Source organism: Mirounga angustirostris, unplaced genomic scaffold (assembly GCF_029215605.1).
Source record: "Mirounga angustirostris isolate CCGP_5_RB_7025 unplaced genomic scaffold, mMirAng1.0.hap1 SCAF_11, whole genome shotgun sequence".
NCBI lineage: Eukaryota > Metazoa > Chordata > Mammalia > Carnivora > Phocidae > Mirounga > Mirounga angustirostris.
This window is the reverse complement of record NW_026991719.1, coordinates 111,892,349-111,964,286: the sequence shown is the minus strand read 5'-3', so window position 1 is coordinate 111,964,286 and position 71,938 is coordinate 111,892,349. Positions and strand designations below refer to the sequence as shown.

General features: G+C 45.2%; 1 protein-coding gene and 1 non-coding gene across 2 annotated transcripts; one reads left to right on the top strand and one right to left on the bottom strand.

Annotated features, from left to right (window-relative positions):
- The first annotated feature begins 8,269 nt into the window (after positions 1-8,269).
- LOC123851317 (U6 spliceosomal RNA) lies at positions 8,270-8,376 on the top strand. Its single transcript, XR_006792539.1, has one exon. It is a non-coding gene; the product is annotated as a U6 spliceosomal RNA (small nuclear RNA).
- A 45,054-nt stretch (positions 8,377-53,430) lies between these two features.
- VGLL1 (vestigial like family member 1) lies at positions 53,431-70,537 on the bottom strand. Its single transcript, XM_045880205.1, has 3 exons — positions 70,336-70,537; positions 60,395-60,814; positions 53,431-53,606 (listed from the first exon to the last, which is right to left on the bottom strand). Exons 1-3 carry the CDS (start codon positions 70,535-70,537, stop codon positions 53,431-53,433), a joined length of 798 nt encoding a protein of 265 aa, XP_045736161.1.
- Between the last annotated feature and the right edge of the window lie 1,401 nt (positions 70,538-71,938).

The window sequence follows — 71,938 nt, the reverse complement described above, 5'->3', positions numbered from 1 at the left end:
TATACATTCTGATTTCAGAAGCAATCAAATGTGAAAAACGTTCTTTTTAAAAGTGAGGAAATACAGTGAAGGTACAGATCCAATTCAGTGACATGGATTGTCTTATAATATCATCATCGATGTGACCCAAGCCTTAGCCACTTCTGTCACCCCAAGGGTCTGTGCTTCTCTAAAATCCTGGGGAAGGAAGCTTCCCGCCCTCACACTGACTCCTCACTCAGGCGTTCCCTGGGCAGCCACTTGTGCGGGGTTGGGTCCCCCCCAGGCCACTCTCAGAGATTCTTCCATCCGGGCAGCTCCTCACGGTCGGACTTGGCACCACGTGGAGCTCCTGGACAGTGGCTTCCTCTGCCTGGACATCAGCTCCAAGCTGAACATGGAACAAGCTCTCCTCCTCTTGTAGTCCTCTCAAACTCCACCACGCAGAGTTCTGCAGAGGGTCAGACTTCAGCGGAGGGCCGGGGGTAAGGGTAACTGGAGAGAATTGCAACGAGGGACAGACAATGTGAACCGTACCTTAAAAGTGGCTTTTGCCCTTTTAACTATACTCCATACCCAGCGTGGAGCCCAGTGTGGGGTTTGAACTCATGACCCTGAGATCAAGACCTGAGCTGAGATCAAGAGTTAGACTCTCAACCTACTGAGCCACCCAGGTGCCCCATTGAAGATATTTTTTTTTTTAAGATTTTATTTATGTATTTGAGAGAGAGAGAATGAGAAAGAGAGCACATGAGAGGGGGGAGGGTCCGAGGGAGAAGCAGACTCCCCGCCGAGCAGGGAGCCCGATGCGGGACTCGATCCCGGGACTCCAGGATCATGACCTGAGCCGAAGGCAGTCGCTTAACCAACTGAGCCACCCAGGCGCCCTTTTCTGTGCAACAGAAAAGCATGAAAAGATTAACTCCTGTACAAGGGTCCTTCGTGGACACATCGGATTCCTAGCCTCGCTCTCTCCTATTGAGGGTTCTGCACTTCTCAATAAGGCTTCCGTTTGATGACTGCCTTCTTCTTGGGAAATCCCACCCCAGAATAACAAACTTTAAGCACTTACTTTATGCCAGGCATTGCTGTAAGCACCTTATTAGTATTAACTACTGTATCTCATTGATTAGGAAATGTGCACATTTCATATTTTAACATTTCTGAAACCAGGATGTCTCAAAATCAAGGTGTTCAAGGTGTATAGAGTTTAAGGGGTAACTTGCCTTTTCTTTTTGTGTGATACATAAAATAATGGTCTATCCTACAATCGATGATGTCTTAGATTCAATGAGATACGACAATTTAATCCTCACGACTCCATCGTGGAGGGACTATTTTTTTTTTTGAGATTTAGTTTTTAATTTTTTTTTTTTAACTATACTCCATACCCAGCGTGGAGCCCAGTGTGGGGTTTGAACTCATGACCCTGAGATCAAGAGTTAGACTCTCAACCTACTGAGTCACCCAGGTGCCCCATTGAAGATATTTTTTTTAAAAGATTTTATTTATTTATTTGAGAGAGAGAGAATGAGAAAGAGAGCACATGAGAGGGGGGAGGGTCCGAGGGAGAAGCAGACTCCCCGCCGAGCAGGGAGCCCGATGCGGGACTCGATCCAGGGACTCCAGGATCATGACCTGAGCCGAAGGCAGTCGCTTAGCCAACTGAGCCACCCAGGCGCCCGCCATTGAAGATATTTTTAAGTAATCTCTACACCCAACGTGGAGCTTGAACTCACAACCCTGAGATCAGGAGTCACAGGCTCTACTGACTGAGCCAGCCAGGTGCCAAGGAGGGACTATTTTTATTAACATTTGACAGATGATGCATCTGAGGCTCAGAGAAGTTACACAGCTAGTAATCTTAAGGTTGCTCAAAGCCCCACAGTTGGTAAATGGTTAATGTGAACATAGGCAGGCTGACTCAAGAGCCCATACGTTTAGGAGGTCAACATGTCTCCAATGGGGCCCCATTAATTATTAAGGACAGTCCAGTCCAATTCAAAGTGAGAAATAGAAACACTTTCCAAAGGGTCACAAAACCTGCCAGGCTCGCCCTGCCAAGTTATGTTGTTACACAAAGCAAGCGCCAGTGTTTTCTTTCTCCTGCATTCAGGCTGTGCTCCAGAGGCAAAGAAGTAAACCAAGCACAGAGCTGTCTACCCCAAGAGCTGGCAGAAGTTTGAAGTGGAAAATTTCTTGCTTGATTTTGGAGGCTAGGTCAGCTGCTAGGGCAGAGCTTACCTCCTGCAATCTCTGCAAAAGGAGGCTGGGTAAGGATTTACTAATTCTGTGCTAACACCATCTCTAGGGTGAGGAGGTGAGGACATGGGCCATGGTTGTCTTTCTGGTTCCATAGATTTGTGATATTGTTATTAATCATATCTTGTCTATTCAATGGGTGTATTTTGGCCACTCATTTCCTATAAGCTTGTGACAGAAAGGGAGAAGTTTGACACCAGAAACAGAGATTTGTGTCTTCAAACTGTGTCCGCATCAAGCAAGCAAGAAGCCAGAATACTCCAAAGTGAGGATGGCCCAGCCCTGCCCCACTTCTAAAAATTGGAGGAAAACAGCTGTAGAATATCAAATAATTCATGAGTTTGAGAGTAGTCTATTCTAAGTTTCCAAATGCTGCCAACAGTGCCGTGTGTGTTCTTCCTTTTGTGACGCAGACCTTTGTAAAACAGGATTTTCATATCACCAGGTAACAAAAAGCAAGTTAAGAAATAATACAAACAGGGGCGCCTGGGTGGCTCAGTCGGTTAAGCGTCTGCCTTCGGCTCAGGTCATGATCCCGAGGTCCTGCGATCGAGCCCCGCATCGGGCTCCCTGCTCAGTGGGGAGTCTGCTTCTCCCTCTGCCTGCCGCTCCCCCTGCTCGTCCTCGCTCTTTCTCTCTCTCTGACAAATAAATAAATAAAATCTTTTTAAAAAACGCCATACATATGAATTGCTTTACCTTGTTCTCTGTTGTACTTTTCAGTGTCAATTAAAGTGATTGAATTTCCCTGTTTTAAAATTCTGTAATAAAGGCTAAATAAGCATATGAATCACATCTTCGTTGTTTGTTTTTAGCACCAACTAATTGTGGAAACCGCGTTTTGCTCTTTGCTATTTGTATGAGCTCTCTGTGAGCCCACGTTGGTGTGCTAGCAATAGGTTCTAATTTTAAAGATATCTAACAGCTAAATACATTTAAAAAGTTCAGAGACACCAGACTTCTACACTGAGAGCTAGGTAATAGAAACTAGGCTTTCGGAAGGTCCGACTTGGCAAAGTTTCCTCCACGGTTGGTTCTGTCCCTCATGATGCGCCCTGTCTGCCCTGCTCTTTCCCTCTGTTTCTATTGTTACTCGTTTTGGAAACACGGCACTGCTCTGCTTACCTTTAAAAAAACTTGGAAATCATACCCTGAAGTGCTACGAGTGCAGCTGTGTTATGGAAAATCACTCGGTCCGTCAAACGAGTTGGGCCATTTTCCACTTTCCGAAAGAAATGGCTCTGTTCACTGTAACAAGTCTTTGGAAAAGTCTAATGCCGTCTCCCACACGTCTATCCCCTCATGCTTTTATTCTTTTTTTTTTTTTTAAAGATTTTATTTATTTATTTGAGAGAGAGAATGAGATAGAGAGAGCATGAGAGGGGGGAGGGTCAGAGGGAGAAGCAGGCTCCTTGCTGAGCAGGGAGCCCGATGCGGGACTCGATCCAGGGACTCCAGGATCATGACCTGAGCCGAAGGCAGTCGCCCAACCAACTGAGCCACCCAGGCGCCCTGGAACTGAGTTTCTGTTACTGATCTTATTTACTTCTCCTTGCTTCTTTTTGGGAATGTACTCTTTTTTTTTTTTTAAAGATTTTATTTATTTATTTGAGACAGAGAATGAGAGAGAGAGAGCACATGAGAGGGGGGAGGGTCAGAGGGAGAAGCAGACCCCCCGCCGAGCAGGGAGCCCGATGCGGGACTCGATCCTGGGACTCCAGGATCATGACCTGAGCCGAAGGCAGTCGCTTAACCGACTGAGCCACCCAGGCGCCCCTCATGCTTTTATTCTTAAAGCTAGTGGGGGAGAATCGTGCACTCCGGGATGGAATTTCACTACCACGCTTGGTGGAAGTTAGAGTGTCTAATACTTTTCCTTCGCTTGAGCAATTTCTCACCAGTCTGAGAAAAAGGATTTCTGCAGTTCCGCCATCTTGAGTTTTGTGGAGTTACGAAGTTTAGTGTGTTCACAGATGTGCGCAGCTATCACCAGAGTTAATTCTAGAAATGTGGAGTTTTTGTCACCTCAGAAAGAAACTCCATACCGTTTAGCTGTCACTTCCCTACCCCTCACCCCCCACCTCCCATCTTAAGCAACCTCTAATGTTCTCTCTGTCTCTATAGATGTTTCTATCCTGGACTTCCATATGAACGGAATCATATAGTATGTGGTCTTTTGTGACTGGCTTCTTTACCATAGCATGTTTTCAAGGTTCCTCTGTGTTACTAGCATGGTCTGTACTTCATTCCTTTGCATGGCTGAATGATATTCCATATTACGAATTTACCACATTTTGTTTCAACGAAGGGACTTGTCAGTAGGCCGAATGAACCTTAGGACCCGACAATTCTGGGAGTCTCTGAGAATAGACAGGGCACACGAAAATCATGTAGGATTTGTAAGTCCCTGTCGATGGACAGGGCCCTTTGGTCTGGGGTCGCATCAGACCACAGTTTCCAGGCTTGCTGTACCAGACATGCTCATAATTTGCCTGCCTTTCCACAGAGAATCTGCATGTTGCTTCTGTGAGCCTAAATGTCCTTGAGACCCCACCCTTCTTAAAGTTGTCTGATTACAGCGGGACCGGTGGGCATTTGGCCAATGATGGCCGTTTCCTAGGAAGGTCAGTACTCTCTGTAGAACTCCTGTGGCCTGGCTTAAGAAGATAAACTGGAGCAATCAGATTCCTTTCTTGGGAATAGGGTAGAGGGCCACTGAGACTCTGAGCCACCATCTGAGCCCGAAAGGCTCTAAGACAGACTTGGAGTGGGATCAAAGGTGAGGGACTGTCTATGAGCAAAAGTGAGCGGGAAACCGGTCAACAGAAAGAAGAGGATGGAGCAGATATGCAGAGCAGACCAGAGACACTGAGAGAGATCCTGGACCTCTGGAGAGAGCCCCAGAAATTGTAGCTGTCATGCTTCCTGTTCCAGGTCCAACCGTGGTGGCCCTCTTGGAAGAGCCGTAAGATCTCCACCTCCTTACGATAATCCCTGGCCCACCCGCCTGCCCCCTCCTACACTTCGTTGCAGAACCAGCTTGAGTTGGCCTCTGTTCCTTGCATAATGGAGCTCTGACTGAAGTCCATGCAGGATGGGTGTAGAGTCAGGAGCTGGGAGTGAAGATGTGGGGGTGTTGGGGAAGCAGATGCTCAGCAAGATGATGGACGTGGGCCAGGTGGCACTGGCCAATGGGTGGGGTGCGGCATAGGTGGGGTGAAGGAAGACGCACCTGGTAACAGGGTAAAATACACAGGGGCCAGAGGTGCCTCCTGAGCTTCCTGCCCGGGGCTAGATGTGTATGTGTGTGCACCCATGAGTGTGTATACACACATGTATGTCTGTGTGCAATAGGTGTATGTGCGTGGGGGGGGGGCACTAACAACAAAATCCTCACCCCAAGGTGAGATATGCATGTAGATCCTGGAGGCCAAGTGGCACGAGGGATGGTCACGCTCAGCCGGCTGTGGGAGTGCACAGCGCCCCCCACCCCCGCCGCCTCCAGCCTCAGCCATGTAGAGCTGTGTCTTTCATTAATCATTGGTTCCTGTTGGCAAAGACAAAATCATCCTGTTTTTGAAATGCTTTTTGGTGAGAGCAGCTGTTATCAAGCAGAAAGAAGCTTGGGGAGATGGGTAAGAGAAAAGTGTCACATGAAAATATTCTTCTAGATTTTCTTTTTTCAATATGCATCTATAGAGACCTTTATGGACTGTAGTCGTGAACCTATTGACGCTTCAAAACAGTAACTCCAAACTCCTCAGCTAATACCCGGGAAACTCCTAGAAAACTGAAGCAGAGGTGATCCCACGACCTACTGACATTGGTAAGTTTGAATGCCCAGTTTGTTTTCCCAAAGTTAGCTGAAGGCATTTCCTTGAGGCTCGCACAGGCAGGGAACTTCTGAAGTCTGGATGCAGGGCAGCCTCCTGCTTGCGGGGGGTGGGGGGGTGGGGGGGTGGGGAGGGGGGCGGCACAAGATTTGACACCTTTTAAAATGTTCGTTTCAAAAGATGGAATGCTTTCCTTTTCCCCAGTCCATACGTACTACATGTTCATCCTGGAAAAAAAATCAAAATATACACAAAAGCACCCAGAAGATTAAAAAAAATATCTGTTCACATCCCGCCGTGTGTTAATTGCAGCCTTGTCCGCTCTATTCACACCCCGCTCCCTGGCATTCTGCCAGCGCCGGCAGCGTGCCCGTGGGCTCCGCTGCACCCGAGGGGGGCCGAGCGAAGCACAAGTTGAATCAACCCTGCCACCTGCTGCCCAACCTAATCTCCTAAGCAGCTTTTGGGCCCTTGAAAGCTCATTTTCTTTTCAAAATCCCTATTATTTCTATTTTTCTAATCACAAGGGCATGCTTGCTATACAAATTCAAGCAGTAGAGAAGCTGAAGTCAAAAATGAAAGTCCCCTTTCCATAATCCCACTCCCCAGAGGTATCACTATGACCAGTTAATGGGTATCCATCTTGAGCTCAGCATTTACATGCTTATATATGGTTCATTCATTCATTCATTTATTCAAAAAAAAAATGTTTCTGTAGGGTCTCCTGTGTGCCAGGCTAGACACTAAGGCTGGAACTGTGAAAGAAAAAATCCCTCCCTTTTTAGGTGCCTGGGTGGCTGAGTTGGTTAAGCGTCTGCTTTCGGCTGAGGTCGTGATCCCAGGGTCCTGGGATGGAGCCCCGCATCGGGCTCCCTGCTCTGTGGGGATTCTGCTTCTCCTTCGCCCTCTGTCTGCTGTTCCCCCTCCTTGTGCTCTCTCTCAAATAAATATAGTCTTTAAAAAAAAAAAAGACTATATTTTAAAAATCTCTTCCTTTTTGGAGCTTACATTTTAGTGCAGGGAGGCAGGCAGTACACAAACTAACAATGGATCCATAATATGCGAGGAGAAAATAAGACAAGGTGAGAGAGCTGGGGAGTGTCCAGCAGGGTGTAGATGGGGTTGCTATTTTACAGAAAAGGAAGGACTCTCCAGGGAAGGTGACATTTGGGCAGGGCCCTTTAAAAAGTGAGGGAATAACCGATGTGGGTATCTGGGCCAAAAACAAAGGGCTGAGGCAGAAACAGATCTGAGAAACATCAAGGAGCCTTGCTGGCTGGAATAGAGTGACCCCAGGGGGAGGGCAGTAAGAGACAAGGTCACAGAGGTCACAGGGATGAGGTAGGGGCAAGTGACTTCTCGGCCTGAAGGTACAAGGAGAGAAAAGAACAGTCCAGGAGTCCCATGAGAACTGAACTCTGGACGAAGGACCCTGTGACTGCAGCCGCTGGAGAGTTTTGAGAAGAGTCGAAGAGAGGCAGGATCTAACTGAAGAGTTTTAAAGGCTCACTCTGACAGCTGTGTTGAGAATAGACTAAAAAAGTTAGAATAGAAGAGGAGAGTAAGTCAAGGTGGAAAGCAGAGGTTGAGGCTGAGGCGGGCCAATGTGCAGAAAGAGAAAGGGAGCCGAAGGGGCCCAGAAATCTGTATTTTTTAAAGAACTATCACAGGTAATTCTGATGCAGGTGCCTATTCCTGACACTTTTATTCAACATAGTGCTGGCAGTCCTAGCCAGAACAATCAAGCAAGAAAAAGAGATAAGAGGCATCCAAAGAAGTAGTAAGAAACAAAATTGTTAATTGAAGAAGTATAATTGTTTCTATTTGTAGATGACATGATATTATACATCGAAAATCTTAAAGACTTAAAGCCAAAAAACTGTTGGAACTAATAAAGCAATTTAGTAAGGTAGCAGGATACAAAGTCAACATGCAAAAATCAGTTGTTTTTTTTTTTAAGATTTATTTATTTATTTTAGAGAGAGAGAGCGCACAAGCAAGGGGAGGGGCAGAAGGAAAAGGAGAGAGAAACTTTAGCGGACTCCCCACTGAGCACAGAGCTCCATCTCACAGCCCTGAGATCATGACCATGAGTCAGAAGCTTAACCAACTGCGCCACCCAGGTACCCCTCAGCTGTGTTTCTATACACCAACAACAAACTATCAGAAAAAGAAATTAAGAAAACAATACCATTGTGCTTGCTTTGGCAGCACATATACTCAAATTGGAACGATACAAAGAAGATTAGCATGGCCCCTGCACAAGGATGACGTGCAAATTCATGAAGCATTCCATATTTTTTAAAAATAGAAAAATAATAAAGCATTCTAAAATGCCTCAAGAAATAAAACAATACCATTTATAATAACATCGAAAAGAATAAAATACATAGTAACAAATGTAACCAAGGAGGTGAAAGATCTGTACACTGAGAACTGTAAGACACTGATGAAAGAAATTGAAGAAGACACAAATAAATGGAAAGAAGTTCCATGCTCATGGATTGGAAGAATTAATATTATTACAATGTCCATAATATCCAAAGCAATCTACAGAGTCAATGTAATTCTTATCAAAATTCCAATGGTACTTTTCACAGAACTAGAACAAATAACCCTCAAATTTGTATGAAACTGCGAAAGACCCTGAATAGCTAAAGCAATTTTTAGAAAAAAACAAGTAAGCTAGAAACATCACACTTCCTGATTTCAAACTGTATTACAAAGCTTTCATAGTCAAAAGCATATGGTACTGGTGTAAAAACAGATACATAGATCGACGGAACAGAATGCAAAGCCCAGAAATAAACCCATGCATCTATGGTCAACTAATTTTTTTTAAAAGATTTTATTTATTTATTTGACAGCGAGAGACACAGCGAGAGAGGGAACACAAGCAGGGGGAACGGGAGAGGGAGAAGCAGGCTTCCCGCAGAGCAGGGAGCCCGATGTGGGGCTCGATCCCAGGACCCTGGGATCATGACCTGAGCCGAAGGCAGACACTTAACGACTGAGCCACCCAGGTGCCCCTGGTCAACTAATTTTTGACAAAAGAGTTAAGACTGTGCAATGGGGAAAGGACAGATTCCTCAGTAAATGGTGTTGGGAAAACTAGACAGCTACATGCAAAAGAATAAAACTGGACCCCTGTCTTACACCACACACCAAAACCAACTTAAAATGGATTAAAGACTTGACCATAAGACCTGAAACCATAAAACCCCTAGAAGAAAACAGAGAAGAATAAGCTCCTTGACATTGGTCTTGGAAACGATTTTTTTTATTTGACAGCAAAAGCAAAAATAAACAACTGGGACTACATCAAACTAAAAAGCTTTTGCACAGCAAAGGAAACATTCAACAGAATGAAAAGGCAACCTACAGAATGGGAGATAATATTTGTAAGCCACATATCTGATAAAGGGTTAATACCCAAAATACACAAGGAACCCATACAACCCAATAGCAAAAACAAAACAAAACAAAACAAACAAAAAACCCTCAAATAACCCAATTTAAAAATGGACAAAGGACCTGAATAGACATTTTTCCCAAGAAGATGTACAAATGGCCAACAGACACATGAAAAGATGCTCAGCATCACTCGTCATCAGGGAAATGAAAATCCAAACCACAGTGAGATACTACCTCACACCTGTTAAGATGGCTATTATCAAAGAGACAAAAAAATGACAAATGCTGGAGAGGTTATGGAGAAAAAAGGACTCTCGTGCACCGTTGGTAGGACTGCAAATTGGTACAACCACTATGGGAAACAGGATGGAAGCTCTTCAAAAAATTAAAAATAGAACTACCATGTGATCCAGCAATCCTACTTACCGAGTATATAACCAAAGGAAATGAAACCATTATCTAGAGGAGATATCTGTACTCCCATGTTCATTGCAGCATTATTTACAATAGCCAAGGTGTGGAAACAAGTACCTGTTGATGGATAAAGAGATAAGAGAACATGGTGTATGTGCAGATACAATGGAATAGTATTCAGTCTTTATTTTTTTTTTAAGATTTTATTTATTTATTTGAGAGAGAGAATGAGAGAGAGAGCACAAGGGGGGGAGGGTCAGAGGGAGAAGCAGACCCCTGCTGAGCAGGGAGCCCGATGCGGGACTCGATCCTGGGACTCCAGGATCATGACCCTGAGCTGAAGGCAGTCGCTTAACCAACTGAGCCACCCAGGCACCCAGTATTCAGTCTTTAAAAAGAAGGAAATCCTGTCATTTACAACAACATGGATAAAACTGGAGGGCATTATGCTAAGTGAAATAAACCTGACAGAGAAAGATAAATACTACATGGTATTGCTCATATGTGAAATCTAAAAGAAAGAAAGAAAAAGAAAAAAAAGTTAAACTCATAGAAACAGAAAGTAGAATTGGGGGTTGCCAGGAGCTGGGAAGTGGGGAAATTGGAATGGGCTGGGAAAGGGATACAAACTTCCAATTACAAGATGAATAAGTTCTGAGGATCTAAGGTATAACATGGTGACTACGGCTGATAATCCTGTGTTGTATCATTGAAATTTGCTGAGAGTATAAATTCATCATTCTTGCAAAAAAAATCACTATGTGAGGTGATGAATCCACTAATTAATTTGGTAATGAGACTCCTTTCACAACATATATGTATATCAAATCACCATGTTGTACACTTTTTTTTTTTTAAGATTTTATTATTTATGTGAGAGAGAGAAAGAGAGCAGGGGGGAGGGGTAGAGGGAGAAGCAGACTCCCCGCGGAGCAGGGAGCCCGATGTGGGACTCAATCCCAGGACCCTGGGATCACGACCTGAGCCGAAGGCAGACGCTTAACCGACTGAGCCACCCAGGCGCCCTACACTTTAAATATACTACAATTTAACTGTCAATTATACCTCCATAAAAATGAAAAAAAAAAGCAAGCAAACACACACATACACATCATTAGACATTTGTGTTGTTTTGCAAGCCTCACACTTTGTAGAAAAAAGTGCTTCATGAAGTTACATTTCCCCCATACAGCAAATTACAGAAAAAAAATTGTCCAAAGTGGAAGGGTAGTAAACACATATATGTTTATTTAAAGACCAATGAAAAGGGATGGAATAAACCACATCCCCTGCCTTGACTTCTATCATTATGTTTATTATGTATACTTGCACTTTAGGGACACAGTAGGTCAATCTGAGTGGTGCTTGGGACTTATTTTTGAGTTCTCTAGTTGTTTGAGGGTGCACAGGTGAGGTAATAGGGTGCAGAGTGGGGATATTCAGATTTGTGTCACAGCAAAAAAAAAAGTCTTTTCATTCAATGAAATAAACAATTACAAACCATCAACAACAAATTATCTTCTGAAGTTCTTTCTGACTGGCTTATTTTTGCACAAAATGACGTGTCTGGTGGGAGGGATGAAATAGATTTGAAATATTTGTCAGTGCAAATCGTTTCCCAGGAATTCCTAGTAAGCTCTTTTCTTATTTGGTGAAGGATTTATCTGATTGGTAAATTTGCAAAGAACAGACTGGACATGCTTAGTTTTTAAAAAATATTGCTGGTAAGCAATAAAATTTTCCCTCCACACCAGAACTTGAGCAAACATGAAGATTTCAACAGTTGCTTGCATGTCATTCAGCCTTCTCCTTGGGATAGGGTGAGAGGATTTTATGTCCTCATGAAGAAAACAAAACAGACAATCCTGAATAGGAAGAAGAAAGTTCTCCAGATGACCTAAGGGGTCCACATTTTCATCATGATATAGTTTTGAATTCTCATCACCCCTACTTGGCCCAAGACAAGGGCCTTTGCTATATTTCTCACCACAAGCAGCGGTCTCTTTCTTGAGATTTCCATTGCAAAGATGAAAACAAGGGTAAGAAGGCTTTGCCCCTTTGGTAGCAGAGCCACGCAATCTTCTTCAACTCTGCGGTTGGCAAGCTTCCCTCGGGGAATTCTGAGGAGTCCCAGAAGGGGAAAACCCTGGAATTTGTAGCCTATTCACAGAATCCAACATCAGCTAGTTTCAATCTGCAGGATTCATAGCAGTCCTAACCAATGGCCATGCGAATAAGATGGTCACTTGAATTGTGTCGATAATGGGTAATATTATGATTATTTGATTCAATAATTGACTTGTGTCATGGCATTTGCTTCCAAGAGACTTTGCCGAAGTTGATGAGATCAGCTATGTTTCCCTTGAAACTATAATGATTACCTGGCCGATGTTGCTGAAAGCTGATTGGTATGTTAATATGTGGTTTGGTAGAAAGGCAAAAGTTGGGGGGTGGGCAACACCAAGATGTCTTGAGAATAGACTAGTTGACTCTAATAAGAATCAGAGGCCAATCATTAACACCCTCTACTAATGGGAAGCTGTGAACACATTTCCCACTTCTGTGTTTTCCAAGAAAGGGGGAGTTTACAAAATAGCAACCAGAAACATTCCATTCAGATTCTGTTATTGCATACATTCCTTCAAAACTAGAGCTTTGCTTTGTTTGTTTTCCCCTAGGAAGAAAAAGTTAGAGTCTAGTCATCACATCAAGCACCCACTATAATTCTGCTGGTACTAAATCCCAATATAAGTTGTATTGGGTTAAATAGTGTCCTCCTCAAAAGTCATGTCCTTTCAGAACGTGGCCTTGTTTGGAAATAGGGTATTTAAAGAAATAATTAGTTAAAATAAGATGAGGTCATACTGGATTAGGTTGGGCCCTAAAGCCCATGAGCGGCATCTTTATAAGAAGGTCATGTGAAGACACAGACCACATAGGGAAGATGGACGTGTGATAATGGAGGCAAAAACTGGGGTGACACAAGTCAGTACCTTGAGTCAGGTAGAAGCCAAGGAAGGCCAAGAGTTGTCAGCCAGCACTAGAAGCTGAGAGACAGGCATGGCAGCTCAGTCAGTTGGGCGGCAGACTCTTGATTTCGGCTCAAGTCATGATCTCAGGGTTGTGAGATCAAGCCCCACGTCGGGCTCCACGCTCAGCTAGGAGTCTGCTTGAGACTTTTCCTCCCTCCCCTTCTGCCCTTCCCCCTCCCTCATAAAAATAAAAAAATCTTTACAGAAAGAGAGGTGAGCTTTGTAGCACTATCAGGCTTTGCTGATTAACTGGTTAGTGGATATTGTCAAAAGATGAAGGAGGAAGAGTTAAAAAACAAAAAAATGACCTTGACGTTCCTTAGCCAGGGGGCCTGAGAATATAGTGATATATCATCAGACATAAGCTGTACAAGAGGAACATCAAGTTGTAGGGAAGGACCAGGGACGTGATCCGAAAATCCTGCTTTTAGATTAAGCACATATTTTACAATAGTCTTGATTCCTCCCATCATTTGATTTCAAACATCCAATGAGACTGTTTTCACAATAACTTTTCAAATCTATAAGAATTATTTTGACACTTCAGATCCAGGCTATGCAATGAGTATCCGTATAATTGATTTCATTAGAACTGCTGAATTTGTGAGGTCCAGATTTCTGCTTTTAAATGAATATATCAGTAATTGACTATGTGGTCCCTGGGGCGAGAAACAGCGTGGTGGGAAGTAGCGACACTAACTTAGGAGGGCAGCATATGGTAGAGGCTAAAAGCTCTGGGTCCTGAATCAAACAGATCCAACTTCAAAGCCTCCTTTCCCCATATGTAAAGTGGAGAGCATGCATTACTGATTTTATAGAATCGTTATGAGAATTTCACGTGAAAATGATAGGTCGCACCTTCTGAAATTCTCATTTCTGTAGGTGTAAAAAGAAAAAATCAAATACTAGCATTTTGAATCTTTTAACCTCTACACGTAAAGCACAGTGCACGTAATAAACATGAGGAATGACTATTCCAGAGATATGGGTTCCAATTGGAGCTCCTGAGCTCATTGGAGGATATTAACTTTCCCCAACACAGGGTGTGTATAAACTTCTGGAGGGCAGAGAACTTTGTCTTCTTCGTTGCTGTTTCCTCAGGGCCTGGAAGGGTCAGTGCCTGGCACACAGAAAGGGCAAAGCTAGTGATTGTGAGGGAGTGAATGAAGGCACAGTCAAAGCCAGATAAGGATAGGTAACTGGTCTTAAGTCAGGTACTTTTTTGCCTTTCCTCTTTCCAAGGCTTTTGAGACCAAGGTGAGGTAAAGGGTTCTAGACTGACTATCCACAGTGAGGACTGAACGGACTCACAAGATAATTACTCCCTCTTCACTTCATGTTGCTCAAGGAAATAGTTGGGGTGCTTGCACAGAAGAGTCAGATACTCAATTACTCAAGAAATAATTAAAAGGACTAGAGAAAAAGGTCTAAATGATGACCGAATCGCTATCATTGGAGAGGTCAAAATGGTCTGCCATAAGTCTTTTCAAAAAAACCTGTGGAAAAGCAAGAACATTTCCCATAAAGAAAGGAAAGGAAATTTTCTACATCATGGGAAAAAAGATAGTGTTATCAAGAATCTGAGTTACAGTGCAAATACAGTTTTCACAGTACAGCAATTTTATTATTTTTTTAAATTTTATTCTTATGTTAATCCCCATACATTACATCATTAGTTTTAGATGAAGTGTTCCATGATTCATTGTTTGTGCACAACACCCAGTGCTCCATGCAGAACGTGCCCTCCTCAATACCCACCACCAGGCTAACCCATCCTCCCACCCCCCTCCCATCTAGAACCCCCAGTTTGTTTTTCAGAGTCCATCGTCTCTCATGGTTTGTCTACCCCTCCGATTTCCCCCGCTTCATTCTTCCCCTCCCGCTACCTTCTTCTTCTTCTTCTTCTTCTTTTTTTTCTTAACATATATTGCATTATTTGTTTCAGAGGTACAGATCTGAGATTCAACAGTCTTGCACAATTCACAGCGCTTACCAGAGCACACACCCTCCCCAGTGTCCATCACCCAGTCACCCCATCCCTCCCACCCCACCCCCCACTCCAACAACACTCAGTTTGTTTCCTGCGATTAAGAATTCACAGTACAGCAATTTTAGAAAGGCTATGTAATATATTGACAAGTATTCAGTTTCTACATTTCCCTGGGGTTAAGAGGCTGATGGTAAAATATTGAATACAAAAATAATAAATGAGAATTCTTACCATAGCACACATCTCTAAACCATTCTGGGGAGGTGTTTTAAGTCACTAAGCTGTTGTAAGATTTAATCTGACAGTCGCTTTTAAAGAAAATGTGACAACTGCTGATTTTTTTTTTTAGCACAATACAAAATGTGGTAGAAAATTTTCTGATTGGGATAGACTTGTGGTCAAATAAAATTCACTTAGAAATCAAACAGAAAACAGATTTCTTCTGGGTCTATCTATTATGCTACTGCAGTGGGCTATTTGACTGTATTTTCTTTATTTTCTCTCTTTCTTCCTTCCTTCCTTCCTTTCGACAGGACTAGACCTATACCCAGACTGATGGTGATCAGATGTTAGGATGTTAGGGTAGGGAGGAGGAAGGAGGACAAGGAAGGACAAGGCCCTATCTATCCCCTCCCACCCCTAGGACCACCATCTTCACAAACTAATTTAAAAGGAATGTCAAGTGCAGCTTTGATGGGGAAAAGGACTTATAAAAGACCAGTGTAAGAGCACCTGGGTGGCTCAGTTGTTAAGCGTCTGCCTTCAGCTCAGGTCATGATCCCAGGGTCCTGGGATCGAGCCCTGAATCGGGCCCCCTGCTCAACAGAGAAGCCTGTTTCTTCCTCTCCCACTTGTGTTCCCTCTCTCGCTGTCTCTCTCTCTGTCAAATAAATAAAAAATAAAATCTAAAAAACAAAAACAAAAACCAGTGTAGTTTGAGGGATGGAGAAAGAACTTGAGTGGACATTGCATATGTTCATTAGGTGTGTTTTTATCTGTCTCAGGTTTGGGGGGTTTTTTTGTTTTGTTTTTTAACTGCACCTAGAGCCCTTTCCTCCATCTCATTGCGAGGTGGCCCAGATGGGAATGCAAGTTGGTATAGCCACTTTGGGAAACAGTGTGGAGGTGCCTCAAAAAATTAAAAATAGAGCTACCCTATGACCCAGCAATTGCACTCCTGGGTATTGACCCCAAAGACACAGATGTGGTGAAAAGAAGGGCCACATGCACCCCAATGTTCATAGCAGCAATGTCCGCAATAGCCAAACTGTGGAAAGTGCCGAGACGCCCTTCAACAGATGAATGGATAAAGAAGATGTGGTCCATATATACAATGGAATATTACTCAGCCATCAGAAAGGAGGAATACCCAACTTTCCCATCAACATGGATGGGACTGGAGATTATGCTAAGTGAAATAAGTCAAGCAGAGAAAGTCAATTATCATACAGTTTCACTTATTTGTGGAACATAAGGAATAGCATGGAGGACATTAGGAGAAGAAGGAAGGGAAAAATGAAGGGGGGGGAAATCGGAGGAGGAGACGAACCATGACAGGCTATGGACTCTGAGAAACAAACTGAGGGTTCTAGAGGGGAGGGGGTGGGGGGAATGGGTTAGCCTGGTGATGGGTATTAAAGAGGGCACGTATTGCATGGAGCACTGGGTGTTATATGAAAACAATGGGATCGTGGATCACTACATCAAAAACTAATGATGTATTGTATGGTGATTAACATAACATAATAAAATTAAATTAAAAAAAAAAGAGAGAGGTGGCCCAGAACAACTTTCTCACTGCTTGAAAAGGAAATGGAGGCCTAAGTCAGACCCTGTTGGATACTGCTCATTGGCCTTCCCACCTCCGTGTCTTCCTTGACAGCAGAACCCTGACTGTATCAGGCCTTCAAGCCAAGAGCTCTTGACCTCAGGGAAGGTGTCCCCAGCTGCTGTCATTACTGTCCAAGCCAAGCATGGTGATTCCTTTTCTCCTGCCACGTTTATGGCTGGTCAGGTGGCCTAGTTTGGTCAATGAGACAAAGGATAAGTCCACTGGCGGGGGGGGTGGGGGGAGGCTTCTGGGAAAGGTTTTCTTCTCTCATCAAAGAGAGAGGCATATAGAAAGTCTCCTCCCTCCACCCACTTGCTGCTTCTGGAAGTTGTCCAGTGCTTGTGTGATGCTTGGAGCTGAGTACAATGCTGAGTAGGAGACTTTGCTTTCCCACCGAAGGTGGCAGAGTGGAAAGAGAGAACTGGGGCTCGAGCTGCAGTCCCTTCTCTAGAACCACCTGTTGCCAAAGTTTTTTATTATGTGAGAAAATTAAATTTATTGTTTAAACTGGTGTTGGTTACTCTACTACATGAAGCTAAAGGCAACCTAAGCAACAAGACACAGATAAACAAAATGACATGTTCAAGAGCCCTGAGGTCACAGGTGGCAATGCAAGAGTCGGGTCTGGAGTAAATATGCAGTTGGGAATTAAATAGACCCATGTTCAGATCACTGCTTCACTGTGTGCTCTAGAACAAGCTCCGCCATGTTGCTGGGCCTGTGTTCTCTGCAAAATGGGGATAACATGAGCAGCCACCTCGTGGGGCTGCTGGGAGGGTAAGAGAGACCGAGTAATGTGGCCGGTAGTCAATGACTGTTTTCCTTCTTCTGCTTCCTCCCTGACGATGCATCCAGAGCTATCTTCTTTTTTTATTTCAAAAATGGATTTATTTTAGGAAAATTAACTTTAAGATTTTAATGCACTGAAAAGGTTTAAATTCTTTTTTTTTTTTTTTTTTTTTTTTTTACAAAATGCGTTTGAAACAGTGCAATCTTTGGACTGCCTTATCTTTCCTTTAGCACTATATTAGCAGTTGGATTTTCGTGATGAAATATTAGTTGTACACAATCTCAGAGTGCCTAAAGGACTAATTTCACTTCATTGTAAACACTTTTATATACTTACAGTGTGCCTCTTCTCTCAAAGTCCCCCAAACTTTAGATTACTTATTTACATGAGTATCTAGAAGAGTTGCTGCTGAAGATCCGGATCTCTCGTTCTGAAAAAAATAATAGGCTGCTGGAAATGCGATGCATCATCTTGAAAATCTTTAAGTGCTTTTTATTTATTTTATTTTTTTTTTAAAGGTTTTATTTATTTTTTGAGAGAGAGAGAATGAGAGACAGAGAGCACGAGAGGGAAGAGGGTCAGAAGGAGAAGCAGACTCCCCGCTGAGCAGGGAGCCCGATGTGGGACTCGATCCCGGGACTCCAGGATCATGACCTGAGCCGAAGGCAGTCGCTCAACCAACTGAGCCACCCAGGCGCCCTTTAAGTGCTTTTTAAAAAGTATCCTTAAGTCTATTTTTTGCTGCTATTTCAGACCCTTATGACAAAAGCAGATGAAAATGAGCGACTCAGTTGTTTCTACCTGTGATTATTGGAAAGGAAATGGTGTCTAAATAACAGTGATTTCTAAAGTGACCACACCATCTCTACAGCAGAGATGCTGACAACCTCACCCTTGAGCGAATGCACGGTGCTCAATTCTCCCCGGCTCGCATCTCATCAAACTGTGCCAACAACCCTATGGCGTAGATTCTGTTCTTCTGTTATCCTCATCCCAGAGACAAGAACACTGAGATTTGAGGAGTTGGGTGGTCTGTCCAAGGTCACACAGCTAGTTAAAGTGCTATGGCTGGGACTGAACCCCAATTCTGTCAGACTCGGGAGCCCATGCTCTTGATTGCTACACTGTCCTGCCTGCTTCCCTGAGTTGTCACACTTTCGTGAACAATTGGACATAAACATGTGTCAGTCATTCTTCATAATACTAGTTAGCATCTATTGAGCACCCACTATATGCCAGGGAAATGATATCATTTCATTATCAGAACAACCCTGAAGGGTAGGTATAATTGCTAGAATAATAAATTATTTCTTATAACAAATATCAACATCAATATCAATTAATGTCAATGTTAATATTAATTATTAATGTTAGTATTATTAACAATATTGATTAATAATATTAGCATTAATCAATGATGTTGATGTTGAGTACTAATTGACAGTGTGAATTATTAGCTATTAATTAAAATGCTGATATTATTTATCAATAGTGTTATTAATGCATATATTGTTTATTATTATAACTTTACAGATGAAGAGAGTGAGGGGCAGCGATGGGCTGTAACTTCTCCAGGTTTGCACAATTAGTAAAGTTCATTCAATTCCACCACGGCCTGATTCCAAAGCCTGGGCTCTTTCCAGTCTACCATGTAGCTTCTTATTGTAAGAAGAGTAAACCACCATGAGGAAGCTGCTGCATGTTTACAATGGAAAACATCTTGGGGTGCCTGGGTGGTGCAGTCGGTTAGGCGACCGACTCTTGGTTTCAGCTGAGGTCATGATCTCAGGGTCGTGAGATTGAGCCCTATGTAGATCCCCACCCCACGTCGAGCTCTGCACTCAGCACGGAGTCTACTTGACACTCTCTCTCCCGCTCCCTCTCCCCCTCCCCCCCCAACATAAATAAATAAATCTTAAAAAAATAAAATGGGAAACATATCTACAGTGATATATTTTAAGTGTCTCAGGGGCCTTACTTGTTTTGTTCCCTAACTAGAGCAGTGCTAGGTACTTACCAGGCACTCACTGATTGATTGGCCAACGAACTGATTGATAACAAGCAATATCTTACTTGTGCACATTTCCCTCTGAAGAAATATTTAAGGGCCTGACAATGACGTGAATCTCATCATCATTTCCAAAATACCTATTATCCTTTCTTAATGGCTGCAGGAAACTTCCACAGCAATGACAGTTTCATCAGTTTGTGGAAGTCTTGAGGATACAATTATCAAAATAAAAGCTGGTCACATCATTCTTTTAAAGGCCAAATATAGCAGTAGTTTTATAAGAGGAAAAATGAAAAGACTAAGGACCTGATCCTTCATTAGACTTTCATGCCAAAGTTGAGAATTGGATATGAGTCAAAGTAGTTTGCAGCACTAAAATTTTAAGTGTCATGGCCATAATTCTCCAGCAGGTACATAAATTGAAATTCCTGATATTTTGCATAGACATTAACTTGAAATGATAGAATGAGTGGGATCAGAGGTTGATGCATATTCTGTGAAGAAAACAAAGTTTGGTATTTTTTTTAAAAATGCACTACAATTTCCTTTATATAATTTCAGATGGAAAACCAGTGAGTTAGAAGAAATGAGGAAGACTAGAATCTAGTTCTGGCCACGTTGCTGATTTACTGTGTGACTTTGGGAGCCTCATCTCATCCCCTCTCTGGAACCCCACTTCCCCATTTGTACAATGAAGCCTTGACCATGTGATCTGTAAAGCCCCTTTCATGTGCAAGTCAGCTCCTTCTCTTTCCTATTACACTGTCCCCCCCAGGTTATTGCCATGGGAGGAGGAGGAGATGTTCTTGAGTCTTGAGAAAAGTGCCTTGGATAGTAAATGCCTTATCTCATGAACCTGGAAGACATTATGTAAAGTGAAAAAAGCCGGACGCACAGAAGGACAAATACTATATGATCTCACTTAAATGAGGAATCTAAAATAGTCAAACTCATAGAAGCAGAGAGCAGAATGTTGGTTGCCAGGGACTGGGGGATGGTGAAACAGGGAGATATTAGCCGAAGGGTACTGTTTCAGTTGTAAGATGAATAAGTCCTAGAGCTCTATGGTATAGCACAGTGCTTATAGTTAACAATGCTGTACTGTATACTGAAATTTTGGCTAAGAGGATAGATCTTATATTTAAGTGTCCTTATCACAGAATAATGATGATGATGATGATGATGATAAAGAGGGTAGGAGGAGACTTTGAAGGTGATGGATATGTTTATGGCAAAGATTATAAAGGGCGCCTGGCTGGCTCAGTTGGAAGAGCACGTGACTCTTGATCTCCAGGTCATGAGTTTGAGCCCCACGTTGGGTGTAGAGATTACTTAAATAAATAAACTTAAAAAAAGATTATGATGATCGTTTCACAGGTATATACTTATCTCCAAACTCATCAAGTTTTATATGTTGATATTTAATGTATAGCTCTTCGTATGGGAGTCATACCTCAATAAAGTGGTTTGAAAAAGAAAATACCTTCTCTTGAGCTGAAAATACTTGAAGGCTTAAGGCTCCTCACTCATTTCCAGAGCTAATAGCATGTTCCATGTGTATATTACTCAGGATTCTTGTGCTTGCCAGCGACTTAACCCCAGCTGGGATTTTGCTTATACAAAAAAGAGAGACCTACTGGTTCACATAACCAAGCCACGGGAAGGGCAGAGACAACTGGAATGAAGAACTTGAGTAACTGACAGGATTCTCTCTCTTTCCCTTTTCCCCTCCCTTTCTTTTTCTGACTCCTATCCTTGCCTCTCTGAGTGTCAGCTTCATTCTCTCAGAAAATTTCTTCCACAGAGCCGGATGCATGGCAGCTGGCCAGTTGTGTGCTCATACCTCCCGGAGTTTCTGCCAGAGAGGAATTTCTACTCACTCTTTTTAATGTCAAGTATTAAAAGATCCTAGGAAGGATTGGCCTACCTTGGATCAAGTGCCCATATCTATACCAGTCACTGTGTCCAGGTAACAGGGTTCTCTAAGAACATAGCTGTAGTCCTTCCCGTGCATGGCTGGAGCGGAGAAGGGAGCATTTCCCAGAAGGGGAGCCCTGCTCTGAGTAGACAGAGCACTGGATAGGCACTGCAGTGAGGCTCCATTGTCTGGGATGGAAGTCTGCTGAGCACAGCCCACAGTGACACTGGAAGGTTCTATGGCATTTTCATAATCAGGAGATGCTACAGACTGAATGTGTGTGACCCCCTCAAAGTGCATATGTTGAAATCCTAACCCTCAATGTGATGGTATTAAAAGGTGGGGCCTTTGGGAGGAGAGTAGGTCATGAGCATGCAGCCTTCATGAATGGGATCAGTGTCTTTATCACAGACCCCAGAGAGCTCCCTCACCCTTTAGCCATGGAAGGACACAGCCAGAAGATGGCCATTTATGAAGCAGGAAGTGGGCTCTCACCAGACACCAAATTTTTCAGTGCCTTAATCTTGGACTTCCCAGTCTCCTGGACTGTGAAGAATAAGTTTCTATAGCTTGAAAGCCACCCAGTCTACGGTAACTTGTTACTGCAGCCAGAATGGACCAAGACAGGAGAGTCCTGGAAAAGCAAATACATTGCTACGTTGAATTCAAAGGATTGAGGGATTGAATATGCTTTACGAGTCTCTTTTCTCCAATGCAGACATGACCTGTAATTTTGCAAAAGACATCCATTTTTTTGTAGTGCCACTCAAGGAGTGAGCAATAGAAACTGCATCCATTTTTTATTATTCATAACACTACTTGACACTTACATGTATGGCATTTTCATCAAAGGATCTCAGAACATAAATTAGCAAGTATTAGTCAGTTTTCAGATGGGAAATCAGAGGTGCTGAGAAGGCAAAGCCAGGCACTATGAGTCTGCCTGGGATGGTGAACTTCTGGAAAGTACCTTTTCTAACCCTGGCCTAGTCAGTCAAGTTCAAAGGTGACATGTCATCCAATTCATAAGCCCCATTCCAGTCAGAGGGAAATTAGAGATGAAGGTCAAGCTTTCAGGGAATCAAAAATCTCAGATTTGGAAGAGAACTTGGCGGCCGGATGCAGGCCAACCTCTCACCTGTGCATATCTATCTCTTTCTAGAGTCTCATCCATCATGAGTGGCCATGCAGTGTCTAGAGGCAAAACACTATTTAGTTTACCAAGCACCACATTTTATTGTTAGAGTGAGAAACTTATTCTTTAAGTTGGAACCTGTCTTTCTCAGGGCAGTCCTTCTTTTTTAAAAATTCATTCTTGAAGGCCTATTCTGTAAATGACACACATCTAGTGTAGGGATTCAGAGGTAAGAGTTGGTCCTCATTCTCCAAGATAGCAGCGTCCAGTGGAAGACACAGAAGTCTTTGTCTATGGTATATTCTTTACTGAAGTTGCGAACATGGGAACCCAAAAGGAGAAATACTTACCTCTCTCCAGAGAGGTCAAAGTTCTCCTGGAGGGGCTAATCCCAGAGCTGATTTTTTTAAAAGATGAGTATAAATCTGCCAGATGAACTAAAATGGATTCTGGATTAGGCGGAGGTGATACCAGCATATACAAAAGCCCAGAGATGAGCAAGAGAATGGCTCATGAAGGGAATCCACAGTTCATTCAGTGTGACTGGAGACAGGGTGTTGGGCGTGCAAAAGGTCAGGCAGCAAAGCTAGGTGGGGCCGTATGATGGGCTCCTATATCATAGCAAAGCAGTGTTTGCCTTATAAACTAGTGGGTCTTAGCACTTGTAGGGCCACAAATTACTGAGGCTCTGATGGAAGGCTAGGGGCCCAGTCTCCAGAGAAACACATGGACACAGATGCACATGTGAACATGAAGGCAGAGATCTGTATGATGCATCTGCAAGTTAAGGAACGCCAAAGATGGCCAGCAAACCACCAGAAGCTAGGCAAGAGGCCTGGAACAGATTCTCCTTCACAGCCCTCCGAAGGAACAGCACTACCCACACATGATCTCTGACCTCTAGTCTCCAGAACTGTGAAACAATAAACTTCTGCTGTTTAAGCCACCCAGTTTGTGGTACTTCATAACAGTAGGCTTAGCAACGTAACAGAAGCAGTGAACAAGGAAAACCTAGATTCTGTCCTCCTGGAGCTTATACTTTCGTGAGGAAGAGAGATAAACGGATACAAAAATGCATGCCACCCCCTATGAGAGCAAGAGCTCAGGGACTTATGGGAATACAAAAAGGGGGACTTAATTTAATATAGGTGGTCAGAGAAGACAACCTAGAAAAAATGTCCTAAAGGATGAGTAGAAGTAAGGCATGCCACTAGGGTGATGAGGTGAGAAGTGAGTTGTGAGAAGAGAGAATATCCATGTGCAAAGGTTCAGAGGTGAGAAAAAACATGAGGATGAATTCCAGGAACAGAAAGAAGGTCACTATGACTGCAGCCTAATGTGTAAAGGTGATAAAGGTCAGGGATGAGGATATAAACTTAGGATCAGATCTTGGAGAGTCTTATAGGCCAAGTTAAGGAGCTCAGACTATATTGTAAGAGCAATGGGGAATCACTGAAGGGTTTTAAGTAGGGGAACTGAGATCAGATCAACAGTTTAGGAAGATCACTCTGGCTGCATGGTAGAGAATGGATTTGAGAACACCAAGAGCGGCCACAGAGAGACAAGGTTAGGAGGCTTTTACAAGAATCCAGTGAGCAATGCTGATGGCTTGGGCCACGGCCTTGTAGCAAGCGGGGTTGGAGTACACTGAATGGATTTGGGATAAAATTTTGAGTTACAGCCAATAGGACCTCCAGGTGGAGCTATCCTGCAGGTAGTTGGAAATACCTGTGGGGATCCCTTCTTTAATACATCACCAATTTCTCTTTCTACTGCATCAAGGCCATGAACATACAAACATACTCTAATCGTTACTATCTTTAAAAAAGAAATTCCCTTTTGATTCTATATGCCCCTCCAGCTGTTCTCCCTCAAAGCAAAATTTTTGCAAATAATTTTTGCAAAAAAAAGTCTATATTCTCTTTTTCATTTTCCATTCACTCTTTTTTTTAAAAAAAAAACAGCTTTATTAAAGATTTAATTCACATAACATACAATTCACCATTTTAAGGGTACATTTCAATGGTTTTTAGTATACTCATAGAGGTGGAGCATTTTCATCTTCAAAAAGATTTCTGTACCCTTTGTTATCACCCTCTATAATCTAATCTACTTTCTGTCTCTGTAGAATTAATTATTCTGGACATTTCACATAAATAGAATCATATAATATGTGGTATCTTGTGACTGGCTTCTTTCACTTAGCATAATGTCTCAAGATTCATCCATGTTGTAGCATGGATCAATATTTCATGGCTGAATAATACTCTATTTTACAGATATGCCACATTTTGTTTATCCATTCATCAGTTGACCCATCCACTCTTCAATATTGTCCAATTGGGCTTTCATCTCCACCACTCCACTGCAAATACATTTGTCGAAGTCATTAATGACATCTACATTGCTTAATTCAGTAGTCACTTTGTTATTCTCATGTTATTCGAACTCTTAAGCATTCAACATGATTGAACATTCCTTCTTTTTTGAAATAATTACTTCTCCTGATTTCAGTGACACCATAATTTCCTACCCAAATTGCTTGCTTCCTTCAATTTTGTTGCTGGTTTTTCCCTTTAATCCCATCTGTAAATGTTGGCGTGTTCTAGAATTTGACCTTGAACTCTTAGACCTACCTACACTTTCTAAATGATTTCATCCAATCTCATGGCTTTATATATTATCTATGCATGTTCATGACTCTAAAGTTTTTATCTTCAGACCAGACCTCTTCTCGAAGCTCCACATTCATATATACTATCTCCTGCTTAACCACTTCTTTAGATGTATAATAGACATCTCAAATTTAACACGGCCAAAGAAGAACACTTGATTCCCTGTCTTCTACCCCATCCTCACAAACCTGATCCTTGTCACATCCTTCCCCATCTCAGTGAATAGCACCATAGTCCAATAGTCATTCAAGCAAAAACCCAAAAGTCATTCTTGATTCTTCACATACTCTTCATCCCTTTCATCCAAACCCTCAAAAATTCCAATGGGTTATATCTAAAAAGTATATCAAAATTTGACCACCTCTCATCATCTTCATCATTACCCACCCCCCTAGGTTAAGTATGGTTGAGAGAAACTGGCCATCCTTGCTTGGACCACTGTAATGGCATCCTCATTGGCCTCCCTGATTTTATTCTTGGCTCCATTCCAATTCATTCTCTACATCACAGCCAGAGTGATCATTCTAAACTGTAAGTCAGATCATGTCTTTCAAAATCTTTTTTAAAGCCCTCCATGCCTTGCTACCCACCTAAATGAAATCCCTTAGAATTAAATCCAATGTCCTGACGATGGTCTACAGGGTCTTCTAGGACTGACTCCTATTATTCTCTCTGATCTCATCTCTTATTACTTGCCCCTTTGCTCATGCTGCTGCAGCCACACTGATTTCTTTGTTGTTCCTCAAACCCACTTAGCATGTTCCCATCTCAGAGCCTTTGCACTTCTCTTTCCTTTGCCCTGGAGGCCATTCCCCCAGATGTTTGTATAGCTGCCTTCTCTTTGTGTCATCTCAGTTAAAATGTTACCTTCTTTAGAGATGGCATTCTTTGACTACCCTATCGAAAATTGCACCCACTACTTTCTTTTTTTAAAGATTTTTATTTATTTATTTGACAGAGAGAGAGATAGCGAGAGCAGGAACACAAGCAGGGGGAGTGGGAGAGGGAGAAGCAGGCTTCCTGCTGAGCAGGTAGCTTGATGCAGGGCTCGATCCCAGGACCCTGGGATCATGACCTGAGCCGAAGGCAGACGCTTAACGACTGAGCCACCCAGGCGCCCCACCCACTACTTTCTTTATGATGGAGAGCAAAATAATTTTTAAAAATGAGAGTATAGAAAAGTTATATAGTATTACTCTTCTTAGTCCATCAGAAAGAATATCCTTGAAAATTCTTAGTTGAAGTTAAAATGTATTTGTTTACAATAAATATATACAATGAACTACCATCATTTCATGAAGCTGCCAGAGGGAAAACTGTTTTGGAGGAAATAATGTAAGAAAATCTGTTAGTAAGGAAAAGGTATATGCATGACATTTAGGAAGGTATAATTTCCAGCACAGACCAACTTTAAATAGAGCGCACAAAAAGATCACGATTATTGTGAGAAAATCCTCTGTGGTTAATGTAATTTACTAAAATACTGGCAGCTATATTAGCAAAACAGTGGGTTTTGAGCTGTAGCTCTATGGTCTTGGAAAATTCTAGTTGAACAGAAACCCCTTGGACTTCACAGAAGCTTGGAACACTAAAATCAGTTTTCTTTGGGAGTTTCTAAATCTTGAGAGATGGCCTAAACCCAGAACGGATGCCTACAAGATGATGGCTTCTAAAGGCTCAGAAAGCTAACTTTTCATTGGCACTTGAGCCCACACATGTAGACTGGGACCTACACGCTAAACTAAGCAGGGCAACTACATGATAAAATAGGAGATTTAAATAAAATCAAGAGGGGCACTTGGGTGGCTCAGTCGTTAAGCGTCTGCCTTCAGCTCAGGTCATGATCCCAGAGTCCTGGGATTGAGCCCCGCATCGGGCTCCCTGCTCAGTGGGGAATCTGCTTCTCCCTCTGCCTGCTTGTGCTCGCTCTCTGTTTCTCTCTGTCTCTCTCTCTCTGACCAATAAATAAATAAAATTTAAAAAAAATTTTTTTAAATTAAAAAAATAAAAAATAAAAAAATAAAATCAAGAGTGTCCTAACATAATAGTCAAAATGTACAGGATACAATAAAAAAATTACCTAAAAATCACCTGTCATATACCAAATCCAAGAAAATGAAAATCTGAGTGAAAAAAACAATTACAATCAACTGATACCAATACCGAGATGAATCATATGTTGGCGTTATCTGACAAGGACTTTAAAGCAGATGCCATAAAAATGCTTCAACAATCTATTGAAAATTCTCTTGAATTTACAAATTATCTTGAAACACATAAAAACATCCATATTATAAGAGTCCCAAGAAGAGAAAACAGAGAGACTGGGACCAAAAAAAAAAAAAAAAAAATTCAAAGTAATAATAGATGAAAACTCCCCCGAATTGACAAAAGATATAAACCTGTGGATTCAAGAAGCTGAGCAAACTTCACTTAGGATAAACCCCCCACACCCCCAAATTCAAACCAGGACACAGCATCATGAAACTTCTGAAAAGTGAAGACAAAGAAAAAGTTTTGAAAGCAGCCAAAGAGAACCACAAAATTGTAGATGATCCTATAGAGAACATCCCATTTGAATTACAGTGGGTTTCTCATAGGACAACATGGAGGCCAAAAGGAAGCGGCATAACAGTTTTCAAGTCCTGAAAGAAAAGACCTGTGAACCACAAATTGTGTATCCATTGAAACTATCCTTCATGAATGAAGGGGAAATCAAGACATCCTCAGATTATGGAGAACTAAGGGAATTTGCCACTAGCAAACTTTCGTGACAGAATAGCTGAAGGAAGATCTCTAAAGAGGAAAAAAATGATAACAGAAGAAGGCTGCAACCTTCAGAAAGGAAAAAAGAACATGGAATGGGTAAACATAGAAGTAAACATTATAGACTATCCTTCATCTCATGAGTGTATTTAATAATATTTTATGGCTGAAGCAAATGATATAACACTATCTGATTGGAGCTCAATGCAGGTAGAGAAAATATTTAAGACAATTATATCTGGGGCGCCTGGGTGGCTCAGTTGGTTAAGCGACTGCCTTCGGCTCAGGTCATGATCCTGGAGTCCCTGGATCGAGTCCCGCATCGGGCTTCCTGCTCGGTGGGGAGTCTACTTCTCCCTCTGACCCTCCCCCCCTCTCATGTGCTCTCTCTCTCTCTCATTCTCTCTCTCAAATAAATAAATAAAATCTTTAAAAAAAAAAAAAGACAATTATATCTGAAAAGTAGGGAGGGTAAAAGGACCTAAATGGAATTCAGGTTTCCATATTTCACTCAAAGTAGTAAAATGTTAACATTAGTGATCTGTGATAATATATGTATGTGTGTGGTAATGGTCAGAGCAACCACTAAGAAAACTATACAAAGCAAATGACTGAAAAGCATTATAAATAAACAAAATGGAACCCTAAAGATTTTCTTAAGATTCTTTTTTTGAGAGAGCGCACAAGCAGGGGGGAGGGGCAGAGGGAGAGGGAGAAGTAGGCTTCCCACTGAGCAAGGAGCCCAATGCGGGACTCAATTCCAGGACCCTGGGATCATGACCTGAGCCGAAGGCAGACGCCCAACCGACTGAGCCACCCAGGCGTCCCAGAATACACATTCTTTTTCAAGTACTCATGGGACATTCACCAAGATAACTATGTCCTGGGTCATTAAAAAAAAAAACAAAAACTCAACAAATTAAAAAAATTGAAATACAGAGTATGTTCTTTGACCAAATCAAACTAGAAAGCAAAAACAGAAAGATAAAAGAGAAATCCCCAAACACTTGGAAACTAAGCAACACACTCAATAATCCGTGAGTCAAAGAGGCAGTCTCAAAAGAAATTTGAAGATACACAGAACTAAATAAAAATGAAAATATAACATATCAACTTGTATGAGATGCATCTGAAGCAGTGCAAAAAGGGAAATTTATAGCACTAAATGTTTATATTAGAAAAGGAAAAAAGTCTCAAATCAATAATCTAACCTTCTTAAGAACCTAGAAAAGAGAACAAGATAAATACAAAGAAAGCAGAAGGAAGAAAAAAATAGTGGTAAGAACAGATATTAATGACATTGAAAACAGGGAATCAATAGAGAAAAATAACGAAACAAAGAGCTGGTTCTAAAAAAAAAAAACTCAGTAAAATTGATAAACCACTAGCAAGTTTGAAAAGGTGAGAAGAGAGAAGATACAAATCACCAACATCAAGAATGAAATAAGGATATCACGGCAGAGGCCGCAGCCATTAGAAAAATAAAGGAATACCACAAACAACTTCATGGTTCTAAATTCTCATGCAAGAACTTGTACACAAATGTTGATAGCATCTTTATTTGTAATAACCCAAACTGAAAAGTACCCAAATGTCCTTCAATGGGTGACTGGTTAAACAAACTGGGGGGCATCCACCCTATGGAATACTACTCAGCAATATAAAGGAATGCACTCCTGATAAATGCAACAACTTGAGTGAGTCTCAAGGGAATCATGCTGAGGGAGAAAAAACCAACCTCAAAAGAGTCCCTACTGTGTAAGTCCATTTATATAACATTCTCAGAACATTGTTTTGCCATTCTGAGAATGTTTGTTTGTTCCAACTATAAACTATAATGGTGGAGAACAGACTGGTGGTTGCCAGGGATGGCGAGTGGCGGGGGGGATGGGTGTGGCTCTGGAGTAAAACGAGAGAGTTTGTGGTGATGGTAGAGTTGAGTATCTTGATTGTGGTGGTGGTTATACAAATCTTCACACATGACAAGATTGCTCAGAACCACACACACACACACATACATACACACACACGTGCGAGCACACACACTCGAGTACATGTATATGTGTGTAACGGGTAGACTTTGAATAAGTTCTGTGGATTTTACTAATGTCAATTTCTTGACTTTGATATTGTACCAGAGTTAGGGGAAGCTAGGGGAAGGCTACTTCAGACTTCACTGTGCATTTCTTTGCAACCTCCTAGGAATTTATAATTATTTCAACATAAAATGGTACAAAAAACATCTGGAGACCAAGTGAGAGACTTCATATATGGATATGAAGTCCTTCATCAACTGAGGTCTGTATATATGTTCTTTATTAGCGCTATTGTTACTCACCTACCTTCCTGATCCGAACTTGTCCCCATGTATAACAGCCCCAAATAGTATTGCCAAAGTGAGCGGCTTTGCCCAGTGTGGTCGACCCAAGGAAAACCAAGATTCTTTTTTTAACCTGGCTAAAACATGAGGTCCTCTATCAGGCTGCCTCCTCCTAGTCCTTCCTTGCTTTCAAGACAGGCAAGAAAACACATTTTTGAAAAGATTTCATTTATTTGTCAGAGAGAGAGAGCGCAAGCAGAGGGAGCAGCAGGTAGAAGGAGAAACAAGGCTTCCTGCTGAGCAAGGAGCCCAATGCGGGACTCGATCCCAGGACCCTGAGATTGTGACCTGAGCCACCAACTGAGCCACCCAGGCGTCCCAAGAAAACACATTTTTTTTTTAAAGATTTTATGTATTTATTTGACAGAGAGAGGCACAGTGAGAGAGGGAACACAAGCAGGGGGAGCGGGAGAGGGAGAAGCAGGCTTCCCGCCGAGCAGGGAGCCCAACGCGGGGCTCGATCCCAGGACCCTGGGATCATGACCTGAGCCGAAGGCAGACGCTTAACGACTGAGCCACCCAGGCGCCCCGAAAACACATTTTTATTAACACAGTAAGAAGCACTTGCCTAAGGGTCAACTTCATGTCTAGTCAGACCAAGAATCATCAAGAGCGCCAGCATCCCAAACTTTAGAGACATATATGTATATACAATTGCATATATAAGAGGTGTGATATTTGTCATTATTTTATAGGAATCCAGACACAATGACACTCTGCTCCTTTGCTTTGCAAATGAGCTTAGGATGAGTTCAAATATTTCCCACTCTACCTGGCCTGGGTTAGAACACAGTCACGGTCAAGGTAAACGTGTGTTCAAATCCCAGCTCTGACACTGAGGCTGTGAGAATGCAAGCCATTTGTGTTGACTTCTGCAAGCCTCGTTTCCTCATCTGTAAGGTGGGGTCATAATCATAACTACCCCAGATGGTTGTTTGCATGAGCCAATGAGAGTAAAAAAAAATGCTTAGCATGACACCTCCTGGCATCCTGTAAAAGCCCAATGCACAGTGGTGGTACTAGTCATCGTGATTGTTGTTATTGGTGGTATCATCATTATTATTTCACCACCTACCTCTAGTGGTAGCCAAGGCCTTAGAACCCATGGTTTGAGATTGCAGTCCTTGTTGTAAATCTGAGTAAGGCTGGTCCTTTCCGCCTGTACCCTCCCAACAACTTATGAGAAAATCTTCAGGTTTCAAGTAAACCTTTACTTCTTTGGGGTCTACACTGTGGTTTTGACTGACTTTCACTCTGATATTTGGGTTCAGCCAAAGGTAGAATTCAAAGTGAAATGTAAAGAGGAAAGGCTCTTTTATGCAAATGTAACTGAAAAAAGTTTCTGCAAAATGGAAAGTGCTGAGGTTTGCACAAACCTTGGGTCAGTTGGCTTTCCTAGGCTAGACAACTCTGTTGTCTACACCACAAGAGCCATATGCCTAGAAGAGAGAACTAGCTGGGGGAAGAGAAGAGGCCCTCTTCTCTACCCAACAGTTATCTTGGGGGGTGGTGACAGAGAGATGCTGGTAAGAATGGTACAAATAGGATCCTGTCCAGTGACTCAGTGTTTGCTGATGTATTCAGGCACCTTTAGGTGGTTGCTCTTACTCGCTCTTAGTCAGAGGCAAGTTTGATGAGGCCATCATGGGTAGGCGTCAATGCAAATGCCTCCTCTCCAACTTCTCAGATGGGAAGTAGCTATGGAAACCCAGCAGCACTCTCAAAAGCACATGATACCTGCTATGTGAAGTATGAAGCTCAAGTCAACAGTGTTACTAACTTTACAGCACTGGGAAAATAAATCACTGTTGAAATAGACTGAGTGTGTCCCCCCACCCCCAAATTTATATGCTGAAACCACACTCCCAAAGATGATGGTCTTATGAAATGAAGCCTTTGAGAGATGATGAGGTCACGAGGTGGAGTCCTCATGGATGGGGTCAGTGCCCTTCTGAAAGGGACCCCAGAGAGCTCCCTTGCCCCTTCCACCATGGGAGGACCCGGCAACACAAGGCCATCTATAAACCAGGACAAGGGCTCTCACCAGACGCTGAATCTGCTGGTGCCTTGATTTTGGACTTCCCAATCTCCAGAACCATGGGAAATACATTTCTGTTCTGCAGTGTAGGGTATTCTGTTAAAGCAACCTGAACAGACTAAGACAGTTGTTGGTGAAGCCAGAGAGTTAAAATTTTAAAATCCAATAATGTCCTGTTTAAACCATCAGCACTCCCACAGCCTTTGGGTCCTATCATTGCCATGACTAAGACCATCCATTCACCAATGAAAATTCCTTTCTGGGCTGCCGGATGGGTACAGCGCTGTAGATGGACACATTTGAAATGCCATAGTAGACGGCATTTTGTCAGGAGTAGCCAAACATAATGCCCTGGGTGAATGGAAGATCTGGGAACATAACTGAGCATTCTGATTGGAGGATCCTGCAAGTATAAAATAGATTTGGATAAATAAAATCTTAGATTTTATTTATTTATTTTTTATTTATTTGTTTTTATTTATTTATTTATTTGTCAGAGAGAGAGAGCGAAAGAGAGAGAGAGTGAGCGCATGAGCAGGGGGAAAGGGCAGAGGGAGAGGGAGAAGCAGGCTCCCAGCAGAGCAGAAGGCAGACGCATCACCGACTGAGCCACCCAGGTGTCCCTCACCCCACTTTTTTTTTTAAAGATTTTATTTATTTATTTGAGAGAGAGAATGAGATAGAGAGAGAGAGCATGAGATGGGGGAGGGTCCGAGGGAGAAGCAGACTCCCCGCCGAGCAGGGAGCCCGACGCGGGACTCGATCCCGGGACCCCAGGATCATGACCCGAGCCGAAGGCAGTCGTCTAACCAATTGAGCCATCCAGGCACCCCCCTCACCCCACTTTTAAAAGATTTTATTTAGGGACACCTGGGTGGCTCAGTCGGTGACGCGTCTGCCTTCTGCTCAGGTCATGATCCCGGGGTCCTGGGTTGGAGTTGCGCATCCAGTTCCTTGATCAAGGGGGTGGGGGGCTGCTTCTGCCTCTGCCCAGGTGTCCCTAAATAAAATCTTTAAAAAGTGGGGTGGGGGCGCCTGGGTGGCTCAGTTGGTTAAGCGTCTACCTTTGGCTCAGGTCATGATCCCGGGGTCCTGGGATCGAGCCCCACATCGGGCTCCAGCCCACATCGGGCTCCAGCCCACATCGGCCTCCCTGCTCTGGTGGGAGCCTGCTTCTCCCTCTCCCTCTGCCCCTCCCCCCTGCTCGTGCGCTCACGCTCCCTCCCTCTCCCTGTTAAATAAATAAATAAAATCTTACAAAAATAAAATAAAATAGATTTGGAAGATTGTTTTTCTACATTGTTTCTGAGTTTTAATTTTTTCAATTTTCATGCTGATTTTGGACCAGATGCGCCGCCTTTATCCCAGCTAAAAGCAAATTCCTAAGTGTTTTCAAATATCACTTTTTTTTAAATTGGAGTGCAGTCACCATGCAATATTATGTTAGTTTTAGGTGTACACCATAATGATTCAACATGTATATACATTATGAAGTGATAAATGTCACTTCTTTAGGGGAGCTTTCTTTGACCCTTCCTCCAGTCCCACTAGGTTGGGATCCTATGGGATCTCACAGTCTCTGGTTCCTTTCCCTCAGAGGGCACATCGCGCTTACGGTTCCTTGATAAAGTGTGTAATTGTGAGTTTGGTGCTTGTTTTTTCTGCTAGATGGTACACTCTCTGAGGGCAGGGGCTGTGTCCATCTTAGTCACTGCTTATCAGGGCCTCCTAGCGCAGAACCTGGCACACAGTGGATGCTCAGTAAAGATTTCTGAATTAGGGGCGCCTGGGTGGCTCAGTCTTTAAGCGTCTGCCTTCGGCTCAGGTCATGATCCCAGGGTCCTGGGATCGAGCCCCACATCGGGCTCCCTGCTCCGCGGGAAGCCTGCTTCTCCCTCTCCCACTCCCCCTGCTTGTGTTCCTGCTCTCGCTGTCCCTCTCTCTGTCAAATAAATAAATAAATAAATAAATAAATAAATAAATAAATAAATAGATTTCTGAATTAATTCAATTCCCTAGCCCTTCCTTTATCCGAACTAGCTTGATGGGTTTCTCTTCCCTGCATATGAGAACCTTGAGTAAAACGCAAAGGAATAAATGAAAACTCAAAGTCTCTGCCAAAGCTGAGCCCAGGTTTCTTTCCAAGAGTTTATTTGCAGAGGGATTAATCCTGTTGGTAACACGGAGGGTGAACATTTCACATGCGGGTGCTTGGATAACTCCATCGGCCTCCTCTCAGCACGGACTCAAATGTTACACCACTCTTTGCCTCGCCTCCATTCTAGTTTCATTTTTAGGTTGCTAATCTGACCTTTAGTTTTTTTTTTTTTTTTTTTTAAGGCCCCAAAATGCAGAGAGTAGGTATTTTCCCCAAGTGTTATTACCAAAGTGAGATAACACCATTTCTTAGATTCTCTGTAGGTAGGTACCCGTTCACAATTCAAAGGGCCTGATCCTGATGTGTATGCCAGAATGTACTCCATCCTTATCCCGGGGCCAGTTTTTCTTGGATAAGTCAGGCCGTGGTGTTTATAGGAGTGTATAGTATTGAGAAGAGAATGGTGTGGTTTATGCATTGTCCATGAAATCCAAGGGCTTAGCAAACACCAGACCTTTGAGTATAGGATTTACTAATCACTCCCCCAAACAAGGGATTTGGTCCCATTTAGGTCAGAATTCAACAAATGCCCCCAATTTCTCCCCCTCCCCCCACCACCACACCCATATTCAGGCAGAAGTTGGAAGCCCTTAGTCAGGGCTAATATAAAGCAAAGCCCTGTGGGAGGATACATCATGTGGGAGGATAATTATTACTCTTTTATGAAGAATATGTTGGGTAACATTTTAATATGTAAGAAGACATGATTTTTCTACCTGTTTCCAAGAGAGATGGCCACTCCTAATAATCTTTCGATCTCAGCTTAAGATATCATATCCTGGAGGTACCTGGCTGGCTCAATTAGAAAAGCATGCAACTCTTTTTTTTTTTTTTTTAAGATTTTATTTTTCAGTCATCTCCACACCTGACGTGGACCTCGAACTTACAACTCCGGGATTAAGAGTCACATGCTCTGCCTCATGAGCCAGCCAGGCGCCCCAGACACGCAACTCCCACCCCAGGGTTGTGAGGAGCCCCACGTTGGGTGTAGCGATTATAAAAAAAAAAAAAAAAAAAAAGTAAGCTTTACAAAATAGTTCAGCAAGAATTAAAGAAATTATTTAAATTAAAGAAATCATTTTTTTTAAAAAAAGTATCACAGGGGCGCCTGGGTGGCTCAGTTGGTTAAGCGACTGCCTTTGGCTCAGGTCATGATCCTGGAGTCCTGGGATCGAGTCCTGCATCGGGCTCCCTGCTTGGCAGGGAGTCTGCTTCTCCCTCTGACCCTCCTCCCTCTCATGCTCTCTGTCTCTCATTCTCTCTGTCTCAAAATAAATAAATAAAATCTTTAAAAAAAATAAAAATAAAAATAAAAAAATAAAAAAATAAAAAATAAAAAAAGTATCACATCACCTCCTCCAGGAAGCCTTCCTTCCCCCCCACTAACAGAGCACCCCCCCCAACCCGCCCCCCCCCCCCCCCCCCCCCCGCGCGCAGTCCCCAGCAGGGTCCTTGACCCTGAATTTCCTTCCACCTATTTTTTCACTGGTCTCAGTGAAGGCCCCAAGGGCAGGGAACACCTCTTAACACTTCCAACAGTTCTGCCCTGTCTGGCTTCTGGGCCTTCGCTCCTAATTATCCTTCAGGGGCTTGCTTCAGCACTGGTTTCTCTCTGAAGCCTTCTGTGACACTTCCTCACACTTCCCCCTTCCTACGCTGAAATCCCATAGCTGTGGGGCCCATTGGATTTACCGTAATCACCCATGTGCTGGTCTGTCTCTGGCGCGGCGCAGGTGAATGTTTAATAATTGGTTTTCTGGAAGGAAAAAAAAATCCTCCATTCTAATGATCGCTGATTTCCATGATATAAGTACTCCTGCCGTGGCCCATCTCAGGCTACCAGTGTGAGGTCCCTCAACACTGAGCTGGGAAGAGAAGTCAGCAGCACAGAAATATGGGGTATCATATTATTATATTCTACACCGTATATATTATTTCCACCATAGAGATCCAAGAGCCATAGATTACCTCAAGAGCACAAAGAATAACAAAAGGCAGGAAAAAAAGGGTTAGGAAGTGATAACTTTGAGTACTTGTTACCTTTGTTTTAATTCTATTTTATCTAATGGTAAGTTTATATAAGTTAATGTGCAATACCGGTGTGTTTTACAGTCGGTGTCCAATATTCCTGAACACTTACGACCTCTCCTGAGCCAGTCGGAGCTGGGCGCAACCTGTCACCGTCTGCGTCCCCACCTAGACTGTGAATTTCGGGTGGACTTTGGCTGGGACCTGTTCAGCCCTCAGCACGGAGGACGCTCACTTGAACTTCACTGCAGCCAGCCCGGGGAATCCATCCTTTTGTCCTCCCTCTAAAGAAGTTAAGAGAGAGCTCAGTGTGCTATTTCACAACAAAGGCCACTTGGCAAAGGCCCTAGAGGAAGCCAACCTGACCTCGGCTAAGAACAAGGTCGGAGCTCTGTTATATATAGCGCCTCATGACCGACTTCCTTCACGCTGAGCTAATATGTCACTCCCTGTTGGCAGACAGCGCAAGGCTCTGCCAAGTGTCTCAGCCTTTCCTTGAGGGGTGACCACCAGCTTGCTTCCTCAGGAAGCAAGCAAGGTACTATAGGTCTGGTCTTCCTGTGAAATTCGCACTGAATCCCACCCAGCAAGAGAATTTTTGCCTTTCTGGGCCTCAGACCCGGATCCAGTTACTTCAAGACCCATTAGAGTTCCCTGAATTCCAGCCCACTGGGAGAACTGAGACATTTCCCTGAGGGCTCTTGTAATGGTTTTGACTACACCAGAGCCCCGGGCCGGTCACCAGCAGGAGAGGACTTCGGGAATGGTCACAGTGTGTCTGAGGCCAGGTCAGCCATTAGTGGTGCCCTATGGAAATGAACTTTGATTAATCATAGCAATAACTAACGAGCAGTGAGGGCTTCCTACCTTGGGGCCAAGCACCGTGAGAGGCCATCCTCACAGACTAATTAATGGGGCCTCCCATGAAGTCCTCCACCAGTCACTCCCCTGGGGCTGTTGCCCATCCAGTAAGATCAGACGGTGGTTGGGACCAACAGGTTCTGCTTCATTTTCTCAGTGACTCTTTTCCTTTTGGCCAAGATGGTGCCATGTGGCTTCCTCAATAAGTGTGTTCAAGTCATCCTGAAGCACTCCACTGAGAAGCATGGCAAGAAGAGGTCCCACGGGCTCAGCTTTGCCCCTCTCTGACATCCGTTCAGAGAGCTGAAATCCGTTGGCTTTTCAGGGCACTGGGTGACGCTACCCACGGTCCCCTCCAGATCTCAATAGGTTGACATTTGTCATCATTTGAATAAATCAAAGTGACAGGGGCGCACGAAGTTGCTGAGCTGGGGAGATGATCACAAAGAAGTGAAAAAGACATTTTCACGTTCTTGCTGATGAGCAAAATAAGTAAACTTTGCAAAGGAAGTGGGACGCTTTGTGAGAGGAGCCTTCTCAGGGACAGAGCGTCAGTGCTACCTCTGTCTTGGCCGGTAATAAACTGGTGGGAAAACGTTTCAAAGCCATCCATCGGGGGAACCCTAAAAACCCACTGCGTAGAATCCACACTCTCCCGGGAAATGAGAGAGCCCTGATTTGGTAGAGTCCTGCCCTGGGAAGACAAACTCAGTGTCACGTGGAAAACGGAATCCGGTTCCCCTCAAGTGAAGCTTCAACTTTGGTTTCCATGGCTGTTGATCTCTATCTTTTCCTACAAAAGGAAAAAGGAGTGGGCGCCTGGGTGCTCAGTTGGTTAAGCGACTGCCTTCGGCTCAGGTCGTGATCCTGGAGTCCCGGGATCGAGTCCCGCATGGGGCTCTCTGCTCGGCGGGGGGTCTGCTTCTCCCTCTGACCCTCTTCCCTCTGACCCTCTTCCCTCCGACCCTCTTCCCTCTCGTGCTATCTCTCATTCTCTCTCTCAAATAAATAAATAAAATCTTAAAAAAAAAAAAAAGGAGTTTTTCTACCGTTGGTGGAAAGACGAACTTAGGTGCTCTTCTGTTTGTGTGCAGAAACAGGCTAACTGCTTTCAAGCTGCTTTGTTCCAAATGTGCTTTAAGGATATGGCAAGTGAAAAGAAAAAGCCAGCAAGCAGGCAAGCAAACAACAACCCTAAATTGTCCGGCAATTTGGGTCAGAAGTTGAAAAACCCAATTGTGAGGCCTCATTCAGGAAAGAAGATCTTTTTCATGCTAATCAACTACTAATTATAAAATAGGTGATAGCAGGCGAGTGAGGAACTAAAAAGGAGGGGGTGGGGGCGGTGCCAGTTCATAATTTAGTCACCCTTGATTGGAAAGTGGGCGTTGTCAGGTTTTTGGCACCAAACCCCAGCGAGTCACTCTGCAGCGTGGGTTTCTCTCACTTTGGGCTTTCAGTTTGGACACAGGAAAGAACAAGCCAAAAATTAAAGCCAGAAGGGAGGATTTTAAAAGGCCAAGCTGCAAAGAAGAGTGGGTTTTGGTCTTCTTTGCAAAGAGAGGTGAAATAATGGGAATAAAGTCTTAAAGGCCTGAAAGGAAGGAAACCCGTGGAAGTGGTCCCCTACTGGGTCCAAATAATGCCCTTGGAGTAGTTTCTACGATCCTGGGCATAAGAGGAAGTCTTAGGCCGGGGATCTAAAGCCACTCAGCCCCCAGTCAGAGTCAGGACATTGGCAATGTCAATCGGCCGGGGTTTCCGTGTGAGGCCGGGAGGCGTAAAGAGATGCAGATGAAGAGGTGGACAGGGGTCAGATGGTGTAAGAGATGCAGATGAAGAGGTGGACAGGGGTCAGATGGTGAAGAATCTGGATGCTAAGGAGCCAGAACTCTATCGTATGAGCAATAGGGAACCACGAAAGCAGCGTTCCTCCAATTTGGCTACGTATTGGAATCACCCGGAGAGCTTGATGTCTGGATTCCCAACCCCTGAGATTCCGAATTAACCAGCCTCGGGTGTAACTCGGGCATCAGGATATTAGAAATCTGTCCAGGTGGGGCGCCTGGGTGGCTCAGCTGGTTAAGCGTCTGCCTTCGGCTCAGGTTATGATCCCAGGGTCCTGGGATCCACCCGAGTTGGGCTCCCTACTGAGCAGGGAGCCTGCTTCTCCCTCTCCCTCTGCCTGCTTGCCCCCCTGCTTATGCTTTCTCTCTCTCTCTGTCAAGTAAATAAAATCTTAAAAAAAAAAAAGAAAAGAAAAGAAAGAAATCTGTCCAGGTGACTCTGCGATGCAGCTAGGGTTGAGAGGCACTGCATTAAAGGGTTTCAAGCACAAGCAGGGCAAGATATTGTCAAGTGCCTGTTTTATTAGAGAGCCCATTGTGACAGCGAGTGGAGGAGAGAAGGCAGAGTCAAGAACCAGTCTGGAGGCGATTGCAGTGGTCCAGATGAGAGATGATGTAGGACAGACCAAAGCAATAGTAGGAGGACTGGAGCGGAAGATACAGTTTTGAGAGATGTTGAGTTTGTTCAACTGGCAAGACTTGGGTGATTGATTAGTTGCGTGTGAACTCGGGGAGAGGGAAGAATCGAGACTGACTCCCAAAGAAACTTGACCCTTATACAAGGCTGGTGGGCATACCACAACACATTCACTTTGGAAAATGGTTTGGCAGTTTCTCAAAAACCTAAACATAGATTACCGTAGGATCCAGAAATTCCACTTCTAGGTTTGCACCCAAGAGAACCGAAAATATATGTCCACACAAAAATTTGTAGATGGATGTTCACAGCGGCATTGTTCATAATGGCCAAAATTTGGAAACAACCCAAATGTCCCTCAACTGATGAATGGATAAATAAACTGTGGTATATACATACAATGGAATACTGTTGGTCCATAAAACAGAATGAAATTCTGATCCAAGCTACAACATGGCTGAACCTTGCAAACATTAGGCTAAGTGAGAGAAGCCAGTCACAAAAGACCACACACTGTAAGATCCCACTTATATGAAAAACCCAGAATAGGCAAAATCCAAAGAGACAGAAAGTAGACTCATTGTTTTCAAGGGTGGGAGGAGCAGGGAATGGGGAGGGATCTTTTGGGGGTTGATGAAATGTTCTAAAACTAGATTGTGGGGCCAGTTGCACAACTGTGAATTTGCTAAAAAGTACTGAATTGAACACTGTAAAAGGGTGGTTATGCAAATTATATCTCAATTAAAAAAAATGACTTCCAAGTTCTTAACCTTGACTGGCTAGGTTAAGGATGGCTTCACTAAATGATGCAGAGAAAACAGGTGGAGGAACCCATTTGGGAAGGGCTGGTACCTGTGGGACTTCTGGGTACCAATGTCCAGAAGACAGGTGGGTGATGAGTCTGGAGCTCCCAGGAGAGGTCTTGGCAGGGACAGGGATTCTGGAGCAATCATCTCGATCATCAGTGGTCATTGGTATTATGGGAAACGATGCACTTAGGAAGAGGATGTAGTGTGTGAAAGCTGTAGGCCAATGAGAAATCCCTGGTGAACACTAACATTTAGGAGATGGTAGGGAAAGAAGAGTTCCTGAAGATGCCAAAGAGGAGCCTCTGAGAGATTTAAGGAAAAGAGCAAATGGGGAGCAGGGATTGTCGTGGGATCCAGAACATTGAGATAGAGAGAAGATCCCATTTCAATGCTGTTGTAGAATTAAGTCCTTGCCCACATTCCCAAGACCAACCCCTACTGACCTTGTTTTGTAGCTATGGATAGGATGGATTTTGTCCACTGACAAATTCTCTATGGTTTAAAAAATTCTCTTGAGAATTTTTTCAATGTTTTTCAATTCTTTTTTTCCCTTTTGCTACAAAATGCATTTCCTTCCAGCCAGATAAAATTCTCCAACTGCATATGTGTGCCCGTATTATAAGGACCTTCTTTGATACATGGGCTGCTAATCAGAGCCAATTCTAATTATTAAAATGTATACCATGCATTTTTTGTCTCTTAAAATATAATTGAAACAGACTGCTAATGTGTAAGCCCTAAGTCTGGTCATTGATATGAATGGCATGCAATTCTTCACCAGTGAGTCCGGAGCAGTATGGACAGGTCACCCATCCCCTGTTGCGATTGTTTTTAACAAGAATATTTTACAATTCTCTCTTACATCCTGATCCCTCTGGCAGTTTCCGCCTGTCCCCGCCCCTGCCCCCAGAACGGCAGAGGTCACCTCTCTAGGGCAGAATTAGTTCTTCCAGCTTCCGTAGCTCTGTTCTTCCTGCAGGGACTCTTGGAGACAAGAGGAAAAGGTATCAGCCCCCGAAGACTGAAAACTGAGCTGTTTTTCTTCCCATTTAAAAGAGGCGGGGGGGGGGGGGGAGCGCCTGGGTGGCTCAGTCGGTTAAGCGTCTGCCTTCGGCTCAGGTCATGGTCCCAGGGTCCTGGGATCGAGCCCCGCATCGGGCTCCCTGCTCCGCGGGAAGCCTGCTTCTCCCTCTCCCACTCCCCCTGCTTGTGCTCCCTCTCTCACTATCTCTCTCTGTGTCAAAAAAGAAATAAAATCTTTAAAAAATAATAATAATAAAAAAAAGAGGGGGGAAAGGCGGCAAAGAGAAGTAGTGTGCCTGACGCTAGAGAGCGGTAGGATTCCAGAGCACTTGGCCTTCACTGTTACTCTTCCAAGCTCTCAGCAAGCAGCATAAAGCGAAGGGAGTGGGTTCGAAGTCACAGTCAAGGGCAAGCTCTGTAACCTGACAGCCAGCCATGCTCCATGAGGCAACGCCGGCAACCTGTCTGAGCCTCAGTTGCCTGATCTATGTAATGCGGGATCTATGTCCATATTTGCTCTGCATACCTCCCCAGTTTGTTGTGAGGCTCAAATGAGATGTGTACTACGAGGAGTAAAGCTCTGCGCACGGACTCTCACTTGGCAGTGACACCGAGTAGCGGCTCGAGAGAGCGCAGAGATCCCGTTCCGTGCTCGCTCGCTCTCGTCGCACGAACCGCACTGGACTCTAAGTCTCTGTTTGGGCATCTGTCTTCCCCACTAGACCGAGTTTGCCCAGGACGAGGAGCAGAACTTGCCATCTCTGCCGTCACGGCACCTCGCTCACTACCTGGCCTCGAGAGAGCACCTGCAAAACGGCCGCGTTGGTGGGAGCGAGAGCGCTCGCGGCCCAGCAGGGGCAGCCCCGGCGGCAGCACGGGGGAGTCACCCCCCCCCGGCACCGACAGCACCGGCCTGCAGAGAGCAGCAGAGAGCTGCAGAGACCCCCGAGTCCGGCCCCCTCCGCCCACAAGCCCCCCGCCCCTCGCCCCCTCCCGCCTGCATCCGGGCCGGGCCTCCTTCCCTCTCTAACCTTGCGCGCATTTGGCCTCGCTCCAAAGGGGTGGAAATCGGGCCCGGTTTGACTAAAATGTTTCCCCGAACCTAAGCAGTTTGCAAATTTCGGCCTGAAACTAGGGCAACGGGAGCACTTTTAGTCACCAAGGCCATTCCCAGTGTGAACTTCAGCACAGCATCCACGGAGTCTAAAACTCTGCGGGGCAGGAGAGCGGTCCACTTGACTGCGTTTGACAAAAGGTCTTGCACAGTTTGGAAAGAATTCCTGGCTTTAGAAGATTGGAAACTGGAAAGTTCTGCTTTTGTTGTTGTTGTTGTTGTTGTTAAATAGCGCTTTCAAAGGTCCCTTCGAGAGGGCTGCCTATCTACACATAATTTGATGTTATACAGGGAAGTAGAGAGCCAAATGAAAGCCGCCCAGGCCCAGGTCAGGAGTCATTAAAGTGGCTGAATGAACGGTAATTATTTTAGCTAGCAGTGGGCCCAGCATATTGGTAAAGTGGATTGCCTGCTTCTACTAACTGATGGGCCGACCTTATTATCTTTCCCATTTGACACCGAAAGGCCACTGGGACTAATGGCCTTTCAAGCGAAAGCAAAAGCTTTCTATTTATTTACTTTGTTCTCTGGCTTTTACAGGGTTCCACTTTAATGCCCCTTAATTATGCTACAGCACTTGAGTGTAGGGGTTAAGAGTATGCGCTTTGGAGTCAGACAAAACCGGGCTTCCATCCAAGCTCTGCAGCTTCCCAGCTGCGTGGGCCCGGTCCCTCGCTTGAGCACTCCGAGTTTTATTTTCCTTTCTCTGCAAAAGAGTGACTCTAATTCATGACTCGTAGGCTTATTGTGATGATTCAATGAGCTGATGCATCTAAAGCACTTAGCCCGGAGCCTGGTGCACGGTGAGTACGCGGGAAATCGGAGCACTTACTGCTCAAATAGTTGAAGAAGTCTACACACACGCACACACACTTATGCATTCACCTTGAGGGTGGGCCATGGCAACAGCGATAAGATGCTCACAACATACCCTGACAAAGAAACAAGGCTCAGATGGCCCAAAGTTGGTCATAAAGCGCTGGAGATGGACCTCAAACCCTGTGTGTCTGAAGCCGAAGACCTGATGGCTAGAACGAAGTCTCCCCTGTCCACTTTGTTCTAGAGGGACAACCCATTCTTTCCTCCAGCCTTCAGTCTCTCAGAGCCCGGGTGTCAGGGAATGGCCTGCGCCCTGCACTAAGGGACAGCTGTGGGAGCCTTGGGTGGGGGCGAAGTGGGGGTCCAAGAAGGATCCGTAAAGCTTTCAGAAGGCAATCCGTATGCCTGAGTCATCTCTGTATTTTATCATGCCTAGCATTGTGCAATGCTATTTTCATTCACTTAATTTATTGGACAACAATTCACTGAATGAGGTCCCTGTGTCGGGCACCGTGCTAGGCATGATAAAATACAGAGATGACTCAGGCATGAGGATTGCCTTCTGAAAGCTGGCTCTTTTCCTTAGGAAGTAGCAGCAGTGATGCTTTTCAGTTTATTCAGAATGATCAACAGGATCAGCTGCAGGTAACACAACACAAGAAGACTGAAGATCCCATTGGTTGGGTTTCTGCCTGACTTAAACATCCATTGATTATCTGTTCTTTTTGCATCACAAAACGCGTTGGTTTGCGAGTAGGAAAATGTACCTGCATTTCCAGAACCTGCCGGCATGGTTGTACCTTATGGTATTAGCTGATGGAGTCTTGAAGACCGACCTTCGGCTTTTGAGGGTGTAGTCAAATGTCAGTGATATGAGCAGACATGTTAACCCCGAGGTTTATCTTTTTTGGTTTCATTTTTCAATTCTAGTCTTATGCCTTTTAGAACGTTGACATTTTACATCATAGGTTTGTTCTGCCCGGCTTTTGTTTTTAAACTGTATGTAAATGGAATCCTGCTACTTCCTCTTTTGGAAGTCCAAAGTATTTCTTTTCAGTACAAATGGTAGTATACTTTCAAGGTACCAAGCTCTTCCGACCTAGAATTGGAAAGGCTTCTTTCATGATTTCAATAATTTTAGAAGCTGCTGGGGTTAAGCCCGTTCGAGTGGACATCTCACCATTGCAATTAGGTTTTGAGACACAAAATCCCAGCCAGGGGCGCCTGGGTGGCTCAGTTGGTTAAGCCACTGCCTTCGGCTCAGGTCATGATCCTGGAGTCCCTGGATCGAGTCCCTGGATCGAGTCCCTGGATCGAGTCCCTCATCGGGCTCCCTGCTCAGCGGGGAGCCTGCTTCTCCCTCTGACCCTCCCCCCTCTCATGCTCTCTCTCTCTCTGTCTCATTCTCTCTCTCAAATAAATAAATAAAATCTTAAAAAAAAAAATCCCAGCCAAAGGGCTGGAAAAGTTTGAAAATGGATCCCAACTGGCTTCCCCCAAAGTGCTCTTTTGTCATTAGCTAGAGGAAGGCAAGCTAACAGAGAACGGATTTGGAGTACTTCCAATTACATACCCTGCTGTTGCCTTCACAACATGAGCAAATCATTACCAGAAATCTAGGTTTTTTGTACCATCTAGTGGTGCGTCCCAATACAGCTGATACGTAAATTTTATTTTAAGTTCACAGTTCTTGAAGAGAGTCTCTGAGGGTTGTTTCATACAGAGGTTGCAGGTGCAAGGAGATGGTCAGCTTCCTCACCCTGCTATTATTCTGAGCTTTGTGGCTTTGATTCCTCACCTGTCTTGAGTACGATAGATTCAGGTCTGCAGTCTGCAGGTACTAGGTCTGCACTAACCACAAAGTAAGAGCAAGGAACACACTCACACTGTGAGAGCAAAGAACAGAATGTGTTCACCACTTCGCTCTTTTTCTTCCTTGGACGTTGTTTAAAAACTCCCAGACCTTTCTAAGGGGTTTTTAAAACAAAAAAAAAATTTTTTTAATGTGGTCAAAAGCATATAACATAAAATTGACTATCTTAGCCATTTCTAAGTGTACAGTTCAGTGGTATCACGTACATTCACATTGTTGTGCAACAGAGCTCTAGAACTTTTCATCTCGCAAAATGGAAACTCTGTTTCTGGGGAACCACAGCTCCCGATTTCCCCTCCTCCACTAACCGAGTTTACCAATGGATTACTTGCAGGCGGATATTCCTCTAAGGGCCCGTGTTTTTACCATCCTTATTAAATTATAATACAGAAATATGTGAATAATGAATAATTGTCATGAAAAAAGCAGTCATCATCACAAAAACAAAGGGCTCTCTCCTTTTCCTGGCCTACTACCTCGGGAACAAAAGGATGATTCTGTCGTGAGGCCTTATCTTTTGTTAACCAAATCTCTGAGCTGAGTTCCTGTTTGCCAACCGTCCTTGCTCACGAAGTCTGGGAGCAGGAGTTTCGAGACCTTTGAATGCAGGATTCTGTAAAAGAAAAAGTTAAAATTATTATTATTTTTTTAATTGCAAGATTATGTCAAAGGAATTCCAGGCTCACCAGGGAAAAGGTGCGGAGATCCCTGGGGGCTAATAGAGAGAAAGGAAGGAGCTGGTTTGGAATTGAGGCTCGACCAAGTTTCCAGCTGTGTTTTTGTCCGCCTCCCCCCTCCCCCCCCCCCCCAGCCCCCGCCAACTTCTAGGCTTTAACCTAATCCCTGAGTATTTAGTGACGGTATTTGGAGATGGGGCCTCTGGGAGATGATTTGGTCCTAAGGGTGGAGGCTTCACGAATGGGAACCGTGCCCTTATAGAAGGGACCCAAGAGCAACCTTGCCTCTCCCCACCCCCCCACCCCGTGAGGACACAGCGAAAAGATGGCCCCAGGGAGCGGGCTCTCACAAGCCACCAAATCTGCCTGTGCCTTGAACTTGGACTTCCAGCCTCCAGAACTGTGAGAAATTTCTGTGGTTCATAAGCCGCCCAGTCTGGGGTAATTCGTTATGGCAACTCTAATGGAACGAGACAGGGGCCTTGAAAGAAATTATTGAACCTCCGACAGCCTCGATTTCCTCATCTGCAGGATGGCAATAACAATACCTACCTGTCTTAAAGATAAAATGAAATAAGTTATATGCTGTAACCGGCACACAGGAGGTGCTCATTAAACACTCATTCCCTCCCCTCTCCCGTTTTTGGCAATATGTATACATATCTCCCTAAGCCTCAGTTTCCTTGTTTGTCAATTGCACAGGTCACTGTGAGGTTCAAAATGCAGCAATGCCTATGAAAGTAACTTCATAATGACAATAGATGTTTTTATAATTTTCATTTTTTTAAAAAAAATTTAAAAATTTTTCATTTTTAGGTCTACGGAGTTGTAACTAATCAAGAAAGAAAATAATCATTGAATACAGGTAATTTGTATTTCCCAAAGAAGGTTATTAATATTGTCCTGATAAACAATGATTTGTCTTGATCACTTAAATAACGTATGCATCTGAAGGCAGGGGCCTGGTCTGGCCTGGGTCATCTCTCTAGGCCTTGTCTGACCTGGGGAGTGTATCACTCTCTTCCAATCTCACAAAAGGAACAGGACTCAAAAAGAGAATGGCTCTGGGTTATCAGGGGAGCTTTGAAAGAACAGAACCAATTTTGGTGCTTCCCAGTGATCACACCCCACAGAGAGAACCATTGTTCGTTTTCTAGGAATTTTCTGTGTAAGACACGTATGAAAATGCTTGTAAAAAGCTCCAACAGCACAAAAGGGTATAACGTGAAAAGTAAAATGGCCCTGACCAACAGCAGATACACAGATACACACTGCACATGCATCAGCTCCCCAAACCCACTCCGCAAAGGAAATGACCGTTGACAGACTGTCTGAGATTCTCCCACTAATAATCTATGCATGTTCCACACATGCGCAAACACACACATACTGGGGATATATACATATACACGCATGCATGCCTGCATATACATACACAGCCCCTGTGTTTCAGAGAGAGCCTTAGTCACATAGAAGATCATGATTAGTGGTGCCGGGGTGGCTCCATCGTTAAGCGTCTGCCTTCGGCTCAGGTCATGATCCCAGAGTCCTGGATCGAGCCCGGCATCGGGCTCCCTGCTCGGCGGGAAGCCTGCGTCTCCCTCTCCCGCTCCCACTGCTTGTGTTCCCTCTCTCGCTGTGTCTCTGTCAAATAAATAAATAAAATCTTTTAAAAAAAGATCATGATAAATGTGAATGGTACCCCTGAAATTGTGTAATACTGTGCAAAGCAACAGCTCCCTCCCACACACACACACACTAACATCTCCTTTTCAAAAAAAACCCACAAAGGGATAATACCAAACTGCTATTTTGTACCTTGCTTTTCTCAGTTAATGATACTGCTTTCCATTTTGGCACACAGAAGCCTACCCAACTCTCTGTACCTGCTCCCCAGTGTTCGATTGTAAAGATGTATTATCATTTATTTAGCCAGTTTGTTTTTGGCAGAAACTGGGACCACTTCTAGTTTTCTTGCTACTCCTAATACTGTAATAAACAATTACACCTCTTTGAAATTAAAGGCATATATTTTACAATGAGCTTTAGGTACTCGCGTGTGTGCAGTGCATGTGTGGACAGTTTTTGTACTTAATATGCATTTTCATGACTATAGATCTGCAGCATCATTTTTTTAAAGTTTATTTATTTATTTAAGTCATCTCTTCACCCCATGTGGGGCTCGAACTCACAACCCCGAAATGAAGAGTCGCACACTCCACCGACTGAGCCAGCCAGGCGCCCCTATAGCATCGTTTTTATTTTATTTTATTTTTATTTTTAAAAGATTTTATTTATTTATTTGACAGACGGCGAGAGAGCACAAGCAGGAGGAGCAGTAGAAGGAGAGGGAGAAGCAGGCTCTGCACCGAGCAGGGAGCCCGATGCGGGACTCGATCCAGGGACTCCAGGATCATGACCTGAGCCGAAGGCAGCTGCTTAACCTACTGAGCCACCCAGGCGCCCCTATAGCATCGTTTTTAAAGGCTGTACATTATATCGTATTGGACGGATGAAACGTCATCTGTTTAACAAATGCCCTGCGGCTGGAGATTTATGCTGTTCCTGATTTTTCACGATTATGAACAATGCAGTGTTGAACGCTTATAAACTGAAATCTTTGTGCATTTGTCAAATTATTTTCCTCGGATACATTCCTAGAGGTGAGGTTGCCAGGCCAAGGGGTATGCCTATTTGGAGGAGTGGCCACTTCATTGAAAAGAAAAACTGTCAATTCTGTCATGAGGATTTGCTACACAGAGGTCCTCCGATATGATAGCCGGGGTGGGGGGGGGGAGCATTTATATCAGATAAGTAGGCGATTACCAGCCCTGATGCAGCAGGGCAGGATAACAGCCCCAGGGAGGTCCCCGTCCTAATCCCCGGACCCTGTGACTATCTCCAGCGACACAGCAAAGGGGAACTAAGGGTGCAGAGGGAATTAAGGTTGCCAATCAGCTTCACTTAAAACGGGGATTATCCTGATTATCTGGTGCCCAAGGTAATCATAAGGATCCTTGACAATGGAAGAGGAAGCTGGCACTAAAGTTGGGGGGGCGAGCATCTGGGGGGCTTCAACCTGTGAAAGGTATAAGGGGGGAGGGAGCAGAGGTGAACAGAGAGAGACTCGAACCAGGCACTCAATGAACTGCACTTCCTGCAGACGAATGGCAAATCTGGGGCTCCCACATTTCTCCCTTCTGCTCCTCCGTCGCCCCGATCCTGTCCTCTTCTTTGAGCCCCAGTAATGGGCAACTGTTGCTTGGCCTTGTAAATACATTTGTTTCAAAATGTAGCCCGTCAGAGCTGGAAATGACTTTAGGGATCATCTCATTTTCCACATAGAGAAACGGAGCCCTGGCAGGGTGGGGGCCTCAATCAAGAGGACAACTAGCGAGATGCGCAGTCAGGACGGGAACACGGGGGGGGGGGGGGTCCTCACTCCGGGTTTGCAGGAGCATTAGGAAAAGGTTGCTCAGGGGCGTCTGAGTGGCTCAGCCCCTTAAGGGTCCGACTCTTGGTTTCCACTCAGGTCATGATCTCAGGGTTATGAGATGGAGACCCTTGTGGGGCTCCCTGCTCCCCTCTCCCTCTCCCTCAGCCCCTTCCCCCACTCGCACACACACTGTCTCTCTAAAATAAATTTTAAAATACTGAAAAAAAAAAGGAGGGGCGCCTGGGTGGCTCAGTCGGTTAAGGGACTGCCTTCGGCTCAGGTCGTGATCCTGGAGTCCCGGGATCGAGTCCCGCGTCAGGCTCCCTGCTCGGCGGGGAGTCTGCTTCTCCCCCTCCCACTCCCCGTTTGTGTTCCCTCTCTCACTGTGTCTTTCTCTGTCAAATAAATAAATAAATAAATAAAATCTTTAAAAAAATAAAAATAAAAATAAAATAAAATAAAATACTGAAAAAAAAAAGGAGGGGCGCCTGGGTGGCTCAGTCGGTTTAAGTGTCTGACTTCAGCTCAGGTCATGTTCTCAGGGTCCTGGGCTCGAGCCCCACATCGGGCTCCCTGCTCCGCGGGAAGCCTGCTTCTCCCTCTCCCTCTCTCAAATAAATAAATAAAATCTTTAAAAAAAAAAAAAAAAGGCTGCTCATTTGGAGAGATTAGTGGAGGGTCACCATTTTCACCAAAAAAGTAACCATCACTGCTATAAATAGACTCAACTTGCGTCAAAGCATAATCATTAAAAGAAAAAAAAAAAAAACAGACTGCTCTTTGAGAAGATCTTTGAGACTTAATCTTTTTTTTTTTTAAGATTTTATTTATTTGTTGACAGAGAAAGAGACAGCAAGAGAGGGAACACAAGCAGGGGGAGTGGGAGAGGGAGAAGCAGGCTTCCCGTGGAGCAGGGAGCCCGATGCGGGGCTCGATCCCAGGACCCTGGGATCATTACCTGAGCCGAAGGCAGACCCTTCACCGACTGAGCCACCCAGGTGCCCCTGAGACTTAATCTTAATTAAATTTATTTAAAAATAGCGACAAACCTGTAAGCCTTATAAAAATGCAAGAACCTACTTCATCCCCACTAATCTGTAAAAATTCACAGCGACATAAGGTTTTAAAATCTTACACAAGTAAAGGCATGGAGATGGGCTATTGCATTATTAACTGCACATGTGGAAGATACAAATGGTTTACTAAATTATTTTCAATTCATTATATCAAGCTAGGGAAACCATTATGGAAAGGGCAGGAATCGTGTTTATGGGAGAGAACGGTTATATTCTAGTTAGCATTGATTTGTGGAGGGATGACTTTATTTCCAGTAATACCTGTGATGCTGACTTGTAGAATGGAAAAGTGCTCCAACACCAGTCTCAATTGGATCTGCAAACAACATTCTTACTTAGAATGCTTTTTTTTTAAAGATTTTATTGTTTTTTGGGGGCCGCTTGGGTGGCTCAGTCGTTGAGCGTCTGCCTTCGGCTCAGGTCATGATCCCAGGGTCCTGGGATCGAGCCCCACATCGGGCTCCCTGCTCCGCGGGGAGCCTGCTTCTCCCTCTGACCCTCCCCCTGCTTGTTCTCTCTCTGTCAAATAAATAAATAAAATCTTTAAAAAAAAAAAGATTTTATTGTTTTTTTAAGTAATCTCTACACCCAACATGGGGCTCCAGCTCATGACCCTAGATCAAGAATCACAGGCTCTTCCAGCTGGGCCAGCCAGGCACCCCTCTTACTTGGAATTCTTAAGATGGTTTTTGCTACTAGAAAAAGGAAGTTGTCACCTTTTTCTTGCTTTTTCGGTACAGGCATCATTCAAGTGCGGGAGTTTCCCATTTGAAGCAATTTCCATTCTTCCCAACTGTCAAGTTCAGGAATGGGCATGTATTTGGGGTGGGGGAGGGGCGGCAGCTGGTGAGTCCGTCAAGCAGGTCACTTGCCCATTTCCCAAAATTGTAGATAGAGATGTGAATGAGGTTTGTGGACTCTAGCCCTATTGGGCTCCGACTTCCCAGGTTCAAACCTTGATCCATCTGCTAATTCTATACCCCTCACCTCCGAACTAGCATCTCACAAGATTATCAACTAGGAGTGTAGATGAAACCACAGACAACACACAGGGCCAGCTACCCCACCTTTGTGTGTGAATTTGTAATTCTGAGAGTAAAATGCCAAAAGTGAGTCAAAGAAATGCTTTTCGAGTTAGCTTTTTTGGAAGTGAGGTGGGAAAGGAAAGGATGTGTACAGAAAGGCACAAGTCTAAGTCTAGGATTGAGTAGAAGTTGATCTGGGTGGGGATTTACTGGTGTATGTCAGAGGGGCAGGGGTCTCTCAGAGGCAGGAGGCCTTGTCTTCCCTCTTTGTTACAGTGGGAAAACAGATTACGGCTTTCAGCTTTATTCAAGGGCGACCTTCAGAATCTGCAAATAAATGTTACCAGATTTTACCAGGCTGCAGAAGATGCCAGCCTTCTTGGAATCATTTCTTTTTCCCTAAATAGCATATTAAGAGTTCAATCCTGATGGTACATATCATCTTTGAGCACAGATGAATCTTTCTAGCGTGAGCCAAGAGAAACACACACTTGTATAATTAAGCATCACAAGTGCTAGAATCAGCCCCCACCCTGAATTTCCCCAACCATCATCTAAAAAAGAACATGGCTTTAGAAGGTAAATAACTCCGAGGGACACGGTTATTAGCCAAGTATCTTTTCTCTCATTTAATCTAGGAAATCTACGTAACACACTGGAAAAACTGTCGTCTTGAGGCCATTAAACTACAGACTATATTAAACTGCCAAGGTCGGGATGCCTGGGTGGCTCAGTCAGTTAAGCGTCTGCCTTCAGCTCAGGTCATGATCCCAGGGCCCCGCATCATCCAGCACATCATCCAGCACCAGATTCCTTCCTCAGCAGGGATCCTGCTTCTCCCTCTGCCTGCCACTCCCCGCTTGTGCTCTCTGACAAATAAAACCTTTAAAATAAATAGGGGCGCCTGGGTGGCTCAGTTGTTGAGTGTCTGCCTTCGGCTTGGGTCATGATCCCAGCGTCCTGGGATCGAGCCCAGCATTGGGCTCCCTGCTCTGTGGGATGCATGCTTCTCCCTCTCCCACTCCCCCTGCTGTGTTCCCTCTCTCGCTGTCTCTCTCTCTCATAAAATCTTTAAAAAATAATAATAAATAAATAAACTGCCACGGTCATGGATTCACTCATGCAAGAGCTGTGGTCTTTATTTACACAGCAGATGGGAGGACAAAGATCGAAGAGCCAGGCCAATGTTAACCCTTGGTAAGTAGTATGGTGGGGAGGCCTTGGGCAGGTCATTTACCAAGCCTCAGTACCCACATGTATTACATGGAGGTAATGCCAGGCCCAGGGTTGCTGGGAAGTTGGCATGAGATCATGATGTGGAAGAATTTGGAACAGAGAAGAGCATAACCCAAAAAAGTCATTTTATTGTCCACCCTCCAAGCTATTACACAGGAGCAAGTGGGGGGAGGAGCGCTGCGTGTATGGTGAACATCGACAGCAGGGGTTTCTGGGGTTGTCACGGGCTAAGCACCAAGCTCACACTGGCCACAAGGCTGTCTACTAGATTAGAGACCTGAAGGAGTTTGAAGAAATTATCATTTTATCTGGAACAATCTGTAGGGAGGTCCTGCTGCCATGTCTAAGATTCAGTGGCCATCCACATGGGTCGCCCCAAGGGCTCTGTGCTGAAAAGAGCTAATGGTTCCCAGATGTCACTAACAGTGAAAGAGCTAAAGGGGAAAGCTTCATTGTTTGTGGAAGCCAGGTGGGCCCCTGTGGAAGGCTGGAAGATGTCACCAAGGTCCAGCTGAACACCTACGGGGGGGAGGAGTGGGGGGGGGTCAGATGCCAGAGTCCTCATCCTCAAAGTGAGGGCAGGAAGAAACTCATGGAGCCGCAACTGAGAAATGCTCTTGGCACAGAACTTAGTCTAGGCCCAGCCTGGGATGCGGCTGTCTGCTCACTAATTTCCAGTAAGTTAGTTCTCACATTCCTCAGCAACTCCATTTGGAATCACTTTTTTTTTTAGAACTGAGGAATCAAAAATTCCAAGCGAAAGGACTTCATTCATGAGAGCCTTCCCGAACCTTCTCAGCTTCCTTCCAGACTCTGAGGATGCAGGGAATGCCCAGCCTCAACTTCCTCCATGGGTCTTGCCCACCCCGTTTTCATTTTGCCTTTGGTAGAGGCAAGAGGGCGGCTGGCCAGAGTCTGGGTTAAGGCTAGACAGCTTCAGGCCATTCCTGGTATCTCCTCCTTTCAGTTGGCAAAAAGGGACAACCCCATAGGACACCATATGGTCAGTCTTGGTTTGAAAGACCCTGCTGGTAGAGGGTAAGGGGACTGATTTCTAAGTAGGAGGGCAGCGGGTGCAGGGAAGGTGGGAGAAGCAGGTGGGTGGGTGGGGCCTCTATGGTTCCCATCCCTGAACTGCTCTTTTAACCATTTCATGTGCCGGTGAGTCACTCAAGTTGGAAAACTCCTGCCACATTGTCGGATTTTACGGGGAACAGCAACGTGCTCCTGGCGCAATGCTCTTTAGTGACGGAAAGAGAAAAAGGACGGTGCAGGCTCTAGACCCTCTAGATTCACAGTAGAAAATCACGAGCAGGTTTGGAAAAAGGAATTCTCTTCTTCGGACTGAGGTTCAATAAAAGAACACATTTCTTCGCTCTGGAGACTGGCTTTCTGAAAAACAGGATAAGCATGATGAGGAAGAAGCGGTTTGAATCCTGACTCCACCGCTGCCTCGTTGTGTGACCTCAGGTGAGTTACCTACCCTATCTGAGCCCCACATTCTCATCTGTTCAACGAGGCCACTAATGCAACCTACCTCCCAAGATTCTGGAAAGGAGCAAGTGAATTAAACACACGGACAGCGCTTCAAAGAGTGCCTGGCACATATATGCTCAATAGATGTTAGCTACTATTTTGCTAAAGAGGCATGTCTTTGGGGCGTCCGGGTGGCTCAGTCGGTTAAGCATCCGACGCTTGGTTTCGGCTCAGGTCATGATCTCAGGGTTGTGAGAGCGAGCCCAGTGCTCACAGAGAGTCTGCTTGAGATTCTCTCTCTCCCTCTCCCACTCTCCCTTCCCCAACACGTACACACACACACACACACACACACTTTCTTTCTTTCAAATAAATAAAATCTTTATATATATTTAAAAAAGAGGCACTGTCTTTATACGTAGTAGAGTAGAATTGGCATTGTAGGGAAGATCAAGGACTTGGAAGTCAGAGAAAGCGGACTCTGGCACTCACTCACCTTGACTTTGGGCAAATTACTTAACCTCCCTAAACCTCAATTTTCCCATCCTGTGAATGAGGATAAAAATAGCACCTGCCTTGTAGGTAGCTACTGGTTCTTATTTTGCTTCACTTCCGTGAATCTTATCGTTCTCCTCATCTCTAATGACCTTTTACTTCCTTCTACCTCAGCCAGCCATTCCTATGGCCAGACGGCTAGACTCTGTCATCGCCCACACAAGGTGGCACCCTTGCCATTTCAATTTCAAACATCTACTCTCCACCCACTACCTCCCATGTCATTGGCCGAAGTAGTCTTAGCACTACATGTTTCCATAACCTAATCCTCCAGTCCATCAACCGCCACTACCCCTCTTCCCTTATTGGCCTCCTTTCCCTTCTTTGTGCAGCTCAGAGACCAGGCTCCCTTGTTACAGTGACTCGCTTGCAAATACCCTCAGGGTCGTGGGATGGAGCCCCCGTGGGGCTCCGCGCTCAGCGCGGAGTCTGCTTGTCCCTCTCCCTCTGCTCCTTCCCTTGCTCTCTCTTTCTCTCTCTCAAATAAATAAATAAGATCTTTAAAAATGGGGGCGCCTGGGTGGCTCAGTCGTCAAGCGTCTGCCTTCGGCTCAGGTCATGATCCCAGGGTCCTGGGATTGAGCCCCGCATCGGGCTCCCTGCTCCGCGGGAAGCCTGCTTCTCCCTCTCCCACTCCCCCTGCTGGTGTTCCCTCTCTCGCTGTCTCTGTCAAATAAATAAAATCTTTAAAAAATATCTTTAAAAATGGCTCTACTATTTACCTTCTATCTGTATGGTAATGGGAATGATCCAACAAAGATGAGGAGATCAAATGATGATGGGGGAGGATGAGGATAACCTCGTGGGGGAGGTCACTGAGACCAGTGAAGGGCCATGTGGAGGCACTGATATTTGCTAGGAGGAGGGAACATGGTAACATTGAAAGGGTACAAAAGGAGAATGAGGACACAGGTGCAAGTTGATTTGCAGGTTTGTTTGTGAGGAGTCAGAAGAGTACTAATCAGATGACCTCTGTTTTCTCCATCAACTCTGGGGCAAGAGCATCAGCTGAGAGTGCAAATCCAGGGGTTGAAAAGTGGGCGAGTATGGGAGTCATGAGCTTCCTGAGTGCCCAGCTGAAGTTTGAGGTCAGGAGTCGCAAGTAGAAACAGCTGGGTGGGGTGATTTTCCTGAGTGCTCTTTGGCGGGAGAGCGTGATGGATGGGGGGAGAGGAAAAGTTGCTGAGGGAGCTTTAGGGAGGTTAAGTAATTTGCCTCGGCCATCAGGAGGGGACTGGGCCCATATTGGAGGGACAGGAGGAGACTTGACCTTCCTTCCTTTGACCAATCTTTATCTGGGGCCTCACACAGGAAACCTTTCAGAACTACTGAAATTCCTACTGAAACGTTCATCGATTTCACTTTGAAACCAGGTTCATATAAAATATACAAAGAGTCAAACGTTTAGAGGCAATGGAGTTCCGCGCCAAATCTACTGGAAGTGAGGACGCGGAATCTGTGCATTTCCCAAGCTCCCCCATGGTCCTCACCATCAGCCGAGACTGGGAGCCTGGCGGTGTGCTGAGGAGCAGGGGCTTTGCTGGGGTGCCCGGAAGCGGCCCCCTTCCCAGTGCCCGTGCCCTGCTGCCTCCCTCGGTCCAGAGCCACATGGCAGGACAGCTGACTTGGGACGGTTGGCATAGCCGGGAACCCACTCCCCGTCTCCCCCTCAACTAGTCTCCGCTCGGGAAGTCCATCCCCTTGCCCTTTGCCCAAGGTAATATGGTTCCTGTGCCTGCTGTCCCAGCATCCCCTCCCCTTATTCTAGGACGGTGTCCTGGCCACAGGTAGACAGCGAACCCATACGCAGTGAAACGATCCTACCAGTTGCCAACTCTCACTGCGGTACACTTGATTTAACTTGGAATTGTTTCTCAGGATTGATGTGTATTGTCGTTTATGATTGAGGACGGCTTTGAGACTGAGAGCAAAGAGAGGAACACCCCTTGCCACCTGATGCTGGGTGATCTTAAGGCAAGTCTGGTCACCTGTTCGAGACTCCGTCTCCTCACCTACAAAATGAGAATATTTATGCATCCCTTCAATCCCTATTCCCTGAAGACCTGTTGTGTAAGGCACATACACAATTCACAAGGTGGTCACTGTGGGCACCGAGCAGGACGGCATGCGTGGGATCCGGCTCATAGTCCCCACCCGTACGTGTTGCTGTTATTTTTTTCGCCTTTTAAAGGAACCATTTAAAGCATCAGGTTTTCAGTAATTCTAAGGCTTAACATTAAAAAATGTACAAACCGCTAACAAGTACTTAGAGGAGACTTTATAATCCTGACTTTCATTAATTAGTAGGCTAGCAGAACTCATCCTCTTGGGTAGAGATTGATGTGAAGCCTGACTCAGCCACGCTAAAGCTCTTGAACCAGCCCTAAATCCATCTCCTCATTTGGGCATGGCCAATTAATCACCAAGGGTGCTTCTGGCTTGTCCGTTAGTCTGTCTTACACAAGGGCTTCGAACAAAAGAATTTGTACTGTGTCGGCGATGTATTTTTACTATTTCCTTCTTCACCATTCTATTGTTTCCAGCATTCCCTCATCCATCCATTCAACAAATATGTATTCCCCCTCTGTGCCGGGCTCTGTTGCAGATGCTGGGATGTGGGTATACACCCCTCAAAGTCTTGGCCCTCAAGGAGCTAACATTCTAGATCCTAAGCATTTACATATATTATCTCATTTTAATCCTCATAGAAACTCTATTGGGGGGGCCACCCTATCTTAATCCTCATTTCACAAATGAGCCACCTGAGGAGTGGAGAGGTTAAGAAATGTGCCCAAGTTTCTGAAGCTAGTAAGTCATGAGCCCGGATTAGAAGCCAGGCCATAAAGATCCTCATGCCTTTCCCCCCAGACCCATATCATTCCCATTTGGCAGTTCCTACTGACACCACTTTTGAATTGAGCGTGGAGCCCAGAGTCCCGGCCCTTAGCCTCAGGTGGCATTTTCCTGGGCCTCGGAGTCCTGGGGTAGCCCTATGTTCTAGGCTGAAAACTAAACATCTGGGACAAGCCAACTAATCCTCATGAATTTGCTCATTTTGCTGAGTCATCTGGGTTAAATCTAGCTCGGGTAAGAGAACGCAATAGAGCTGCTCGGATAGCAAAATAAGAAAATGGTAAAAAAAAAAAAAAAAAAAAAAGTCAAGACATTTTACAAGGCACAAAGTACATGGGCTCCTTGAGACTAAGATGAAACAAATTCCAGCTATGAAAATACTAAGTAACAGAAATCAGGGTCTTATCAGTTGAAGAGCCTGGTTTTCACACTATGAGCTTCTCCCCAAGTTTTATTCCCAAGCTGTAGGGACCAAGTACCTAAGGCAGAACCTGATACCTACTTTCACTTGCAAGGTTGGCACTGGCGGGTCCACCATCTGGGGGGAAATATATTTTCTTATCTAGAAAGGAAGAACACATGATTAGAAATCTCCAGGGACTCCAAATGGTCTGCCCCTCAGTTTATTTTTAAAGATTATTTATTTGTCAGAGAGAGCGAGCATGAGCAGGGGGAGGGTCAGAAGCGGAGGGAGAAGCAGACTCCCTGCTGAGTGTAGAGCCCGACTCGGGGGCTGGATCCCTGGACCCTGGGATCATGACCTGAGCTGAAGGCAGACGCTTCACCCACTGAGCCACCACCCAGGCAGCCCCTGCCCCTCAATTTATAAACCCTGAGCATATTTTCTCTTATCAGATGTTACCAAAACAGAGAAGTTTCTGTTTTTAAGGTACCCTGGGGTCTTGTTCCCATCTTACAGGCAATGGTACTGACTTCCCCAACAGATCCTAGACCACCAGGCCAATGAGTACAACTGACGTCCATGTTAGTAGGAGAGCGTGAAGTTTTCAGTAGTCAGACTTGGTGATAGACATGTGATAATGTGTCTAGAGGCTTCAGAAATAGGATCATGCCTGCATCATAATTTTGCCATGATGTGCCTGGCGTATAGTAGATGTTCACTAAATATTTGCTGAATTGGGGTTGAACTGTATGGTTGTTATATGCGGGAGGTGAGGATTTGAGCCATCTGTGTTCTACCCAGCTGCTGAGTGTATGCACAGGCCTATATGCAAACACAGGTGGCCTAATTTTTCCTCTGAATCCAGCAGGAACAAATTTTTGAAAAATTTTGAAAAAGGGTACAGGGGTGGGAATTTCCCAGGGGTTTCCCAAGCATGACATTTTTATGATTTACTCTTGAAGTACATTCCTAATCAAACTCTGGAAATGACAGAAGTGGTATTTTAATGGGAAATTTGTTTTTGACATTAGGCTGGAACACAGTGCCTGACTGAGGTAGGGTATGCTGAACAGGCCCTTTGTGTACTGTATAGTTCGTTCCGAGTAAAGGCAACGTCTAGCAATTTCTCTCAGGCATAGAACTACAGACGTGTATGGACTAGGGGGTTGTAAAAGAAAATTTGTCCAGAGTACAGAATGCCAGAGGATGTGGATTTGGCCCCATGAAACCATAAAACATATATATTATTACCCATGTTTCATATGAAAGGCAAATCTTGTAGCAGATTGGGTTGTTCTGTTGGTGAAAGTATACGTCAGGCCAATTGTCCCCCAGCCTTTTACAAAGAAGGGAGTCTTGTTTTTTGGTAGGCATTTGGCATCTAGCTGGCACTGATTAAATATTTGTTGGGCAAATGAGTGAATGAAGAAGTGAATGAGCCTTAAAGGGGTTTTAGTTCGGGGGTGGTGGTGGCCTGGGCGCAGTCACCCGAGGGAGACCGAGCCATGGCGGTCTCCAGGCAGCCATGGGACTGCTTCTACAGCGACTTTGAATTTTAATGTTTGGAGCAGATGGTTGGTATAGATCGCCCTTGTTTCTGCCCAGGAACCTGGCGTCACTGCAAGTTGCCAACCTGTTCAGAGGATAGAGTTTGAGCTTGTAGGTATGTCGGAGAGTTCTCTGTTTTACAAGTGGATTATTTGGTGGCTGACGGCGAGGTGAATGCAGGACCCCGCGATTTTCGGCAGCAGCCTAAATCCTTTTTCTAGAGTAAGTCCAAGTCAACAGACTGGGGTGACCATTTGGGGCCAAGTCCATCTGGCTGGCTATCTATGTAACCCTGAATGTTGATGAAGCTTAGTGAAGATCTATGGAACATTGAAGCAGAACATTCCATCCCTCAGAAGCCCCATGTCTGAAGAGGGAGCAATTAGCCTTAGCACCCCATCTCATTGCCAACTCCCTCTCAACTACAACCAGTCAGAGGCAGTCCTCCAAGTATCTGGAGGCATTTCCTTACCGTGGGCTGAGCTGGGAGGCAGGTCGCAGAGCAATCCCACGCTTCTGGCTACCTGGGCAGAGCTGCAATCCTCCCACACTGCGGATTCCTGAGGATGGGCTAGGTGTCGGTCTTGCTGGAGGAGACTTAGGAAGGGCTCATATTTCCCGTCAGGCTGGGGCTCTGGAACCATGTGCGCACTGGAGTAGGCCTGAGAGTAGCCAGGCTCTGAGGAGCTGGGGCTGCCTAGGGAGGGGTAATGCCACAGCTCATCAGACTGAATGGAGGGGCTGCCCGCCAGGGACACTGGGTACTGATCCGGAGTCATGAGACTGGGCCCATTCAAGCTGCAGTTGGTGGCACCATATGCAAAAGATGCTTCTGGCTCTGGCTTTGTCCACGGAGAAGAGAAACGCCACTGATTTGGAGGCATGTCACTATCTGGGAAGGAAAGATTTACAAGACATGTTAGGTAGGTATTTATTGTTTTCAAAATGGAAATAGCTGAATTTTTTTCTGGTTACTACAGACTATTTTTTAACATGAAGAAAGTGTAGAAAAAGTAGAACAAAAACAAAAACAAAAACAAAAAACCAAAAAACAAACCCCACTCTGACTACAATATCCAGAGACCACCAATGTCTGCTTTTAGGTATACTTCTTTCTAGGATTTGTTTCTATTCAGGTCCACATCACATAGGATTTTTAAGGCGGCTTTTGCATCATTAAAATATCACAGATATCCTCCCATGGCAACGAATACGAGCACAGTATTCAGTCATATTAACAACACCGTGATGAACATCTTTGCATATACATCTTTGCACCCGTGTCCAACGAGCCCCTCAAGGAAACTTTTCTAGAAGTAAAATTGCTTGATTAAAGGTGATTTGTGTTTGGTCATTGCTGGTTGGCTTGATTTTATAGCTCGTGGTTTAAATACACCAAATGGAAGGACGCCACATAACTTTATAAAGGGTTTAACGCTCGCCTGTGTATAAGTCACTCATACAAGTCTAGGGGTTGAAACTCCATTTTCTAGAGGGATCAGGGGCATGGGGATGCTAAGACTGGACCAAGTTAGCAAAGCAGGTTAGTCAAGTAGGGATCTGAGCTGGAGCAGTGAGTCATTGCTTGGACCTCTCCCTGCAAAAGCAAAATGCTCAAGGTCAAGGGATGACTCAGTTACTTCTCGCAAAGTTCGTGTGGACTAGCAAGGGGAGATGGAGTCTCCTTTGGTCTCATAGATACTCTTCTAATTGTGCCGAGGGTAGCAGCTGAATCGGAGTGTTCAAAAAGTCTAGGGCAGCTCACGACATGGATGGATGTTTTCCCCATTCGAAACACCCACTCAGGCAAGAGAAGAGGAGGGAGAGTGCTCTGGCAGATGGTGCTTAAAACCTAGAGCCTCTCATCTATCCAAGATAATGAAGGGGGGTGTGGGCGTGAAGACAAAGGAAGATTGGAGGGCTGGAGAGACTGTCTGGTCCCCTCCCCCTGCTCCCCTGCCCCACGTGTGTCTCTCCCAGCTCTCCTGAATGTTCCACTTGCCTGCATGTTGTACAAGATAAAAGCATCTTGAGTGGTCTGCACAGTGACATGGGAGCGCCGCCCCCCGCCTGCCCTCCCATCATAGCTTTTCAGGTAATACAGATGAGAAGAGCAAAAGAAGTTGTAACCTCGTGGCACAGACATTCTACCCAACATTTCACATTGCTCACAATGAGTGGGGGGCGGCGGTTGGCCTCTTTTAATGAAACCAAGGGCAAGAAAACGTTAAAATTTGTTCTGGGGGATGAATGCTACTTTTGAAAATTGATATCTGCAGACCGGTAGAGATTCAGGGCACAAAGAGAGTGATTAAGCTGACTTAGTATAATCACTAGGCATGCTTCATGTTCAATAAGGGTACTGCATGTTCTGAGCACAAGTTAGAAAAATTGTGTAGCCCGACAAGGGGGCAGTTTCCATCTGAACTGGCCTTACAGATCTCATGCATATGACCTAGAGGCTGAATGCTTGAAATGGGCAAGGCAGGGCCCCAGTGGCTTTTGAATATTTCTTTTAACTGCTTCTCTTCCAGAATTTTCTTTTCTTTTCTTTTTTTAGGACTTCCAGAATTTTCTGATCGAAATGTTTCGGGGAGTGGGTGGTGTGCCACTGTCCAAGGTCCATCTGGTCACTGAGTGCACCAGAGCACAGTTTGGATGGCAGCGGGGGGTGGGGTGGGGGGCAGTGTCCCAAATCCCAAAATCACAGCAACCCCATAGTAGACCCTGGGTGACCTGGGAAAAGCCATCTTTCCAGAGCAGACTTGGATGTTGGCGACCCATGGGGTGGAGACCCTGAATTTGGTGGGGGGGGGGCCTCTTTCCAGCAACCACGCTCACCTACCCTGTGAACCCTGAAGGCATTTCTAAGTCACAGTCCTGACTGGCTCAAGTGGCTGTTGCCACCGCTAGAAGTGACCCTGGTGACCCTTTCTTACCCAAGTTCCCCCACTCTTAGTTACCTCTAGAGATGAGAGGGAGGGAGCCCCGGGAAAGACTGCTGCTTTATCAAACTCCAGACTTACATGAATGAGTGAGACCAGTCCAGGAACATTTTGGTCCTAGGACACTTGGGGCCGCCTGGATTTTCCTTTTAGTAGGAATACAAAAGCCTTCCATCCCATATGCTCCCAACTCTGAGCATCTAGACCCTGCCCCGCAGTCCCATCCTAACCTCAGAGAGCTCTGGGGCAGTGGGGGAGGGGGGCGGGGGGCGGTCCTGGGCTGAGCACAAGGGTCCACAGCAGCAACAACACTTGAGGGCTGATGTGGAGGGTGGATGGTGTAGACAGTAGTTGTAGAAGAGAATTTTCAGAAGCCATTGCTCAGTGCGTGTCCATTTCCAGGAAATGATACACCAGAGGCGGGTAGGAGCAGTTGCAAATCCACAGCAGTTTTGTTTCCTGAGCACTTATTATGGGCCAGGCGCTTTGCTTAGCCCTCTGCCCACATGAGCTCACGTGATCCCCACAGCGACCCAGACGACAAAATAAAGACTTGGAGTGGCTATGGAAACTTGCCTAAGGCCATGCAGTTGGCAAACGCTCTGGCTGGCTGATTCCAAAACTCGTGAGCCCTTAGCAGCTCTGTCTCTCGGCGTGACACTCTTGGGGTTGGATGGTGGCAGGTGGGCATAAAATCTCTCGGGGCAATTTGAATGCATCCTTTGATCCAGTCATTCCCCTTATAACAATTTAGGGATATAATCAACGATGTGTGCAAAAATGTAGCTACGAGGATAGTCAAAAGGATATTTACAATATAGTGAAAAATCGGCAACAAGCCGATGTCCAAAAATTGTAATAGATTCGGTACATCTATAAAAAGGATACTCTGGAGCCATTAAAATGATGTTGTGGGGGCGCCTGGGGGGCGCTCAGTTAAGCGGCTGCCTTCGCCTCAAGCCATGATCCTGAGAGATCATTTATGTGCAAAATGATGTTAGTTCGTTGTAAAACTTAGCATGCGTGCATAGAATGCTTATCTTTGCTTTCTAATTTTCCAAAAATAACGGTACTTTTGTGATTAGGAAAAGTTATTTTTTTTAAGATTTTTTTATTTATTGGGGCCCCTGGGTGGCTCAGTCGTTGAGCGTCTCCCTTCAGCTCAGGTCATGGTCTCAGGGTCCTGAGATCGAGCCCCGCATCGGGCTCCCTGCTCCGCGGGAAGCCTGCTTCTCCCTCTCCCACTCCCCCTGCTTGTGTTCACGCTCTCACTGGGTCTCTCTCTGTCAAATAAATAAAATCTAAAAAAAAAAAAAAAGATTTTTTATTTATTTGAGAGAGAGAGCGAGAGAGCGCAAGCAGGGGGAACAGCAGAGGGAGAGGGAGAAGCAGGCTCCCTGCCAAGCAGGGAGCCCAATGCGGGGCTTGATCCCAGGACCCTGGGATCATGCCCTGAGCGGAGGGCAGACGCTTAACAACTGAGCCACCCAGGCGCCCCGAAAAAGTTATTTTTTTTTTTAAGTAAAAACTGAGGAAACCATTCGACTCACTGAATTGGAGTCACAGTTGTAAAAGACCAATCCATAATGGCCTGCTTTCCTTCCACCCACCCTTCCTTCTCGTCCCCCTCCCCTTTCTCTGTCTCTGCCTTGAATACAAATCCTGCTTTATGCTGAAGTTAAAACCAAGCACCCTCTGAACATCTTGCACCGTGACAGTCCAACCTTCGGCCTGTCCGATCTGTACGCACTGACTTTTCCTTCTCTGCCTTCTTGGCTAGTGGTGCTGGCCTCTTATTCATTCACCCCAGAAACAAAGAGGATATTGTTTGTATTAGCCGAGGTTGAAACAACACCGGGGACAGGACAGCTTACAGGACACGGTCCTGTTCCAGGGCGCTAGGGCGGCCTGCTCGGCCCCACTCCCTCCTTTACCGTCGCCTCCCCGGGGTACCCAGTCTTTTGCTGATTATCCAGAGCCTTTATCCGGATGAAAATGAAGATGAAACACAGAATGTGTGCAGTATTTGCCAGTGGCTGAGAGCTCAAGGATCGGAGTCAAACTGGCCTGGGCTCGAATAGCCACCCCTTACTGGTGGTGGGATCTTGGACAAATCACTTGGCTCTCTGAGCCTCAGTTTCCTTCCCAGGATAATGGGCACAGTGCGAGTTAACCAATAGCTGGTGTGAGGATTCAATGAGCTCATCCCTGTGGGAGCCCCCAGCAAAGGGCCCCGCACACAGGACGTGCTCCATCATTGTTAGCGATCGTCAACAGTATTAGCGATAGTCCTTCTGGGCATTAGCCCTCTCGCCGGGGTTGTTGTCAGGGTCTGCAAAGGCAGGACAGTGGGCTAGTAAAGAGTCCGATGGACCTGGGTTTCAATCTCTAGCCCTCACTCACAGGCTGTGTGACCCATCTCAACACTTCACCCTATCTGGGCTGTGTTGCCTCCTCCGTGAAGTGAGGACATTAATACCCCTTGTAAAGTGGCTTTGGGAAATACAACAGGCATGCAGGAAGATGCGCCCACGTGCCGCTGGGGGAATATTCACAAACTAGGTGACGAGCACCCAGTCAAGGAACAGAACATTGCCGCCACCCCGGGGAGCCCACCTCCCGGGAGGTAACTGCTCTCCTGTCTTCTGACACCATATGCAGGTTGCCTATCTTTGACCTTCAGAAATCACAGTGGCTTTTGAGGACTGAAGTGACTACAGTCACTGGCCCATGGTGTCTAGCGTCCAGTGGGGGCTCGCTCTGCGTTGATGCGGATTCCTCTCCCTCACCAGTTGTCGGTGTTCATAAGGGCCAGGAACAACTAGCATGACTCTCTCTCAAATAGATATTCACACTCAAAACAAACAAACCAGTGTTTCCTCCCCACCCCTACTGGATTATGGTTGAGAGGAGAGAGGAGGAGGTATGACCTTTTGAGTCTCGCTACAAAAGACCTCTGGGTGCTCAGTGGAGTGGGATGTGCATCCGGACCCTGTCCCCCCGCCCCCCAAGAAGTGGCAACTACCGAAGCTTCTCTGGTCACCTACTCTGAGATCCTCAGTGTCCTTTTAAAAGGGAGATAATTCAAAAAATGCCTTCAGCCTGTGTTTTCTTTTCTCAAGTCCAGCCAGTATAAAATATACATAAGTAAATAAAAAAATAATTTGGATTTGGGAAAAACAGCCAGGAAATTCGACGGCATTTCCTAGCCACACGGGCCTCTGTGTTTGGGCTTTGCATATTTGGCTTGACAGAGCTCCCTTAGAAAGTGGCCGAGTCGGTAACGGGAGCCCATGAATGGGAGCCTGTTCTGTTGGGCATGGTTCAGCCAGGGCTCAGCGGCCTGGGGCTGGCCGGCAGGGCCTGAGAGGCTGCTAATGGGCAGTAATGAAAGGCCACTTTATGGATTTCCCACCATTTCCGAAGCTGCGGGGCTCTCACATAACACCTCTTGTGAGAACCGCTGGGGGACTGGTCTTTCATGGGGCCTCCCGAGAGGCAGCACAGCTTATGAGAAACTTGACTCTTAACCGTGATAAGAGGCCTGGAGGAAGAAGACAGACCTCCTTTTGCTCAGTCAGCTGGACCAACATTTGCCCCACCTGCCCCGCACTCTGTGCGGAAGACATCTTCATAGTCAAGGGACCCGTGAGATTGATTCTCACAGGGTAAATGCAACCAAGAAGGTAAGCAGAAAAGATGGCTGTCTCTCTGTTTGGCCCCGGAAGGTTGGCTTGGGCAAGAAACAGAGCCACGTCCAAGTTCCCTTCATGCACAGGAGAATCACAGAATAGAATGAAGTCAGAGGCATAGGAAACCATACAGCTGTCACATGGCAGAAGCCCCTAGAAAACGTGCAGGTTTCCAGGAGGGGCCTGCTGCTCTGTGATCTTAGTGCTTTGAAAGCAAGCCCCCATATCCGCTCTCACCACTCAGAAAACACGTCAAGCTTTCATACCACCACACAAAACCTATCGAACACCTACATGGCACTATGTGTCGGTGGCCATGCACGACCTCATGGACCCCTCCTATAGTTGAGTGAGCCTCAGCTTTAGAGAGGAGGGAGCTGAGGCACGGACAGAGGAAGTGATGTGCCCTGAGATCACATTGTCAATAAATGGTGGAGCTGGTTCTAAAACCACACACCGCACTCTCTTCGGTGACTCCATCCATGGCAGACATCAGTACCCTGTGATGCGAATCACAGTTTCATTCATTCAAGCGATATTTACTGGGTACCTTCCATGTGTCAGGCTTTGGGCTAGGTACTTGGGAAGTAGCAATTTACACAGAGGCCCTGCTACCATGGAATTCAGTTTAGAGAATGGGGGGAGACAAGAAAGAAAACACATAAATATATAATATGCCCAGTGCTGACAAATGCTAAATAAAATAAAATAGTGTAAGAGGACAGAGGGTGACAGGGGGGTGTGTTTCTATTTCTTAAAGAGATTGTGCAGAGAGGGCCTGGCTGGAGAGGTGACATTCCGATGGAGACCTGAATGGAGAAAAGGGGGGAAGTTCTGCAGTTATCTGGGGAAAGAGCATTCAGGGAGGGGGTGGGGAGGTGCAAAGGGCCTGAGGCAGGATTGTACTTGGCATGTTCTACAAATAGTAGGAGGCTAGATTGGATGAAATGAGGTGGGGATGGTAGGATATGAAATCAGAATGAAAACAGGGCCCCACGCAAGACTTCTGTATTTGATTCCAAGTGAGACAGGAAGCTACTGGAGGGTTCTGAACAGAAGAGATATAGGACGAGACTTTCCTTTTAGTGATATCATTCTGACAGCTATCTTGAGAACAGACGGAAGGGGAGCAAAGGTGGAAGCAAGGAGACCAGTCAGGAAGCTACTGCAAAAATCCTGGGCTGAGATGACAGCTTCCTGGACCAACACGATAGCAGCAGAGTTAGGGGGACGTGGTCAGAACTTGGATATATTTTGAAGGTAAAACTGACACTGTTTCAAAGGACTGGGCATGGGGTAGGGGATGAAGAGAGGAGTTAAACATGACTCTCAGTTAACTGGAAGGATGCAGCTGCCATATATTGAGATGGGGAGATGGTGGACAGAGCGGGTCGAGGAGGCAATTAAGAGCTCAGTCTGAGGGCGCCTGGGTGGCTCAGATGGTTAAGCGTCTGCCTTCGGCTCAGGTCATGATCCCAGGGTCCTGGGATCGAGTCCCGCATCGGGCTTCCCGCTCCTTGGGAGCCTACTTCTCCCTCTGTTTCTCTCTGTCTCTCATGAATAAATAAATAAAATCTTTAACAACAACAAAAAAAAGAGCTCAGTCTGAGACCTCATTGTTTGTGATTCCTAGTACATTTGTGAAGGGATCAAGTAGGCACCTGGATAGACAGGACTGAGATGCAGTCTGGGCTGGAAGTAATGCATTTGAAAGTGATATAGATGGTACTTAAGACCAAGAGACAGAAGAGATCCCTTAGGGAGTGAGTGTAGATAGAGAAATTGTCTAAGACCTGAACACTGGGGCCTCCAAACATTTAGAAGCTGAAAAGAAGAGGACGTCCAGCAAAGGAGACTGAGGTGTAGTAACCCAGGAGGAAGGAGGAAAACCAGGAGAAGGTGATGTTATGGGATCCAAGTGAAAGAGGCCTTTCTAAGAGGGGGGAGCAACCACCTGCAGCCAATGTTGCTGACAGGTCAAAAAAAGATGGAGACAGGGAAAGACCATTGATTTGGCAAGTGGAGGTCACTGGCTAACCTTGATGAGAGTGGTTAAGGAGTGATAAGGATGAAAGCCTGAGTGGAGTGAGTTCCAAAGAACAGGAGAGGAAGAGGAAGGGTGCATGGGTGTAATTTTTGAGTCTTCCTATGAAATGGGGCAAGAGGCCAAGAGTTGGTTTTATTTCAGGTTGGGTTTTATCAGGCAAGCGGGACAGAGGTTGTGAGGGACTATAGGTAGATGGCACTTACAAGGGAGTGATGATAATGAATCCAAGCCAGTGTGTTCAGAACTCAGTCAAAGCCAAACAGCCAGAGTCCATGCATGTGAAGTCCACGCATGAAGAGCTTGGGGTTTTGACTCTTCCAAGGAACTGATTAGATCCTCTGAAACCCACTTATCCCATTTATCAGCTCTTACTACACGTTAATTCTCCCAAATGACTCAATCAGTCATTCTTGCTCCTGCTCTGAACTACTCAACACACTTTTGGACACCACAGCCCCACCCTCCAGCCACGCATGCTGTCCTGCTCGGTGCCCACAGTGACCACCTTGTGAATTGTGTATGTGCCTTACACAACAGGTCTTCAGGGAATAGGGATTGAAGGAATGCATAAATATTCACCAACTCCCCAGCCAGGCCCAAAGAGCAAAGCCAGAGTGATGGCTCCTGAAAAGAGGGGAGATCTTCCCCCCACAGGCAGATGGCCCCCCACTTGGCATCTTTGCACAAAACAGACAATCATTTGGAGGCATGTACATCCTCCAGGGGGACCCAGGCATTCAACGTGGGTGCTGGGCAACTACAACGGAGAGTTCTTAAAATCAAGCAGACCCTGGTCTATTGCACATTTCAAAATGGTGGCTGGACTCCCATCCATCTGGCAGGGTGACTTCTCCATGAGGCACGGCAAGTACAGTGCCTAGGGCCCGCAGATACTTTTTAGGAGCCCATGAAAATGTTTTAACATCTCTTAAAATTTGAAGAAAAATGAGTGTAACAAAATAACAAATACATAAAAATGAATCCAGCCTGGATTAAAGTTGTGTTTATAGCAACACAATCACAAAATGTCCTTTTTCGTAGCTGTACTGAGAAAGAGGCCCATAGAGTCAGAAATGTCTAGGGTCTATGAAAGTCCTACTAGAGCCCTGACAGCTTAATTTTTATAGCTTTTCCCAAACCTGGGTATTTTGATGAGCACTCTGACACAGCTATCTTGAAATAATTGCTTAGAGATGTTAGAATGCTTGCTTATTTATTTATTTATTTATTTACTTATTTATTTATTTATCTATCTATTTATCTATCTGCATCTGCCCTTGGCTTAGGTCATGATCCCAGGGTCCTGGGATCGAGTCCCACATCGGGCTCCTTGCTCAGCAGGGAGCCTGCTTCCCCCTCTGCCTGCCTCACCCCTGCTTGTGCTCTCGTGCTCTCTCTGACAAATAAATAAATAAAATCTTTAAAATAAATAAATAAATAACGAAGGCTGATAATAGCGAACAGTCACGGCGCTCTTAACTGTGTACTAAGCAGTGAACCCAGCACTGAACGCAGGTAAGGAAAGAACGAAATAGGTGAACTAGCTTGATTACACATTGCTGATTTTCACACTAAACTTCCAAAGAAATGGGTGCACCTTCTCACTTACGGTGTGACTTGCCTTCTGCAAATACACACACGTGTCAGCGCATCAAGGGCTTGGGAGAACAGGTCTTTCCGTGGTAGCCTTGATCGAAAATTCCAGCCTCCTCCCTCCCAACATGCTCACCATTCCTCAGGATCACGTCTGTGCTCTGGCTCAAGGGGCTCAATCCCTGGGGGCTCTTGACATTGCTCAGAGCTCTGGAGAAGTGTTCGTCCACTACGCTGCCGATGTCCCCTTGGAAATAGGTGAAGAGGACACACCGGGGATTCCACTCCGTCTTTATAGGTCTCTGCAGCTGGATATCAGTCTTCCCCATCTCTTCCATGGTGAGCAACACAGGTAGGGGACAGCTGCGGATCGAACACAAAATGTTACTGGCACTATTTTTTCCATGTGGCTTGGCTATAGTTTGGAGGAGAGGCATTTTGGGGGCTCCTGAATGGTGCCAGGAAGCTCAACCACCATGCACGCTGGTCTGAGGACCAGGTGAGGAGCCTCCTCTAATCGATGTTCTGGGAACAAGACAGAGCTCAACGAAGTGCTGAAGGGGCCCCCAGGAGCCACACAAGAGAATTATCTGGCAACTCACATAGTAGAAGATCAGCAGGAAGTTTAAAAAAGGCCACTGAGGACAAAAGAGCAACTTGCCTTCTGGGGAAGTGCCTTCCTCCTCCAAAAACAAATGAGCGAGAAGATTGACCCAAAACTGCATGTAGATGCTCCTGGACAAAGACCTGGGCCCCCCTGGAGAGCTTGACTAAGCAATCCAGTGGGTACCTCACTTTTCATAATAAACATTGCTCTCCATCTTGACCCCTTGCATGCGAGAGAGAATAAAACACATCAAATTCTCCTACTCTGCCGTTGTTGATCTACCTAGGATGCTGTCCCACACCCACCCCCCACCCCCCACTAGAATTGGGCAATTACAAAGGACGCCAGTCCTCAGGCCTCCAGACAGATATATTCTGAACCAAGTACAGATCTCAAAGACCAACATTCTCTACACTACTATATATGGCAATATTGGTGAAAAGTTCCTGAAAGATTGTCAGATTGTCAACCCTGTTCACTGCCATATCCTCCGCACCTAGAACAGTGCCTGAGACAGAGCCTATGCTCAATAGCTGTTTGCTGAGTTGCCTTAAACTTGGCTTCCATCATAGCATCCTAACCGCGAGCTCCTTCAGAGAGGGGGCTGTCCTCTTGCACCAAAGCCAGGACCAGGCATACAGTGGTCACTCAAGACATGCTGTGTGGCCTTCCTTTACTAGAAGTGCCCTGTCCAGATGCTACTTTACCTTTGGCTACCTGACCAGACTTGGCAGTGTGCTCTGGCTAAAGGCACCTTTATTCATTCTTGGGAATCTACTGCAACAGCTTAGAGTTTAATAGTCTCTGTTCCTCTCTAGTCCTTGAGGGTGGGGGCCATTTCTTATTCATTTCTTTATCCCTAGCACCTAGCATAAGTAGGTCAGTAAACAATGGCTGAATGCCTGAGTTCCATTTCATGCAGAGAAAGCACAATGCAAGGAAATCAGACCAATTAGGAGTCAGAGGACCTGGGGTTTTCCTCAGCTGTGTGATTTTGGGGGAAGCACATGGCCTCTCTGGGATTCAGATTCCTCTTGCGTAAAATTAAGAGGTTGGAGAATATGAATTCTGCAGCCTCTTCTTTCATGGTCCTGCTAGAAACGTCAGGAAGGAATCTGGCAGCGAGCAGGGG

Bases quoted from the DNA above. Each gene is read 5' to 3' on its own strand.
- VGLL1 (XM_045880205.1), bottom strand. From the start codon at position 70,537: ATGGAAGAGATGGGGAAGACTGATATCCAGCTGCAGAGACCTATAAAG. The intron at 60,815-70,335 runs GTGAGCATGTTG...TTTCCTTCCCAG, and splicing joins AGACGTGATCCTGAGGAATG to ATAGTGACATGCCTCCAAAT. The intron at 53,607-60,394 runs GTAAGGAAATGC...TCCCCCCCGTAG, and splicing joins GCCTCCCAGCTCAGCCCACG to GTGTTCAGCTGGACCTTGGT.